This window comes from Eubalaena glacialis, chromosome 13 (assembly GCF_028564815.1).
Source record: "Eubalaena glacialis isolate mEubGla1 chromosome 13, mEubGla1.1.hap2.+ XY, whole genome shotgun sequence".
NCBI classification, from domain to species: Eukaryota; Metazoa; Chordata; class Mammalia; order Artiodactyla; family Balaenidae; genus Eubalaena; species Eubalaena glacialis.
The window spans coordinates 11,847,350-11,909,995 of NC_083728.1; the positions used below are offsets into that span (position 1 = coordinate 11,847,350).

Sequence of the window (62,646 nt, forward strand, 5' to 3'; positions counted from 1 at the left end):
ATCAGGATAATGATTACCCTTAGGTGGTGGGGGTGACTAGAAGGGGCTTCTGGGGTTCTGAAATGGTCTGTTTTTGGATCTGGATGCTGGTTACACGCATGGGTCCACACGGGGAAAATCCATTGAGCTGTATACCTATGTTGTGTGCCCTTTCCTGTATGTGAATATTTCACTAGGAAGAAAAGACATAAAACAATGAGATGCATAAATAAGGATAGACATTAACCACATTGGGGTGAGGGCTATGAGAAGTGGGTGGAATGGATGTGGGGAGCCAGAATGAAGGCAGAAAATAAAACAAAATGCAATGCAGACCTTGAAAGGACTGACAGCAATCTCGTCCTAAGAACTGGGAAGCGTGATTAGTTACTGTTCTACACCTGAGTTTCAAGACGCAAGGAAGAAACGGGTCCCCATCATCTGTATGTCCCTCACCAACCCACGAGAGATTCAGCAAGGTGAGCTTGATGACCAGCCCCATTCAGCATGAGAGGACTGAGGCCTGGCTTGGGTAAAGCAGCCCAGGCAGCCCCAACTCCTACCCCAGTTCTCTCTCCTCCACAGCCTACTGACCCCCACCCACCAGTTTCTCTGAGGAGCCATCTTCCTCCCTGGCCACCTCCAACCTCCAGGGCTCCAAGGGCTGGGGCCTGTGAGGCAGGAACCTGGTGACAGCTGTAAAAATAAAAACTCACCTGCCCACAGGTGTGTGGGAGTCTGTAGGAGTCTCTGGCCTACAGACTCACCTCACAGAGATCCCAGCTGGGCAGGCCCCAGGCAGGCTGGCCAAGTGCCTCCCAGCACCGGTAGGCCAAGGGCTCAGTGGAGCAGAGGGGTTATTTGGGGTGGTGCGGGGTATCTGGTCCCAGTGCAGCTGCCAACACGCTCTGTGAGCTGCAGCAGGGGCTGACCCTCTCTGTTTTCAAACTGAGGGCCTCCTTGGTGGATCACATATGGAAAGTGGGGAGCAGGATTTGAGCTCACTGGGGTTAGCAGAAGAGATTCTGTCCATTCCAAGGGCCTGATTCAAGCCTGCCCTAATAGGCACTGAGATTCAGTCTCAGAGGAGACACCTGAGGACAGGCAGAAAACTTTCATGACAGATATCTTCATGCATTACTTCTGTAATTAAAATGAATTGAAAGAAATCCTTCCACCACATCTGATGGGAATTATTCTTCCTAAGCAAAGAGCAAGCCCCTCGTTTTGAACTCATGTGCAATAGTATCAGTAGAACATTCTCAGACCAGGAAGCACTGGGGCATCACTAAGAAACGCAGGTCACAAAATAGCTCACATAGGTTGATTCTGTTTTGGCAAATATATCAGTTAGAAATAGATTCAGCTGCCAGTAACAGGAAGCCAAAATGTCAGAGACCTCAATAAGCACAGATTTATTTTTCTATCATGTAAACAAGTCCAGAGCAAGGAAGACAAGGACTGGTATTGCTGTTCCATCACCATCAAGAACCCAAATGCCTTTTATCTTTTGGTTTCACCACTCTCAGCACTCTCTCCATGTTTCAATGTCTGCCTCATGTTCAAAATGGTCCTTGAAGCTCCAGCCATCACATTCCAGGCAGGAAGCAGAAAGAGTGGGGATTGGGGGGATTTCAGAGGAAGGAGGCAAAAGGGAATGTATCTCACAGCTGAGTCAGCCCATTTTAAGGAACATTCCTGGAAAACTCACCTACAACCTCTATTTATATCTTATTGGTCACCCCTAGCTGCAAGAGAAGCTGGGAAATGTAGTCTTAGTAGGGCACTTGCCCCCAACCATAGAGAGGTCCCATTGTTAAGGAGGAAAGGGGGATGGTGTGTGAGTATCAAACAGACGTTAGCTACCCTGAAGAAAAAATACACATAGAACAAAATTTCTGGAAGGAAATAACTGCTGCATACAGAGGTCTCTCTCTCTCTACAATCACCCTGCATGAATTAACCTGTCAAAACTCTACCAAACACTATAAAGAATTTTATTCTCTTCTTGCTACAGATGGGGAAACTGAGACACAGCGAGATACAGTCACTTGCCCCAAACCACACAGCCAGGAAATGGTAACTTCAGAACTAGAATACAGGCAGCCAAATTCTAGCATCTGGGCTCTCAACCCACCAAGATGCTAATGATGTTATTAATAACAATGATGATGGCTAATTCTTACTGTGTGCTGGCACTGCTCGAAATATGTTGCATGGATTAACTCATTTAATCCTCACAACAACTTTATGAGGCAGGTACAATCATTATTCCATTTTAGAAACAAGGACATTAAGGCACAGAGAGGTAAACTGACTTGCCCAAGGCCACACAGCAAGTGTTAACAGGGTTTATTTCTGGGTAGTAGAATTATGGGTGCTTTTTATTCCCTTCTTTTATTGATACTCTGTATTCTCTAACCCTCCCACCATGATCATACACTACTTAGGAAATCAAATAAAAAGAAAACACCCTTCCTGGAGTCCAGCCTCCTGCCTTCCCCCTAGCCACCTACTACCCCACCCAGAGGCCTCAGGGAGGCCTGGCCCCGCCTCCCTCCCCAGCCTCCCCTCTCCCCTCCTCAGTGCCCTCTCCCCTGCAGTCCCCGCTTCCCAAAGAACTCTCCCTCTCTTGGCTCCCAGCCTTTGCTCCTCCCTTACCCGACTCCTGGCATGCCCTTCCCCTCATTCCTGCCTGGTGAACAGCTCCCTATGGCTCCAGGCCCTGGGTCAGAGGATCCTCACCCACAAGGTCTCCTGGGCCCAGGCAGGCAGGCTCCTTCCGCTCTTCACCCACTGCACTTTGCCTAATCCAGAGGCCGAGGGACATGTTTCATCCCATCGACAAACTTGTCAAGGGCTTTCTGGGTGCCAAGCCCTGGCAGGGACACCTGCTCATTCATCCTCATAACAACCTCTCTGAGCCTCACCCTGGCCTCCATGGCCCTGCAAGAAAGACCCTGCACCCCTCTGTCCTCCTCTCCCCACTCGACCCCTGGCTGCCTCTGCTCTAGCTATACTGGCTCCTCACTCTTTCCCTGACACGCTGAGCTTGGTCCTGTCTCAGGGCCTTTGCACCTGCTGCTCCTTCTGCCTGGAATGCTCTCTAAACACTCTCCCCAGTCACCCTCTACCACTTTCTCCAAGGCCTTAATACAGTCTGAAATTAGCCTGCTAATCCATCATCCATCTCCCCCAGCAGAATGTCAGCCCCAGGGATACAGGGACTGTCTTGGGCTCACTTGACGCCAGCTGAATATGTGAACGGAAGCTGGTACTGCTCTTTGTTCATGGGTGAGGAAGCCCAGGCCCAAATTTGTCAAGAATCTTGCTGGAGGTCACCCAGCAAATAAGGGGCAAAACTCAGAGGTTTTTTTTTCTCCTGCATCTTACTCAAAGACGGGCCAAAGAGTGCAAAATTGAGGTTTGCCCACCTGTTCCCCCACATGCAGTAACTAGCCGACAGGAAAGTGGCTTTGCCTGGGTCTCAGACAGACATGGATTCAAATCCCAACTTTTCTGCTTTCTGGGCAAGTGATGTCCCTTCTCAGAGCCTCAGGTCTCTACTCTTTGAAACGGGACTCCTACTTCTTGTTCTCAGAGGGCACCTGGGAGGGGCTCAAACTCCAACCCCCAATTCCCCAGCCCACCCTGGCCTGCCTCACCCCCTGCACATGGCTATGGCCAATACAAGGTTGAAAACCCCCAAGAAGGGGCGACCAGCCGGCCAGCCAGCTGGGGCCACTGGGGCTCCATCACTAGTCACCCAGGTGGTCAGCCAGGTCCAGAAAGGACTAAGGGGGTGGGAGGCAGGAGAGGAAAACAGAGCAGATGAGAGGTTTGGGGCCATGGAGGGGGAGGCAGGAGGAGAAGGCCTCGTGCTACTCACTCACCAGTCGTTGGGCCAGTGCCTTCACCTCTCTGTGCCTCAGTTTCCCCAACTAGGGAAGGGGGATGACAAACAGCGCCGAAGTCATTGGATTATCGCAAGGATAAAAGGCACGTAAAGCACACACGATAACACCTGGCGTAGAGTGTGTGCTCAGGAAACCAAGGCTCTTCCCCCCTCACACCTCACCTGGCTCAGGCCTCTGCTCAGACGCCACCTCCTAGGAGAGGCCTTCTTGGACCTCCCCAGCCCTCCCTGCCCTACTTTCCTTCCCTCAGAGCCCTTGTCCCCACCTGTCATTACCTTGTTCTAGTTACTAGATACTGTCTGTCTCTCCCCATAAATTGTCACCTCCATCTTGGTCACCACATGTCCCTAGCACCCAGCATAGGGCCTGACACAGAGCAGGTGCTCAATAAATGTTTACTGAATAAGTAAAACAAAAAATAACTGGACAAATAAATATCTCAGAAACAAGGACAAAACAGTCCCAGGGAAGTCTAGACATGGTTTGGGTGGAGGAGGACACATTCTTTAGGTATTTAGATGGGGAAGTCCCGCTTCTCTTTCCTACCCACAAATTCCACCATTCTTAGCTGTGCAACCTTAGACAGGTCACTTCCCCTCTCTGAGCCTGCTGGCTTGGCAGGAAAATGCCAGCAACAAAAGCCATGGCCTCCAAGAGCACACGGCCCAGCACCCGGCAGTGTCTCCAGCTTTCATTTCTGACACCCATTTCTATCCTTGGTAAGATCACCAGGCTATGGGGCAACTACACAAGATTATGAGGTGTAAATGTGTTATCAACTCTCCTGTCCTGAGCGAACATGGGTTGAGCTTCCCAGCTAGTCTCAGTGGTCAACCCCACTAAATGGGTCTGTGGTTAACACGACCAGCCTTCCTGGGCAGTTGGAAGAAATCAGCAAATCCATCTATGCCAAGGTCTTGGCGTGCTATTTTGCACATCATAAACACTGAACTTGCATCCACTATTATTCCTGTTCCTCAAGGCACGTCCCTGGCCTCCTCGTGCTTCACCCCATCCAGCTCTCTTTCTTGTTTCCCAGCTTTTGAACGGACTGGCCCCTCCTCCCTGCAAGCCTTTAGCTCTCCTAGCCTAGTGATCCATAGGGTAGATGTCCCCCCATTTATGACATTTCCTCAAGTCCTTTGGGCACAGCTCTGGCCACAGTGCTCCCACAGGCCACCAGGACCACCATCAGAGCCCTCAACCTGTTAACTATTTCTCCAAGCCCTCCTCAGGGGTAGTCAGATGGGATTGGGTTCAAACTCCCTTAATGTTGCTTCCAAACTGTGAAACCATAAGCAAGTCACTTAACTCTGGCACTTGGGGTGCCTAAGCCGGGGGTGGGGCAAGGAGCCCTCCAGGAAGGGCCCAGGATTTGGGGTGGGGGCTGGGATGACCAGCCAGGCTCTCAGCCCTAAGCTTTCCCCAGAGACTTGGGAGTCGGACTTAGCTTCCTAACTGGCTCCACCCTTGCTCTACCTGAGCACTAACCCCACTACTGTGGGCCTCAGTTTACTTTTGTAAAACCAGTGGAGCACCTTCCCTGGGTGCTTATGCAGATTATAGGGAGGGTGTGAGTGTGTAAAGAGCTGCACTCAACACTCGTTCTCAGGCGGCACTCAGGAAAGGGGAGCCTGGGGGTCACTCTTTGACCAGGCTGCTCCCCTCTCACCACCTCTGCGTCCTCTGGTGACAACAATGGGTGAGCAGCAAGCACCAGCCAGCTCTCCATGACCAAAGGAGTGGGGATTAGAGAGGTTCGTTCCTAAATGGCAGCTCCCCTCCCCACCAAAAGACTGAGCTACCTCCTTCCCTAGGTCCAGCCCCCAGGCTCTGCCCTTCAGCAGGTAAATCCTAGAGGCAGTTGAGCCAATGTGCTGGTGCTGATACTGGACTGACTTTGAGGTTCCAGGTTCCCATCAGTCATCAGGCCGCCCAGGATAAGACCTGTCCAGGGCCACACTGGAGGCCCAGGACCAAAGTGAGGTTATTTGTGCCCAGCGCTCTGTACAGCCCTCAGGCCACGAACAGGAGACACTAGGGTTAGAGAGATGGTGTTTGCCTTGATCCTCAGCTCCATGACGGTGGGGGCTGAGCGCCTCTGTTTCCCATATCCTGGCCTCCCACGGGGAAGGAACATCCAGGCCTCCAAAGGGAAAGGGAGGGCAAAAGCATTTCCCCCTTCTCAAACCACAAAATCAGCAGCTGCTCCCAAGATCCCAGGCTGCCCCAGGCCCTCAGCAAACCAAGCTATGCAGCCCCCCATTCCACCCTCCTTCCACCCCTGAATTCCTAGAGCAGGGGGCCCCCAAACCAGTTTCTCACCCTTTGGGATTTGACAGCCAAAAGGCTGTTCCACGGCTCTAAAAGCAGGCCTTGTAATGGTAGCAACCTCTCCAAAGGTTGCTGTGAGGTTTAAATGAGATGGGGCAGGTCCAGAGTTTACTGGACACTGGCCCCTGGCAAGCGCTGGCCATGCTCGCGCTGCGCTTTAGACTCAAGTGCCAAATGCCAGAAGCCTCCCAGAGAAAAATAATAACAAGAGCAAATGCTTATATAACACCTCCTGCGTGCCAGGCACCGTGGGACGCTGTACGTGTATCCACCAACCCCTCCGTCTACATCCTCAACTCTCAGGAATGCTGTCCAGGGCTGGAATAGGGGTGGAGGTGCAGTGCGAAGGGGCGGGTGGGAGGGTATCAGGGGGCAGGGAAAAAGCCTTGCCTGGGGCCATTTCTGTCCCAGGGAATCAGGGGCTGCAGCCCTGGGTTCACACCTGGGCTCAGCCACCTTGAGCAGGTGAGGTTGGGCCTCAGTGTCCACAACTGGGCAAAGAGGACAAATGGCACATCTCCCACTCCTAGGAAAAGGAGTGGAAGTACAGGAACCCTTCCCCCCACTTCCCCTACCTGGCCCGGATTCTCCCCTCCCGCTGGCCAGGGACACAAACACAAGCTAGCCACCCAGGCCACTATCTTAAAAATACACATACACACACATACTATTTTCTAAACAGCCGGCCCCACTTCACTTTCCAAAAGAATCTGCCCCAACTTGGGCTCAGCAGGACCAAGACCTGTATCCCCTCCTCTTTCAGAGTCACAGTTCTGCTGGCTGGGTCCCCAAGCACTGTGCAGAGGTCAGAGCCCTACAGGCCCGTCTAAACCCAAGCCTAGCACTCAGGACCAGCCAGAGGCCCTGCAGACCCTCCCCAAGCAAGGTTCCGAGTCACTCCTCCCCAGCACCCAGCGGCACTGAGTCACCCTGAAAGCCTAGCCCAGCACTCCTCTGCCCCTCCCCCGCCCCGGCCTGGTACCCCCATCTCCAAGCACAGGCCCTGGGGGAGTAGCAGAGGAGAAAAAGCAGCTGCAACCCCCCCACCCAACCACCTAAAGAGCCAAAAATAATAGCAACTCACACACACACAACAACCCCACACACACCAGAAAAGCAAATGTAAAATCATAAATCCAAAATAAAGGGAAAAAAAAAAATCAAAGCCAACTACTGCCCCCAAAAGGCTCTTTAAACATTCTCAAAAAAAAAAAAAAAAAGTTTATTAAAAGTGTTCTTAATGCTTGAACGGAAAAGATTCCCAAATATACAGATGCCTCTTTTCTCATAGAAATAGATTTTTTTTTATAATACAAAAAAAAAAGACCAAAAAAACAACAACAAAAACAAAAACAACAGCAACAGCAACAACCCCGTAGGAACATCTTTAAGCGATTACTCAGGGCCCGGCTGACAGTTACACGTGGGTTGCGTCAGTCCCGTGTACACACGCGTTCAGCCATGTTTAAACCGATTGCATCAACTTCGAAACCGGCCCGCCCGCCGGCGCCTGGAGAGGGGTCAGAAGGAGAGGCAGAGTTTATCATTCATCTGTACACATAGACATCTCTTCTTTAAATAACACCACGGGCGGGCGGCCCATCTGCATGTGCGGTTGGTGTGGACAAAAATATAGATATAGATATATATAATAAAATATTAAAATTACCGACGAGCTCCCCGCGCTGCCAAGTGCCCCAGTGCCAAAGTTTTGCCGGCGCCACCAGGGGCGGGGGCGGGAGCGCGGGCGCTTCCCGGAGTCTCGGTGGCCGCGGCGCGCCCGGCAGCGCGGAGGCCGGCCGGCAGGGGGACGCGCGCGGGGGCCGCGCTAGCAGTGGCCGGAGGAGGTGAGCAGGGGTTCAGGCAGCTGCTTGAACAAGTTCCGCAGGGTGCTGAGCTCGCGCGACAGCTGCTCCACCTTCTTCTGGAGCCGCTCGTTCTCGGCCGTGAGCTCCAGGACCTTGTGCTGCGTCTCCAGGTTGCGCATCTTGGCCTTGTCGCGGCTCTTGCGCACCGCGATGTTGTTGCGCTCACGCCGGATCTTGTACTCGTCGCTGTGCTTGTCCACGGTCTTCTTGGCCTTGCTCTTGACCTGCGAGGGCGCCGGCGCCGCCCCCACATAGCAGGCGGCCGGGGGCGCCTTGGCGTCTGCTGGGCTCGGCGTGCCGGGCGGGCTGGACGACGAGGACGTGGAGAGGCTCCCGCTGCTGCCGCTCGGCACCGCCTGGTAGCCGAGGTAGGCGCGCAGCGCGTACGGGAAACCAGCCGCCATGCCTGCGGCGCCGCCGCCCGGCGCTCCGGCCTCCTCCTTCCGCTTGCAGTCCGCGGGCTCGAAGCCCGGCTCCGCCTTGAGCTCGGCCGGCTGCGGTGGCGGCGGCGGCGGGGGCGGCGGGTGTAAGGGCGCGAAGCAGCCCGGGTGCAGCGCGCCCTTGGCGGCCCCCAAACGCCCCAGGCTCACGTAGCCGTATTCGGCCGCCTTCTTGCAGTTCTTGCCCCCGTAGTCGTCAGAGAAGAGGTCGGAGAGGAAGTCGTGGTGCTGCCCGGAGGAGGCGGGAGCGGGGGCGGGCGCAGGCGGAGCCGCCTCGAAGGTGTCCGTGGCCGGCGCCGGGGCCTGCGGCGCGCCCAGCGGCTCCAGGTATGGACTGAAGTCGATGGCGCGCTCGTGGTCACCGATGCTACCCAGCTCGCCGGCGGGGGGGCGCGGCCCGGGTCTGGCCGCGGGGGGCGCCGCGGGGGCCGCCTTGCCGCCGTACGCAGCAGCCAAGCAGTCCGCCTCGTAGTAGAAGTTGGCCACTTCCATGGATTTAAAGGCAGGCGGCGGCGGCAGGGGGAGACATGCTGGGTCCCAGGCCACCAGGCGTTGCATGAACGCGGGTGCCCGGGGAGGGGGCCTGGGGCTGCCCGCTCCGGCCGGCCCGCAGGTGGCGCGGCCTCCCAGCTCCGAACTGTCGCTGCTGTGTCCCTGATGCTGTTGCCGCTCCCTCCGGCGTGGCCGCTATTAGTGCGGGGGCTGGCGGCTGGTGGCTGGACCCTCGGGTGGGTCCCCTTCCCGGTCCCGTGCGCGGCTCTGACTCGCTAAAGTTTCTCCTGAGCCCGGTTATTTATAAGGCGGGCCATGGCAACGGCTGCGTCACGCCTGGAGGCCGCCCCAGCCCCTCCCCAGGCACGCAGAGGACACGCTGTGGCCGCCCGAGACCCCCGGGAGAGCGGCGGTGGGGCGTGGTGGCCAGACTGGAAACCCGGAGCGCGCCCTCGGGGGTCCCTCGGCCCGGTAGAGGGCGGCATCGCCCCCTGCCCACTCCCACCCGGCGGCCCCGGGATTGGGAGCGAGAGAAGGCGCTAACCCGCCCCCGGACCGCCCCCTCTAGGCTGGAGGCTGTACTAAAAGGGAGGGGAGAATCCGGGGAGGGGGCAACGTGATCGTCTTCTCCCACCCCAAACACGGCCGCGGCCCGCCCCCTGCTGGAGGAGGCGCTGGCTTCAGGATCGGCTGCAACCAGTCCCGACTCCCCACCGAAGGGACGCGCTCCAGGCGGGATGCTGGAGACCCCAGCTCTGGCTCCCGGAGAGGGGACCCATCTCCACGGCCCTTCCCTGGGTCCAGCCTCGCCCCTAAACTTGCCCCCATCCCCAGATCTTGGAAGGAAGGAATTTCACACCTGTGGCGACTTCCTGTCTTAAATACCAAGACCTGGGTTTGGGGGCCTGCAGGTCAGGGGCGAGCTCCACTTGGGCCTGTGCCAGGGTCGACCGCGCCCCTCCCCTAGCCCCGCCCACCGCACCTGCCCGCCCCTCAGACCACACCCGGGTCTTCTCCAGCCCCACCACACCCCGACGTGGGCCCCGGGAGGGTGGAAGGGGATGGGGATGCTTGGCTCCAACACACTGTGTGACCTTGGGCAAGTCACTTCACTTCTCCAAGCTTCAGTCCGTGAAGGTGTCGTTACTGTTATTATTATTAGTTGTATTACTGTCTCCACCACAGACTCCCAAACGTAAGGCTTACGGCTCTGGGACACACATCATAAAGAAGGGCCTTCTGCCAGGGTACAAAGAGGCCCAGAGGCCCACAGCACACCCAAGATCACATGGCCTCATGTCCCCCACTGTTCTCGGAAGGAAAGCCTTTGTCCAGGCACCCTCAGACCTATTTGCACCCGAGGCCAAAACACCTGTTTCTGAGGCTGGTGGGGTGGGGTACCAGCCAGGCTCAGGAGGGGCCATACAGGAGAGAAAAGGGAATTCCCCTGTTTTCACCAGGTCCCTACTGGGCGGTGAGGGTGGGCCTGGACCCAGAGTTTGCTTTTTCACCCTGCCAGAAGCATGCCCTTGCTGCCCCTGGTTCACAGATGGGGAAACAAGATGGCCCCCCTGGATCTGAATTTAGGCCTGAGGCCCTCCCTGCAGAGTGGGCTCTGGCGGCCCCTTACCCTCTCCTGAGCCGTTCCGAGGCCATTTGGGCAGCTCCTTGGGCCTACCCCTCTGCCACTCCCGGCCCAGGCTGTCCAGGCAGGAGCTCCCAGCCTGCTGGTTGCTGACCCCCAGCCCACTGACCCCAGCCCTGGCCCTGGCGGGCAGGTGGACATTGCTCAACCTTCAGCGTTATCTGCTGAGCTGGGGTGACCTCCGCCCTGGAGAGCTGGAGAAATGACATCTCTTGAGTGCCCTTGGGGGGTGGGGGGCAGGGAGGAACAGGATGAAACACTGGCCCAGCCTGCTGGCTTTCTAGGCCTTCCCAGCAGCCTCTGGGCCAGGGAGGGATCCAAGGCCCCAGGGCCACCCAGCCAGGCCTCCCAAGCTGCAAAATGGGACACTCAGGGCTGAGCTTGAGGGCCACTGCCTCCAAGAGGCCCTCCCTGCCCCACCTGCTGGTGAACTTCCTTCCCAGCCCTTATCTCCAGCCACCGTTATCCTAGTTGTCTTGTCTGCCTCAGTCCCACTCCAGACCAACCCCTCCATGAGCGCCAGCCCTCAAATATGGGAACTCCTGGATCAGGCATGCTCAAAATTTACCAGGGAACGAATGCATTTGCTGCTACCTCTGGACCAAGACCGCTGTTTCCCCAGCTCTGCCCAAGGCAGCTCCTCAGGGCTCAGCCCAAAGGTTACCTCCTCTGAGAAGGCCTCCCTGACCTGCCCATCGAAAGTCCTAGGCCCTTGATCACTCCTTTCGCATCCCCCTGCTTCACCTCCTTCACCATTCTCAATTACAATCAACATTATCTCACCTACACGTCTTGATTTCTGTCCCCACTGCCCTCTCCCATTGTCAGCTCCAACAGGGCCAGGATTTTTGTTTGTTTTATTCACTGCGGTTCCCCCAGTGCCTAGAACAGTGCCTGGTACACAGGAGGTACTCAATAAATGGAGGAGGCTGAGAAGAAGGTGAGGTTCCCCCCACCATTAGCTGGGCTGTGTGACCTCAGACAAGATGGCTCCCCTCTCTGAGCTTCAGCACCCACCCCCACCTCTCAGGGTTCTGGGGAGATGCAGTGAGACCTGGGGAGTCTGCAGCTAATTTGTGTGTGTCCTCGCACAATCTTTCACCCTCTCTGAGCCATATTTTAAGCTCTTTACATATATTAACTCATTTAATCCTCCCGATAATTGGTAGGAAGCAGGTACTATTATTATCTCCGCTTTACGAATGAGAAAACTGAGGCCCAGCAGAGCTAAGTGTGTCCCAGGTCACATTCAAGGGGTGGGAAGGATTAAAGTCTTTCCAGCCCAACCTCCCGCTTTGGGTTTGTAACAAATCATAACGGGTCTGGCCATGGGAGCCCCATTTTCCAAATGGAAAAGCTGAGGCTCAGATAAGGGCAGTTGGGGTCACACAGCGAGTCAAGGGGCAACCCAGACCCTGGGGACCAGCCCCCAAGGACCCGACTCAGTCCCATTGGGGTCTTGCCCTTCTGACCTCACCTAACAAATACTGAGCCTTTTGCTTTCCACCCTGCCCTGGCCTGACAGTGAAATCAGTGGCAGTTCCCATCCCAGTGCCACCCTAGGTGTCCTGCAGGGAGGCTGCGTGCACGGGTGACGTAAGCCCTTGTTTTCACAAGGCTCGTTGCTCAACAGGCCCTGCCTGCTGCCCCACCATTAATGCCCAGCCTTTCCCCGAGGAGGGCGGTGATGTGAGCTGAACCACTATGGCCCAGAGGCCTGGAGCACGCCCCAGCGGGCCTGCAGGCAGCAAGGGCCCAGAAACCAGGATCCACCTGACACCACCCACAGTGACTTCTCCCAGTTACCGTCTGGCATAGGTGTTTGTAGGAACCTGGGGCGGGGAAGGGTCTCAAAATGGCAGCCAGCAGCCCTATCCAACCCAGAGGCGTGTTCAGCTTGACCCCATAGTGTTTTGTTCCAGATTTTTTGTTTGTTTTGTTCTTTAATGAATGTATTGCCAACATTTAAAAAGCAAGACACTTCACATCAAAATTCAAACTTCCAGCTTCTCTTGTAAAACCGGAAGCCGTGGGCCGGGACCACATGGCTAGGAGTGGTGGGCAGGAGCCTGGCGGGGACTGTGGAAGAACAGGCACTTCCTACCCAGATACATGCCCCTCCTCTGCCCCCAAACTGCTTTCAGAATTCCTTCTCCCAGTCTCTGCAGCTTTTCTTTAGCCCCATTTCCAGGAGGAAACCAAGGCACCTTGCCCAAAGGGAGTGCCATTGTTGCTTCCTTGACAGAGAGAGGTGAAAGGGCTTAGAAACCAGCCAGCAGGTCGAAAAATAAGGCTGAAGGGGGAACCATCAGAGATGGTCCATGGAGATTGTCTCTAGTGGATTTGGAGTTGGGGGTTGCAGGGAAGGACTTCTGTTTCTGATCTGTACCCTCCTGGCTGTGGCACCCTCTAGACCTCAATCCCTGGTCTATTAAATGCGGGTAATTATATCCCCCCTCTCTTGGGCGTCTGGGACTACTGTTCCCCCTCACACCGACCCACCTCGACACATGAGAGTGAATTACCTCCCCTTAGCCCTACAGAGGGCCTGACCTCGCAAGTCATGATAACCTCACAAATCAGGCAGGTGGGAAACAGGCCCAGAGTGGGTTAGGACTTCCCCCCCCCCAGGATCACAGTGAACTGGTAGAAGAGCCGAACTTAAAAGCCAGATTTCCCCTGATTCCTATGTCCGAGATTTTTCCCACCATGCCTCCTCTTTGAGACCTCACTTTCCCTGCCTGCCGAATGGTACCTAGATTAGATCCCCGAGGGCTGCCAGGTCCAGCGTCCTGGGATCCGGAATTTTGGAATCCTGGGATACCCTTGGCGCTGGCTAGTGAAGCTTGCCTGGGCATATGCTGCCACCACGTGGCAAGCTCTGGGAATGCAGAAGTGATTTAAATGAATTTTTTTGATGGAGGACCTACTGGGTACTTTGCTTATGGGATATAGAGGTCAGCACTATGGATATAATAGATGCTCACAGGATAAGAGCAAGCCATCACTGAAAGAAATAAAAATGTCCAACAAACAGACGAAAGGTACTCACTTTCATTTAGTCATTCATCAAATATTTTTTGGCACCTGAGCAACCTGGTTAAAAATATTTAAAAGATGCATTCTCTTTGACTCACAATTCCATTTCTGGAAAATTTGCCTAAATAAACATTCATAAATGTGTGTAAAAAAACATTTTTGGCACTTACTGTGGCTCATGCCCTAGACACATATTCATGAACAAGACAGAAGTGATTCCTATTCTCATGAAGTTGATATTCCTCTTGGGGAAGACAAACAATAACCAAGATAAATGAGTCAACTATACAAAGTGTTATATTCTGGTAAGCACCATGGAGAAAAATACAGCAGAGCAGGAGCATGGGGAGTGTTGGGGGATTTTATTTTAACTTTAGACTGGTCCAGGGAGGCCTCATTGAAGTGACAGGCGAGCAAAAACATGAATGCAGTGAGGGAGTGGGCCATGCAGATAGCAGCAGCGAGAAGAGCAAGTGCAGAAGCCCTGAGGTAGAGGCATGCCTGGCCCATGTAGTCGCTGTGGGTGGAGTACAGGGGAAGTAGCGGGAAATTATCTCACAGAAATAGTGGAGGCCATATCACACAAGGGTTTGTGGGCCACTGTAAAGACTTGGGCTTTTATTTTGGGTTAGTGGGAGCCATGGAGAGTTCTGAGCAGAGGAGGGACAGTATCTGACTTCGGTTCTAATGGAATCCCTCTGGCTGCCTATGAGGGATGGACTGTCCTGGAGGCAAGGGCAGAAGCAGGGAGCCCAGTGAGGAGGTAACTGGAGTCATGAAAGCAGATGACAGGGGACTCCACCAAGCCATGGAGGTGCTGAGAAATAGTCTGAATCTATTTTAAAAGTAGAACCTGGGACTTTCCTGGTGGTCCAGTGGTTAAGACTCCACGCTCCCAATGCAGTGGGCCGGGGTTTGATTCCTGATCAGGGAACTAGATCCCGCATGCCACAACTAAGGATCCCGCATGTCGCAACGAAGATCCTGCACACGGCAACGAAGATCCCGCGTACCGCAACTAAGACCCGGCGCAGCCAACAGCCAAATAAATAAGTAAATATTAAAAAATTTAAAAAGTAGAACCTTCAGGATTTGCTGATACATCCAGTTACAGAACAACCACACAATGGACCACTCTATAGCCATTTAAAGGGACAAGGTATATGACACAAAAAGTACTAGCAACCAACAGAAAAAAAGGAGATATATTTGATACATTCAAAATTAAAAACTTCTGGGCAGTAAAGGACAAAATCAACAGAGTGGAAAGACAGCCTACAAGATAGGGGAAAATATTTGCAAGTCACATATCTGATAAGAGGTTAATATCCAGAAAATATAAAGAACTCCTACAACTCAACAACAGAAAGGGCTTCCCTGGTGGCGCGGTGGTTAAGAATCCGCCTGCCAATGCAGGGAACACAGGTTCGATCCCTGGTCCGGGAAGATCCCACATGCCACGGAGCAACTAAGCCATGTGCCACAGCTACTGAGCCTGTGCTCTAGAGCCCACGAGCCACAACTACTGAAGCCCGCGTGCCTAGAGGCCGTGCTCCACAACAAGAGAAGCCACTGCAGTGAGAAGCCTGTGCACCGCAATGAAGAGTAGCCCCTGCTCACCGCAACTAAAGAAAGCCTGTGCGCAGCAACAAAGACCCAACACAGCCAAAAATAAATAAATAAATAAATTTATTAGGAAAAAAAAACAACAGAAAAACGACTCAATTAAAAATGGGCAGAGGCTTCCCTGGTGGTGCAGTGGTTGAGAGTCCGCCTGCCAATGCAGGGGACACGGGTTCGAGCCCTGGTCTGGGAGGATCCCACATGCCGCGGAGCAGCTGGGCCCATGGGCCACAGCTACTGAGCCTGCTCGTCTGGAGCCTGTGCTCTGTAACAGAGGCCGCGATGGTGAGAGGCCCGCGCACCGCGATGAGGAGTGGCCCCCGCTGGCCGCAACTGGAGAAAGCCCTCGCACAGAAACGAAGACCCAACACAGCCAAAAATAAATAAATAAATTAAAAAAAAAAAAAAAAAGGGCAAAGGCTTAGAAATAGACATTTCTCCAAAGAAGATACATGAATGGCCAATAAGCACACGAAAAGATGTTCACAATCACTAATTATTACGGAAATGCACAAAACCACAATGATAGACTACCTCATACCCACAAGGATGGCTACCGTCAAAAGAAAAACAAAATAACAAGTGTTGGTGATGACATGGAGAAATTGGAACCCTTTTGCATCGTTGGTGGGAATGTCAAATGGTACAACCACTGTGAGAAACAGTAAGGTGGTTCCTCAAAAAATTAAAAATAGAATTACCATACAATCCAGCAATTCCACTTCTAGGCATATACCCAAAAGAACTGAAAGCAGGGTTTTGAAAATACGTTTGTACAACTATGTTCATAGCAGCAATTATTCACAATAGCTAAAAGGTGGAAACAACATGTGTCCACTGATGTATGAATGGATAAACAAAATGTGGTCTATACATACAAGGGAATGTTATTCAGCCTTTAAAAGGAAAGAAGTTCTGACACAGGCTACAACATGGATGAACCTTGAGGACATTATGCTAAGTGAAATAAACCATACACAAAAAGACAAATATTGTCTGGTTCTACTTACATGAGGTACCTAGAGCAGTTAAACTCACAGAGATGGAAAGTAGAATGGTGGTTTCCAGGGGCTGGGGAGAGGGGAAAGGGGACTTGTTTAATGGGTACAGAGTTTCAATTTGGGAAGATGAAAAGTCCTAGAGATGGATGGTGGTGATGGTTGCACAACGGTGTGAATATATAATACTTGATGTCAGTGAACTGTAGTTAAGATGGTAAATTTTTTTGAACTTTTTAAAATTGCCGATTGATTTTAACTATTTACTTAGTAACATTTTTAGGTTACAGAAGAGTTGTAAAGACAGTACAGCATTCCCATAAAGTCTTTGTGCAGCTTCCTCTAATAATAGCATCTTACATAAACATGATACATTTATCAAAACTATTGGATTATAAGATGGTAAATTTTACAGAACTACTATATGATCCAGCAGTCTCACTCCTGGACTTGTATCTGGAAAAGACAAAAACTCAATTCAAAAAGATACATGCACCCCAATGTTCATAGCAGCACTATTTACAATAGCCAAGATATGGAAGCAACCTAAATATCTATGGATAGATGAATGGATAAAGAAGATGTGGCATATATATATATATGAATATTAGTCAGACAAGAAAAGAATGAAATAATGCCATTTGCAGCAACATGGATGGAACTAGAGAATATTATACTTAGTGAAGTAAGTCAGACAGAGAAAGACAAATACTATATGATATCACTTATATGTGGAATCTAAAAAATAATATAAATAAATCTATATACAAAACAGAAACAGACTCACAGACATAGAAAACAAACTTATGGTTACCAAAGGGGAAAGAGAGGGGGAGAGGGATAAATTAGGAGTATGGGATTGACAGATACAAACTACTATACATAAAATAGGTAAGCAACAGGATTTACTGTATAGCACAGGGAACTATATTCAACATCTTGTAATAACCTATAATGGAAAATAACCTGAAAAAATATATATATGTATGTATAAAACTGAATCACTTTCTTCGCTGTACACCTGAAACTAACACAATATAGTAAATCAACTATACTTCAGGGACTTCCCTGGTAGTGCAGTGGTTAAGAATCCGCCTGCCAATGCAGGGGACACGGGTTCGATCCCTGGTCCAGGAAGATCCCACGTGCCGCGGAGCAACTAAGCCCATGCACCACAACTACTGAGCCTGCACTCTAGAGCCCATGCACCGCAACTACTGAAGCCCACGCACCCTAGAGCCCACGAGCCAAAACTACTGAGCACACGCACCACAGCTACTGAAGCCTGTGCACCTAGAGCCCATGTTCCGCAACAAGAGAAGCCACCATAATGAGAAGAGTAGCCCCCGCTTGCCACAACTAGAGAAAGCCCGCGCGCAGCAACGAAGACCAACGCAGCCAAAAATAAATAATAAATTAATTAATTTTAAAAAAGAATAACGTCATCTTAAAAATATATACTTCAATTTTTTTCATTGGTAAATTTTATGCTATGTGAATTTTACCACAATTTTTTTTAAAGGACAAGGTAGATCTTCATATGTCAGCATGGAGAGATGCCCAGTGGCATTGTGAGGTCAAAGAAAGGCATGGCAGAGCAGTATCCTGATAGAATCATGTTTGTCTTGAAAACCTTCGCCATTAGCTTAAAAAAAGTTTTAATTGTGAATTCACACAGTGTTGATGAAGGTTCGGGAAAAACGGCACACTTACACACTTTTAGTGGCTTTGCAAAGTGGTTCAGCCTCTCGTTGTACTTTGACCATAGCTATCAAAATGGGAAACATCATTGGGCCAGAAATGCTGGGCACTTACACTACAAAGACACACCTGCACAAGGACAAATGAACATTGCAATAGCAAATCTTGTGATATATCATCAGGGGCTGTTGTTTCCAGGAAATACTCTCCAGCTGCTAAAAAGAATGGGGCAGGGGCTTCCCTGGTGGTCCAGCAGTTAAGACTCCGCACTCCCGATGCAGGGGACCCGGGTTCGATCCCTGGTCAGGGAACTAGATCCCGCATGCCGCAACTAAGACCCAGGGCAGCCAAATAAATAAATAAATATTTAAAAAGAATGGGGCAGCTCTACGGGAGAGGATCCAGACCAGCACTATCCCATAGGACTTTCTGGGATGACTGGCATATTCCACATCTGTGCTGTGCCATATGGGAGCTGCCAGCCCCATGAGGCCACTGAGCACTTGAGATGTGACTCAGGAACTGAATTTTTTACTTCATTCAATTTCAATTAAATTTAAGTAGCCTCCTGTGGCTAGTGATGACTGTATTGAACCACACACATCTGGGACCATCTCCAAGGTCTATCGTTAAGAGAAAAAGGCCAAGTGCAGGCCAGGATGTGTGGTGTGCAAACCCCACATCAATGAGGGGAGATACGGAAATGTCCTCGTGTGTTTTACGAGGATGTAGTCTCCTACTGCAAGAGCTGTAAGAAGCTGGCAGCACTGGCAGCGTAGAGTTCAGGGTGCTTGGAACGTTGTGTGATAACACACCCCAAAACTTAGCGGCTAACAACAACCCCCATTTTGTTTGCTCACGATCCTGCGGGTCAGGAGTTGGGACAGGGCACAAGGGGACAGCTTGTCTCTGCTCCAGGGCTGGCTGCAGGCTGGAACATCCAAGGTGACTTCTTCATTCCCACGTGTGGCACCTCAGCTAGGCTGGCCTGAATGGCTGATGGTTGCTGGAGCATGTCTGCCAGTGAGTTCTTCGCTCCCCCGTTCTCCATTATGTAGTTTCTCCCTCCACATGTGGCCTCTGCATGTGTGTTATTGTCAGGTGGCTTTCTCTGTGGCCCCTGCATGTGGTCCAAGCTGTCTCTGCTGGAGTTCTCTCCTGTGGCCCCTCCAGGTGGCCTCTCCTCATGGTCTCCCCATCACAGAAGCTGCACTCCTTACATAGCAGCTGGCTTCCCCCATGGCACAGAAGTGAAAGCTGCTAGGCCTTCTTAGGCTGAAGCCCCAAACTGGCTCGCCACCATTTCTGTCATGTTCTACTGGACAGGCCAGATGCAAGGGCTGGGGACTGCACAAGGGCATGCCTACCAGGAGGCTGGTTCACTGGGAGCCCCTAGAGGAAGTCCACTGCAGGAGGAGGGCGAGGGTCCTGAGGTGGGAGGTGGAAGACCCACCTCCTTTTCTAACTTTAAAATGTTCACCATGGATATGTATTACCTTATTACTATTTGTTTGCGTTTAGAAAGCCATGCATGGCATGGTCCTGCCTCCACACCTTTGCTCCTGCTGTTCCCTCTGCCTCTACACCCTTCCCTTCCACCTCCAGCTGGGAAATGCCCTGAGAAACTTTCCCTGAATGCCCAAGTCAAATTACTCTCCACTTCCTCTGTGCTCCCTACACCTGGTGACCACAGGATCTTATTCTCCCCCGGCTGGAGTTAGTTTTGTGTAATCTCCCTCTCCTTGGAGCCCCTCAAGGTCAGCCCAATGTAGGGCATCTCTGTACACACACACACAGAGGACTCATGCAGGTGCTGAGTAGGTGCTCAGTGATTTGGGGGCACAACCCAGGAAAATACACACTAGCCTGACCCACAATCTCCCCACCCGGCTGGGCGCAATGCTGGCATCTCTGGTTGCATTTGTCTAGAGTCACCGACAGGTGACGACAGAGCCCAACCTCCAACCTCTGCAGCTGCTATGAGTAGAGAAAGCAGGTGTAGGTGGTGAACTTGAAAGGTCAGACACCCCAGGGCAGGAAGCTCCAGGCCCAGCTTTGAAGAGAAATTTCCCATCCTTATTGCCCATCCCCCGCCTCCTCAACTTCAAAATTTGCTTCCCCCTCAAGCAATTGACTTTAATCATAGGCATGCCAACCATTCATAGGTGCAGCAACCTGGTTACCTCTAAAATCTTGTGCCAACTGAAAAGCACCAGACACAAAAGAATACATCCTGCATGACTCCCACTTATACGAAGCTCTAGAATAAGCAACATTAATATATAATGGAAAATCTCAGAAGAGTGTTTGCCTCAAGCTGGGGGGTTAGGGTTAGGGTTAGGGTTAGGGTTACGGTTAGGGTTAGAGTTAGGGTTAGGGTGGGCAGGACTGAGTGGGAAAGTACAAGGGTACTTTTTGGGGTGATGGTAAATGTTCTGTATTACCTTCCCTGGGCTATCATAACAAAGCACCATAAACTAGGCCGCTTATAACAACACACATTTATTCTCCAACAGTTCTGGGACCCAGAGGTCTGAAATCAGAGCCGTGCTCCCTCTGAAGGCTCCTCCCAGCTGCTGGTGGTTGCCAGCGATCTTTAGCATTCCTTGCCTTGGAGCTACATCACTCCACTCTCCGCCTCCATCTTCACATGGCCTTCTTCCCCTTAGGCGTGTCTGTATCCAAATCTCCTTCTTCTTTCTCTTATAAAGACACCAGTCATTGGATTTAGGGCTCACCCTAATTCAGTATGAGCCCATCTTTAACTTGGTTACATCTGAAAGACGCGATTTCAAAAATAATCCAAAGTACACCTAAGATTTGTACATTTCACTCAATGTCAGTTTTACAGACAAATATTGAACTCTAGCTTCTGGTGTGCACGCTGAAGTGTTTAGGGGTGAGGTGTACTGGTGCCTGCAATTTACTCTGCATTTCGTTGCCCTATCTCTTTGGTCTCCTTTACTTGGGAATAGTTCCTCAGTCGGTCTGCCTTTCCTGAAAATTCATGACCTTGACACTTTTGAAGAGGCCAGTTATTTCATAGAATGTCCCTCCTGTGAGTCTAAGTTTCCTCATGGTTGAACTCAGGTACCTTTGTCAGGAACCACACAAGTGGTGGTGTGTCCTTCTCGGTGTTTTCCACCAGGAGGACCTGAGAGCCACTTGTCCCATTACTGGTAATGTTAACATTGATCACTTGGTCGAGTCATGTCTGCCAGGTTTCACCACTGTCAAGGTACTGTATTTTCTCTTTGTAATGAGTAAGTATCTTGTGGGGAGATATTTTTAAACTAAATTTAAATATCCTGTTATTCCTCCAACTTTCACTCATTTTTCACAATTTCACTAATTTTAGCATCCATTATGATGTTTGCCTCAATCAATCTATTGCTATATAATAAATGACCCCAAAACTTAGCAGCTTAAAATAATAATCATTCATTTTCTCACTGGTTCGTGAGTCAGGAATTCAGGAGCAGTTTGCCTGGAAGGTTCTATCTTCGAGTCTCTCAGAAGGTTGCAGTCAAGATGTTGGCTGGGGCTACAATTATCTGAAAGCTCAGCTGGGGCTGAAGCATCACTGTCCAGTACGAAGAGTAGAATGTGAGCCACAATGGGAATCCCATGTTTAATGTTCTTCTTTTTTTTTTGGCTGTGCCACGCAGCATGTGGGATCTTAGATCCCCAACCAGGAATCGAACCCATGCCCCTTGCACTGGAAGCACGGAGTCTTAGCCACTGGACCGCCAGGAAGTCCCAATGTTTAGTTTTCTAGTAGCCACTGTTTATAAAGTAGAAAAGGATACAGGTGGAATTCGTTTTAGTAATATATTTTATCGAGCCCAATATATCTAAAATCTCATTTCAACATATTGTCAATATAAAAAAATATTAATGAGATATTTGACATCTGTGGCCCTACGTGGCCAGTGGGTATCATAGCAGATGGCTCAGTGCTGAGGGATCTGCTTCCAAGATGACTCCCTTATGTGGCCGTGTGGGCAGCCGGCCTCCACTCCCCACCACATGGGCCTCTTCCTAGGGCTGCTTGAGGGTCCTCATGACATGGAAGTTGTCCTCCCCAGAAAGAGTGATCGGAGGGAAAGAGCAAGGAGAAAGCACAATGCTTTTTATTACCTAGTTTTCCGACAGAGCATCCCTTCTGCCATATTCTATTTATTAGAATCGAATCACTGAGTCCAGCCCCTACTCAAGAGGAAGTGAATTCAATTCCACCTTCTGAAGAGTGTCAAAGAATTGGTAGCCGTATCCTAAAAGCACCACACCATTTATTTGTTTATTCACTTATATCAGTATGGACTCATGGATTTTACTTTATTCCAGGGGTTATAAATCCATCATTACCATTATTTGCTTTGATGCTCAAATTGGCCCTGATTTGGCTAGTGTCAGCCCCTTTCAGCTGGCTTCTGTGTCCTTTTATCACATCCCCGTCATTCTTGGAGCATGTCCTTATTTTCTGACACAACAAGATGTTCCAGGCTCAATTTCTACTTTTCTTACCCCAGCCCTCGTTCCTTTCAGTGGCAAAAATCTGGGTGCTGTCCAACATTAATCCTTACCAATCTAATAGGTGTAAAGTGATAGCCCCTGGTTGTTTTCATTCGCATTTCCTATTACTAGTGAGTTTGAGCCTTCCTCCTATGCTTGTGGTTTTCCTCTTCTGTAAATTGCTCTTCACGTCCATTGCCCTTTTTCCATTGGGGCTGCTGTCTTTTCTGTTGTTGTTTGCAGGAGTTTCTCATATATTCTAAGCACTGCAGTCTTAGACACTGCAATGTCTTCACACTTAACATCTGCCTATTAACTTTGTCTATAGGGTCCTTTGGTCAGAATTCCTTCATTTTGATATAATCAAAATAATTTTTATTGGGTTTTTTTTTGCCTTTTATACATTTGTGCTTTTTTATTGTGGTAAAAAATAGATAACATAAAATTTACCATTTTCGTTACTTTAAGGGTACAATTCAGTGGTGTAAATACATTCACCATGTTGTGCAACCATCACCACTGTCCACATCCAGAAATTTTTCATCATCCCAAACAGAAACTCTGTTCCCATTAAACACTAATCCTCCTTCCATCTCCTTCCCCACAGCCTCTGGAAACCTCTAATTTGCTTTCTATCTCTATGAATTTGACTGCTCAGGTGTAAGTGAAATCATAGAATATTTTTCCTTTTGTGACTGCCTTATTCCACTTAGCATAATATTTTCAAGATCCATCCATATTGTAGCACATGTCAAAATTTCATTTCTTTTTTTCTAAATTTATTTATTTTATTTATTTATTTTGGGCTGCATTGGGTCTTCGTTGCTGCACGCAGGCTTTCTCTAGTTGCGGTGAGCGGGGGCTACTCTTCGTTGCGGTGCGCGGGCTTCCCACTGAGGTGGCTTCTCTTGTGGCGGAGCACGGGCTCTAGGTGCGCAGCCTCAGTAGTTGTGGCGCGCGGACTCAGTAGCTGTGGCACACGGGCTTAGTTGCTCCGCAGCACGTGGGACCTTCCTGGACCAGGGCTCAAACCTGTGTCCCCTCCATTGGCAGGCAGATTCTTAACCACTGCGCCACCAAGGAAGTCCAAAATTTCATTTCTTTTCATGGCTGAATAGCATTCCATCGTGTATATATAACTTCTACTAATTTTTATAATTTTGCACCTCATGTTAAGCCTTTAATCCATCTAGAATCCACCTTTGTGGAGCTCTCACTGGCCGATGGAAGTCAGCTGACCTGGAGCCTGGGAAATGCAGCCTGCAGACGCCAGCCCCTCTGAAACTCAGAACAGAACCAGGGAAGGGCAGAACAAGCATCTGAGGGCAAGGAGGACCAGTCCCTCCCAAAAATTCAGTATGAATTAAAGATCCAGTTTGATTTGGGGCCACTTTCCCAACACCATCTTCTGAACAGTCTCTCCTGGGCCGCGGGGCTGCCGTTCTTGTGTCGTTACTTCTCAGGTATCCATGGACTGCTCCGCCGTCACTGCTCTGCCTCGCTGGTCTGTCTGTCCTTGCACCAGCACCCACACAGCTTCTACTATAATGGCATACGTCTTTCAACTGCTGATGGGGAAGCCCCTTCTTTACTCTTCTTTTCTAAGGTTGTGGCTAAGTTCTTTCCACGCCACATCTCATCAAATCCTCAAAACAGCCCTGTGTCAAGGGGTACAATCCTTATCCTCACAGGACAGGTGAGGAAACTGAGGCCTCAGGGAGGGAAAGTGACTTGATGAAGTTTACAGAGCTGACAAATGGCAGAACTAGGACAAAGCAAGGCGTATCTGACTCTAGGGCTGCCCTTTGATCCCCAGCACCCAGCTGCCTCTCCCATTTGTAGTCTGCCAGGTTCTTATCTGTAAGAAGGGGGAAAGGGCTGGAAAGGCCTGCTGGGCTGGCCACCTGCCAGTTTGCTTGCATATCAGGAAGGGAAACCACTCATATCAGGAAAGGAAACCACTGAGCATTTAAACAGAGAGACTTTCCGACAGGGAATTGGTTACAAAGATGATGCAGGAGCCCAGAAGCCAACCAAGAAATTGTGAAGAATCTCAGAATTCGCAGCAGCAAAGTCACTGCCGCTTCTAAGCTGGAGGGCCCGAGGGAGGAAGTAACATTACAGTACCCCGGGGCCTGTGGTCACTCAGCAAAGCGGGAAACACAGTGGACTGTCCTGTGGGAGTTGGAGCCGTGGAGAAGACTCAATTGTTGATGGAGATGCAGCCCAAGGTGTAAGGAGACAGGGAAAAATACTTCTCCCTTCCTCAAACGTCCACTCTCCCACCAGGATCTCTCACTGGCCAATGGAGCCTGGGAAATGCAGCCTGCAGAGGCCAGCCCCTCTGCAACTCAGAACAGAACCAGGGAAGGGCAGAACAAGCATCTGAGGGCAAGGAGGACCAGTCCCTCCCCAAAAGGACCTCCCTTCCTGGTCCCAGTTCCCACCAGGCAGTCCCCACCATGGCTCCAGCCCTGGCTTCTTGGAGCTAGTGATACCACATCCTCCTGTCCCTCTGACCTCCGGCTGTAGCTCATCCTGGGGTGCCTCCTCCTGCCCTTTTGGCATCTCAGCTCTTCCATCATCTGTATAAGCAATTCCTTGTATTTCATCTTCTGTTTGAAATGCCTAGAGTGGTCTCCATTTTCCAGACTGGATCCTCGCTAATACAGCCATGCCATAATTCAGAGAATGGCCACAGTGCTACATGCTAAGTTTGTGGACTGACTGAGTAATGAACCAGAGGGGAGGGCAGAAATTAGATGTACTGAGTCCCCGAGGCAGGGCCAATCCCAGGCACAGTGCAGACCAAGCTGCAGAGGAACCGCAGCAGTCCCAAGGCTGACTCTGGGTCTACACAGATGCTGGGGATTCCCAAATCAGGACCCAGGCACAGCTGAGAGGCTCCATGTGGTTCTGGGCCAAGGAAATCAGCTTCTATTAAGGGCCTCTTGTGTGCCTGTCTGTATTCATATATCACCCCTGTTAGTTTTCTAGGGCTGCCATAACAAAGTACCACAGACTGGGTGGCTTAAACCACAGACATTTATTTTCTCACAGTTCTGGAGGCTGGAAGTCTGAGATCAAGGTGTCTGCAGGGTTGTTTTCTTCTGAGGCCTCTCTCTCAGCTCAGAGATGGCCGTCTTCTCCCTGTGTCCTCATACCCTCTTCCCTCTGTGCATCTGTGTGTCCTAATCCCCTCTTCTTATAAGGACACCAGTCATATTGGATTAGGACCCACCCTAGTGACCTTGTTTTAATTTAATCATCTCTTTGAAGACTTATCTCCAAATACAGTCACACTTTGAGATGCTGGAGGCCAAGACTTCAACATATGACTGGAGTGGGGGAGCACAATTCAGCCCATGATAACCCCCAATCTCACAACGTGGACATTATCAGCCCTGTTTTCCAAATGAGGAAATGGAGGCCCAGACAGTGATTTGCCCAAGGCCACCCAGAGCTGGGTCAACTCAGGTCCAGGCTCTTTACCTGTCAGGCCCCAAAAAATCTTCTCTCACCCTCTGTGATTTCCTCAGACCCTGGGAAATGGATTCCAGTCTTCCCTTTAATTCTTTTCCTTTGTGTCATGAGACAGTGATTCACCATGTATTGAGCACGTATTAGGGACCAGGCTCCTCCATTGGCATTTTGTATGTTTTCTATATACACAAGATGCCTCTTCTTCAAGCCTCTGCTCAAACCTCCTCAGGGACGCCCCCCCACTCCCCGAGCCCCTTATTTGTAACAGTGCCTCCACCCACACAGATCCATCTCCTGCTTTATTTTCCTTTACAGAGTTATCAGTACCTGAAAATATCTTATATGTGTGTTTATTTTTTTATAGTCTTCCCCCAACGAGACTCCATGAGGGCAGGACTCAGGTCTTGGTGTATCCCTAGTGCCGCGATGAGATTCATTATAGGTGCTTAACGTTAGTTCAATAAATAATCAAATGAAAAAAAACAATCAAATGAATGAATGCTCTCGTCAAATCCTCACCAGACATCTGTATGATGAGGGCCCTAGGATCCTCATTTTATTAAAGAAGAAACTAAGCCTCAGAGAAAGTCCCAAGCTCACCCAGCTAGCAGATAGTGAAGCTGGAATTTGAACCCAGGTCTGTATTCTCAGCCTCCACACCCAGGCCAATCTCCTTGCCTTGGCCTTCCTTCTAAATCTCTCCTTGCTTTGTGGCTTCCCAAATTACCCTCACAGCTACCCTGAACCTCTTGTTCTGGAAATTCCAATTCCTCACTGAGCTGGGCTGCAGTATCATTTTGTGCCAGCAGGTGTCACCAGAGAATTCCTCATGGCCACAATCAGCTGTCCAGCACACCAGAGCATGAACCTGCCAGAGTTTATTCAATCACCTTTAAGGATATTTCCAAGTTTTTGCTCCACAAACCAGTCTGCAGCTACATCCTTGCACCTGTGTTCATGGGCTATGGGGTGAGAATTTCTCTGGGAATGGATTCCTAGAAATGGAATTCCAGAGAGAAATGAACATCTTTAAAATGCATAGATTCCATGAACTTGCTTAGCCTGGTTTACAACCCAGGAGTGTGGGGCCCAGAGAGGGCACGTGGCTTACCCAGGGGCACACAGCAAGCTAGTACAAGGGCCAGGTTTGAAACTGGCTCCACTGGCCATGAATTTTTCCATGCACTTGGAAGATACTTCCACCTAGGATGAAGTGCCATCTTTGTGCATTTTTTACATATTTATGGGGCTGGATCTGACTACTCCTTCTGTCATTCAATCATCTACTTGTTCATTTAACAAATGCATTGGTGAGATACAGGCTCAATGCTGTAAGAATGGCTCAAATGACAAATGTCTACAAGACAAGAAAATAGTTTATTTTCCTCTCTCACATCAATCTGAATGAAAGTAGACTTGGATGGTGGCTTTATGGTATCAGGGACCCAGACTCTTTTCTATCTTATAGCTCTTCCATCTTCAACCAGCAGTTTCCATCTCATGGTCCAATATGGCTGCTCTAGCATTGCCATCACATCTACATTCCTGCCAGTGGGTAGTAGAGAAAAGGAAGTAGAAGTCAACTTCTTTGAGGGCACAAACCGGATGTTTTGTGCCACTTCCACTCTCATCCTATTGGCTGGAATTAGTCATATGTCCTATATTGCTGCAAGGGAGGCTGGGAACAGTAGTCATTAGGTAACATAGCTGGGCAGCCATCATGTTTTCTTCTAAAATTCGGTGATCTATTACCAATGAATATATTGTCCAGTCTCTGACGCTCATACATTTTCTGGGCACCTACTATGTGTGGGAGAAGGTGCAGCAGACTGGAAATAGCACAAACTTTGGAATTTGACTCGTCTTGGGTTTGAATCCCAATTTTGCCTTTCCCAGCTGTGTGTCATGACCTCTCTGAGCCTCAGTTTCCCCATTTAAAAAATGGAGACAAAAGGGACTTCCCTGGTGGTCCAGTGGTTAAGAATCCGCCTGCCAATGCAGGGGACACGGGTTCGAGCCCTGGTCCAGGAAGATCCCACATGCCGCGGAGCAACTAAGCCCGTGTGCCACAACTATTAAGCCTGCGCTCTAGAGCCCACGAGCCACAACTACTGAGCCCGCATGCCACAACTACTGAAGCCCGCATGCCTAGAGCCTGTGCTCCACAACAAGAGAAGCCACCACAATGAGAAACCCGCGTGCCGCAATGAAGAGTAGCCCCCGCTCGCCGCAACTAGAGAAAGCCCGCGCGCAGCAATGAAGACCCAACACAGCCAAAAATAAATAAATAAACAAATAAATAATTTTTAAAAAAGAAAAGAAATGGCAGCTGCTTTTAAAATGAGCTATACCCTGAGCCACACTCCCAAGGGCCAGAGGTGACTCAGCAGAGGCCCTGCCCTCGATTCCAGTGGAAAGACATTCCAGGGCAGCCTCCTGTCGATAAAAGATCAGAGACATGTCCGTGCATAATCCCAATGCATCAATCATGCATGAGTCAGAGCAGTTATGCCCATAAGTCATAAAGCAGCAGCTGGGCCCAGGATTCTTGGCATCCTTCCAAGCCCATCTCCCCAACCCCATTTTACAGAGGAGCAAACAGAGCCAAAGGAAGAGCTGCGAGCACAGCATGACTACACTGTTTTATTTTATCAGTCTCCTCCTAATGGGGCGTGGGTTGGTTCCACTTTGGAGCCATCGTAAACAGACTTGGCTGAGCCTCCCTATGCCTATAGGAGCAGGGTTTTCCAGGGTAGCTGGGGAAAAAGAATTGCTGGGGTGAATCGTGGATCCAGGGGGTGCTCCAACTGCAAGAGAGGGAGGCATCTCTCCCGAATTTACTTATAGGTCACAGTTTTTCAACCTCAGCACTACTGACATTTTGGAGCAGAGAATTCTCTGCTGGGGGGCCTGTTCTGTGCCTGGTAGGATGTTTGGCAGCATTCCTGGCATCTATCCACAAGATGCCAGTAGCATATCACCACCCCCAGTTGTGACAACCACAAATGCCTCCAGACATTGCCAAATGTCCCCTGGGGGGCAAAATCATTCCCAGTTGAGAATCACTGCTCTCAATGCACAGAGCCTGCAGCAGAGTTTATAAGCACAGATTCTTTAAGCAGATTTATAGATGTTATTGATTTTCTTCTATTTGGACAGGTGCACGCGTTTTATCTCTTTGGAAGGAGTCCATGACCTTGGTAGTCACTGGTTTAAGAATAAAGATTTCAGGGACTTCCCTGGTGGCACAGTGGTTAAGAATCCGCCTGCCAATGCAGGGGACACGGGTTCAAGCCCTGCTCCGGTAAGATCCCACATGCCGCGGAGCAACTAAGCCGTGTGCCACAACTACTTAGCCTGCGCTCTAGAGCCCGCAAGCCACAACTACTGAGCCCGCGAGCCACAACTACTGAGCCCGCGTGCCTAGAGCCCATGCTCTGCAACAAGAAAAGCCACAGCAATGAGAATCCTGCACACCACAATGAAGAGTAGCCCCCGCCCGCCGCAACTAGAGAAAGCCTGCACGCAGCAACGAAGACCCAACACAGCCAAAAATAAATAAATTAATTAATAACAAAAATAATTTAGTTAAAAAAAAGATTATTAAAAAAAAGAATAAGGATTTCAGGTTATTATTGGGATAATTAGTGGGATTTGAATATGGAGAATAAGAATGATATTATAACATTGTATCAGCATTGAATTTCCTGGTTTTGAAAACTATACAGTGGTCATGTAAGAGAATGTCCTGGTTCTTAGGAGATGCACACTAAAGTAATTAGGAGTAAAAGGACATTGTATCTTTTTTTGTGTAACTGACTCTCAAATGGTTCAGAAAAATTACACACACAGAGAAAAAGAATGATAAATCAAATGTAGCAAAATGTTGACAATTGGGGGATCTGAGTGAAGGAGATACATGGAAAGTTGCTGTACTATTCTTGCAACTTTTCTGTAAATTTTAAATTATTTTTTAGAAATTATTATTTTAAAAGGGTTTTTAGAAATCACCATCTAGTTTTTAAAACATGGTTTTAATCTGTTATCCTCCCTGCTCCCAAGAAAAAGGTGCATGATTGTGCCCAGGAGCTGGGACCCATTCAGGTCGCAGCCCCAAGAATCTCCCAGAAAGGGTTCTTTTTGCTTTTATTTGGGTATGTAAAATGCCCAGAAAGAAGCTCCACCCAGCATTAACAGTGGTTAGTAATGGCCCCTACCTAGCCCCAGTTTTGTTCAAATGTCCACGCCTCCCCCAGGAGCCCAGTTGGCTCAGGAAAGTGACCCCATCCCCAGATCCTTAGAAGGGCCTGAGGGGTCTAAAGGGAATCTTTTTCCCCTGCTAGTGACTGGTCCAGGAACGGGCATGTGATGCAAGGGAGCCAATGAGGAACAAGGAGCCTCCAGGCTGGTTTTTTACTTGTTTTGATGAATAAAATGAAAGAAGTGACTTATGAGACATCTGAGCCTAGCACTCTTGGATGCTGCCCTGATAACACCATGTGAAGAAGCCCATCTAGCCTTCTGGAAGATGAGAGGCCACAAACAGAACTGAGATGCCCCAGCCAACAACCAGCACACACTGCTGGATGTATGAATGAGCACAGCTGGAAGCTGAATGAAGCTGCAAGAGTGAGACCAGGTGAAACCAGCAGCGGAACCACTAGCCAATCCACAGAGTTGTAAGGAGTAATAATCAACGCTGTTTTAAGCAACTGTTTGGGGATGATGTGAAGATTCGGTGAGGTTATAACATGACACAGAAAGTGCTCAAATACATGCTGGTCATTATTGCTGACCACGTATTACTGTTCTCATCCCCATGCCGATCACCCCCTCTGTTTTTCTCCACCTAATGAAGCTCTCCCTATCATCTTCCACCCATCTCTTACCCTGCTTCATTTCTCCACATCACCTGTCCCTACCTGACATTAGATTATCTTTTTCCCTGTTTATTGTCTGTCTCTCTTGCAACTGGGAGGGTAGGGACCACTGCTGTATGGCCAGCATCTTACACAGCATCCGGCCCACAGCAGGTCTCAGTAAAGATTTGGTGAATAAGTGAATGGAGCAATTCGGATCAACATGATTTGAGGCAAGTCATGGGGGGCTCCATCCCCCAACACTGTGACACCTTGGGGTGTCCAGGTCGGGCGGCTTTGCAGCCTGCATCTCAGAGCTAGCAGGAGCTGGAGAACAGAGACCTGAAGGAGAAGGGGCCAGCCACCTGACTCTCTGGGGAGCTCATGCACCAGGAAGCAGGTACAGTGACGGCAAAGGCCCAGCAGTGGATGACAGCACGAGATGTCAGGAGACGAGGCTGGAGAGTCAGCAAGGCCTCGACTGTCAGGTGAGGATGTGGATCTCACCCCACCGCCCCCATAGTCAAGTGTAACAAACGTTTCTGCAGCGTATCCTGCCCGGCAGGTACCCCACCTCTCACTGTGCTCACTGTGAACCTTACAACAAGCCTATGAAGTGCTGTTCTTTCCATTTCACGGAAGGAAAATAGACCCACAGAGGCTCAGAAACACAGCTGTGAAACTCCAAGCTTCAAAGGCCAGGCTCCTCCCACTGCCCATTGCTGCCCTTGGCCTTTGTCCCCATCTTAGGTGTGTAATTCTGCTTCTTCCCTCCCTTCTGACTTTGCTCTAACTTGATGACCAGAATTATATGTCATTCTCTAGGCCAGAAAAACTACTTGAAGCCACTGGACATCTCAGCTTGGGACGTCCAACCTGCACCTTACATGCAGCATGCCCAAAACAGAACTCCTGGTCTCCCCCGCTCCCCAAACCTGCTCCCACCTTGTTCTTCACCAGCTCAGTCAATGGCACCTCCATCCTTCCAGTGGTTCAGGCTAGAAACCTAAGAGTCATCCTCGACTTCTCTCTCCCTCACCCCACATGCCATCAACCGGCAAGTCCTGGCCACTCCACCTTCAAAATGCAACCAGAATCCACCACTTCTCCCGCCTCCACACCCTGGTCACCCTGGTCTGACCCTCCATCCCCTCCTACCTGGACTACTGCAGTCACCTCCTCTCTGGTCTCCTGCTTCTGCACGGTCTCTGAGTCCACCTCTCACATGCAGCCCGAGGATCCTATTAAAATATAAAGTCAAGGTCACTGTACAATTCTTTACCAGAATTGCCCAATAGAACTTTCTGCGATGGTGGAAATGTTCTAAATCTGCACTAATTCATTACCCACCAGCCACATGTGACTACTGAGCACTTGAAATGTGCAGAGTATAACTGAAAGACTGAAATTTTAATTTTATTTACTTTATTAGCCACCCTCTGTTGGCAAGACTGTGGGAAACAGGCACTCTTGAACACAGATGGTGGGAGTATAAATTAGAATATGATTCTAATGGCTACCTACCGACCGATAGGTTTATCTATATCTAGCAAAATGACAAAGCAGTTAACATTTGTCAGAACAACCCCACTTCAGGAGTCCGACAGATCTACCTTCACATGCAAAAATGACATTAAGTAAACCATCTATAACATCCAAAGATAGGAAATGACCCAAGTGTCCATCAATAAACAGCTAGTTAAATGAATTATGGTCCAGCCACACAGTGGAATAAAATGAAGTTAAAAAAAATGAATGAGGAAATAATGACCCCCTAAAGCACAAGGAAAAAAATAAATTAGACCATCAAAAGTAAAAACATTTTTGTGCATCAAAGGACACTATCAAGAAAGTGAAGGCAACCAACAGAATGAGAGAAAATATTTGCAAACTATGTCTCTGATAAGGGTCTAGTGTCCAGAATATATCAAGAACTTTTACAATTCAACAATAAAAAGACAACCCAATTGTTAAATGGGCAAAGGATTTGAATAAATTTGGATTTATTTCTCCAAAGATATATACAAATGGCCAATAAGCACATGAAAAGATGCTCAACATCACTAGTCATTAGGGAAATGTAAATCAAAACCACAGTGAGATACCAGTTCACATCCATTAGGATGGTTACAACCAAAAACAGAAAATACCAAATGTTGGCGAGGAGGTAGAACAACTGGACCGCTCACACATTGCTGGTGGGGATGTAAACTAGTACACTTGCCATGGAGAACAGTTTGGCATTCCTCAAAAAGTTAAAGTTACCATTTGACCCAGCAATTCCACTTCTAGGTATATACCCAAGAGAAATAAAAACATATGTCCACACAAAAATCTGTACATGAATGTTCATGGCAGCACTATTTATAACAGCCAAAGGTGGAAACAACCCAAATGTTCATCAACTGAATGTGTAAACAAAATGAAGACTATTCATCCAATGGAATGTTGATGGCCATAAAAAGGAATGAAGTCCTACAAAATGAATGAACCTTGAAAAAATTATGCAGAGTGAAAGAAGTAAGACCAAAAAAGGCCACATATTGTATGATTCCATTATATTATATGAATATATATATTTTTTTACTTTCAAAGCATGTGAATGTCCTACATGTTAAAAATAAAATTATTTTTTTAAATATAAATCAGGTCATGTAATTCCTCTATTCAAAACCTTAGAATTCCCCGGCAGTCGAGTGGTTAGGACTCCACGCTTTCACTACTGAGGGCGCGGGTTTGATCCTTGGTCGGGGAACTAGGATCCTGCAAGCTGCTCAGTGCGGCCAAAAAAAAAAAAAAATTAAAAGGGAATTCCCTGGCAGTCCAGTGGTTAGGGCTCTGCACTTCCACTGCAAAGGGCACAGGTTTGATCCCTGGTCGGGGAACCAAGATCCCGCATGCTGTGCAGCATGGCCGAAAAAAAATACAAACAAACCTTAGAGAGAAGAGATTTCTCAGTTCATTTTAAGTAAAAACCAAAACCCTCTAAACCCTTTCAAGACCCTACCCTATCTGCTCCTCTCCCTTCCTCTCTGACCTCACCTCCTCCTCTCTCACCTACTTCGTGTCTCACTGGCCAACTTGCTGTTCCTGGACATGGCAAGCATGTTCCTGCCTCAGGACCTTTGCACTTGCTGTTCCCGTGGCTTGGAACAATTTGCCCCCAGATATTTGCATAGTTGGCTCCATCTCCTTTAGGTCTTGGCTCAAATGTCACTTTCTTGAACAGGCCTCCCCTGACTCACACCCCCACCTCCCAGGAGACTCTTGTCATGTTCCCTGCTGTTTCCCTAGAACAACCTGGGCCAGATTGGTGCTTAATAAATGTGTTCAATGAGTGAATGAATGAATGACCTGTTTGTCCATCACCCATCTTGTGCTGGCCACTAGGGGATCTCCAGACACCAGCAGTAACCAGCCCATCTCAGCCTGCTTGGAGGTCTGGGACACATGCAGAGAGCTTAGAAAGGTGTTTCCCTGAAATCTGAAATCTAGCCCTCACCCAGGCAAGCCACCTTAATCTCCAGGATTGAAAAATTGAACTAAGCTAAAAATAAGGCAAGGCCAGCCAGTTTTGCCAGAATTCACCAGGATTTGGGCTGCAACCTGTCCCTACCATGGAAGCACACTTTTCTTTCCTGAAGGTATAGAAGGAAACAGGGAAGGAGCATGGACCTGGCTGGGGATGGTGGCCTCCCAGGGCGTGAACACCCAGGAAACACACCTGGGATGACCGGCTTTTCCTAGCAGCATTAGAATCCAGGGCTTAAACCCTCAGAAAACCAGAACAAGGGTGGAGCCTCCAAAAGACATTCTGGAAGGGTTCTCACCTCCCCACCCTGCTCCCCCTGGGCACCTCTTGGGTCCTTCCACGGCCTCTAGAATAGCTCCCATTTGGTGACACCAGACGGAGTTTATGTGAGCAATTACTGTGTAATTTGTAGTCAGCTTGACCGGTCATTTACCTGCTGAGGAAGTAAAGTCATTTGGCTGAGACTTAATTCATTCACCAAGCATTTACTGAGCCCTACGCTGATCCAGACATGGAGGTTCAGCTGTGAACCAAGCAAGTCCCAGCCCTCAGGAGCTTGTTTTCTGGTGGCGGAGGCACGAACTGTAAGTTCACTGCCTACGACAAGCACTGAGAAGTCGGGGTGATGTCACAGTGACTGGAGGAGTGGGCACCTCTCAGCGGCGTGGTGAGGGGGGACCTCTGAGGAGGCAACACCACTCGTTATCATGAGTAAAAATATGCTGCGGTCTAGCTTGGCCCGGCGCCTAACAGATATTAAGCGCTCACCAAATCTTACAGTGACTCTCATCAGTCTACTGTCCTCTCCCTCAAGAGAACAGGCGCTCCCGGACACACAGCACGAGCTGTCACAAAGCAGGGGTACGCTCAGTCCTCGTAACCTCTGCACGCGGTAGGGCTCAGAAGTCGGTCCAGTGTGAATCGGCCCCAGCCAGGGACACTGTTCAAAGTGCCCATCAAGCCCTGGCTCCCCCGCCCCGCCCAGGCGCCCTCCACTCGAGTTCCTTGCACACAATAGGCGCTTGGCTGTGCGTGCTGAGGAGACGCCCGCTTCTGGGTCCGCCGGCGCAAGACCTCGGCCCTTTGCACCGGTGGGTAAACCGAGCCCGAGGTGGGCGACGACGCTGCCCGAGTTTCCGTGCGGCTGGCGACCAGGCCGGAGGCGGAGCGGGACTGGCAGGGAGGCGCCGCCACCCCACAACTTCCGCACCCAGCTGCGCCAGCTGCGGACCTGACCCCCGTGCGCCACGGTTGGTTGAGGCTCGGCGGTCGCTGATTGGCTGACGTGTCCCCGGCGCGGGCTCCGATTGGCTGTGACGCGCGGCCGGGCGAGGCCCCCGCCGCCGCCGCAGCCTCGCCTGGGCTGGACGGTCATTGGGCGGCGTGATCTCGCCGCGGTTCCGCCGCCGCCGCCGCCGCCGCCGCCGCCGCCGCCGCCGCCGCCGCCGCCGCCGCCGCCGCCGCCGCCGCCGCCGCCGCCGCCGCCGCCGCCAGCAGAGCGCACCGGGCTGGCCGGGCGAGTGGCTATGGCGGGCGCCGAAGACGGGCCGGGCCAGCAGCCGGAGGTCGACGAGGACGAGGCGGCGTATTGCCGGCGCTGGGGCGCGCAACATGCCGGGGCCCGCGAGCTGGCCGCGCTCTACTCACCAGGTAGGACCTCCAGGCCCCGCTCCGGGCCTGCAGTCATCAGCCTGGGCTGCGGAGAGCGACCCCGGGTCCCCTGTATCGGAACCCCAGCCTCCGGCCCCGATGCAGAACTCCATCCGCGGCTTCTAACTTGCAAATAGCTCCCCTAAGTCTGGGAACCCCACCCCAGCGCCCCTTCCAAGCCCAAGGCAGAATCCCAGCCCCGGAGCTTTCTGGACAGCTCACATCACACAGCTAGGTCCGGATCCTAGCTCGGGGTACCTGCGGCTGCAAAGAGCGCCCCTAGTCTTAGGGACCCCCCACCCCAGGACCCTGTCCAAGCCGAAGGCAGCCCCTCAGCCACATGCACTACCCCCTAAAAGTCACATCCTATCCCAGGTTCTCCAGATCCAAAATTCACACTCTAGGGCCCCATCTGCACCCCAGCCAGGACCCTGGGCGCCCCAGCCAGGACCCTGAGGTAGTGACCTCAAATCTGGGCATGTCAGGCCCCCTGCTCTGGGAACCCCAACTCAGGGGCTCCCAGCTAGAGTGCCCCAGAGGCACTTACTCCAAAGCCCCATCTTAGATTTATAGTTTCAGTCTACAGACCACCATTCCCCCACTGCATTAACTCTCATCCTATATTTTGGAATCCCCGGTGGTGAGGGCACTGCAAATCTTCCAGTTTAAGCTCCTCTCATGTACAAGCCCCAATTCCAGCCGTTTCCTTCCCCCATGTAGATATATTAGCCCCCTCCATTGGGACTTGGGGGTCCCCAGACCGGACCACAACTCAGAGACCCTTGCTCTGGTTCTGCGCCAGGACAAGGTCTCTGGTTTCTTCCTACTGGGCCTACCATTTCTGCTCCAGCAAGCACCAGCCTCCACCCCCTTCTCTGACTTCCACTTGAGCCTCAAGAATCTCATTGCCAGGCCCCAGCAGGGCGAAGTGTCCCCAGGGGTTAAGGGAAGTGCCTTTGAGAACTCCAGAGTCAAGTGACTGGGAGGCCCCTCTGCCTGGGTGTTGCCATCACATCAAGCTTTGTTTGTCAAACATTCTGACATCTTTCCTTTTGCTAGGGAGCAACCACCATGCACAGCCCTTGCCTTGGTGGGCATGGGTCCACTACCGCCTTTGGCTTTTTTCCCTAACTGGCCTGGGTTTGCATACCATCTCTGCCATAACTATCTGTGTGACCTTGGGCCATTTGCTTTCTTGTTGAGTCCTAGATCACCAGAGGCCTTTCTGGACTTGAAATTCCATGTTCTGGGTGTGACTTTTTTCATACCTGACTTGGGCACCTGGCCCAGGATACCATGGTTTCTTCAGCCTGTTCCCCCAACACCCAGCTTGTGGACTTAAAACCTCCTGTGCTCCCTGGGGCAGGCTGGACTTGGCATCCTGACTCTTCTTCTTAGCTGTGTAACCTGGGCCAAGGCACTTTCCCTTTCTGAGCCTCAGTTTCCTCACCTGTAAAATGGATACAAGATAGTTTATCAGTTCCTTAGTGTCGCTGGGAGGAGGAAATGAGATCGTCTACCTTGGTGCAGTGCCTGTCTTACAGTAGGCAATCCCTATTATTAATCCAATAGTCTGACCCTCCCTGTGAGTCTTGGGGTAAGCTGCCTCACCCCTCTGCTTCTCAGACTCACCTGGGAATCAAGGGTAAGGATTCAAAGCCTGCCTCCTTTGGTGTCCAGCTGTGCCCACTCAAGTAAACCCTACCCACCTTCAACCAAATCATACCTGGGCATTCTGAGCCTCCTCAATGGACTGCCATCTTCTCATTCCACCATGATTGCATCTTTGCCCAATTCTGGTATCCCCAAGTGCCCCTCACTCTCTGAAGAGCAGCCACTGCAGGGATTTAAGGCTGCAGACAGTCTCCTGGTGCCCCAAGCCTGCAATCAGAGGCCTTATCTCCTCTTACCCTAGAGTTGGGGCAGGGCAGGGGGAGTGCCTGGAGAGGGGGAGTGAAGGAGGAAGAGACTAGTTTCTCCAAATTCCATAGACCTCCCTCTGCCTGCCTGTGTCCCTTGGCCTTGAGGAAGAACCTCAGTCTCTGGGCCTGACCTATAAAATAAGGGGCCAGGCTGAATACATATTGAGCACCCTCGTCCCAGGCCCTGTTCTAGGCTTTGGGGGCAAAGCGGTGAACAAAACAGGAAAAATGGAGCTGGCCTTTAGTAAACCCAGTAAATAAGGGAAATATCTTACTTGCCCAGTGGTGGCAAGTGCTGTGGAACAAACATATAGCAGAAAAGAGAGAAGTGAAATATTGGGGACAGTGACATTTTAGAGAGGGGGCATTTAAGGCCTCACTGAGCAGGTGACGTTTGAACAGAGACCAGAAGGGAGGGACTCCTGAAGATATTTGAGGAAGGATTGGTCCAGACCAGGGACACAGCAAGTGCAAAGGCCCTAAGGTGGGAGCAAGCCTGAAGTACTTGCAGGATACCAAAGAGGCCTGTGGGCTGGAACAGAGTGAGCCGGGGGAGAGTAGGGTAAGTTTCTGGGTTCCAGGACTGAATTCTTGAGATTCCTGGGGCCAGTGATGGGTTGGCACCATGACAACTGGCAGCAATAATAAAGCAGTTAACAGAGTTGACATTTATTGAGCACTGACTATGTGCTGGGCACTTCCCTTATGTGCTCTCATTTCATCCTCACTACAGTTGTCTCAGGGGCATCCTGGTATTAACTCCATTTTACAGGGGAGGAAACCGAGACCCCCATAGCCTCCTCGTAGCCCACCCCCGACATGTGTTCTTCCTAACGCTTGTCGAGCCTGGGATTAGGCTTGCGTCTGCCCCCACCAGAGGGGAAGGTCAGCAAGGCCAGGGGCGGCATCTGTTTGGCTTGCCTGAAGTGCCTGCACCCTGTCCATCTTTAAGACTTTCCCTGGGGCTTAGCAAAGAGTGGTGACCTGCCCACGGTCACACAGACAGTTAGCAGGGCCAGAATGAGAACACTGGTCGGGGCGTTCTAGGTTCCGTGTTCCAAATCTTTGCTGTGGAAGTGAGCCAGCCCAAGTGGGTGTGCGGGAGGGGCACCAGTGTTCCAGGTCAGCAGAGCAGCATGCGTGCAGGGCTGGCGGCAGAGACAGTGGGCCTAGTGTCGGCCGAGAGCTGTGAGTCGTCTGATCAGGGCAGCCTCAGCCTGATCCCGTGGACCCTGAGTGTCTGGCCAAGGAGTGTCTGACCCAAGCACTCCCCTGAGTTCCAGGAGCCACAGAGGGTCCAGGTTTGGGGTTTGCAGCACCACCCCACCCTCTGCCAGGTGCCAGCGCTTGTGAAGGGCGGGTGGGCTTGGCAGGTCTACCCCAGTCTCACGGGCAAGCCTGGAGGCGAGGCAGGTGTCCAGCTTCCCGGCAGGTGCCAACTGACCTCTGACTGTGTGGGTCCCACTTCTCAGATACCTAGGCTCCAGGGGTGGATCTTGGGGGGTCACCAGAGCCCCTGTTCACCCACCCTGGCTAACTACGGATGCCCCTGCCCTGTGGGACACAGGGACTCTTAGCGTGGGTTGGGGGAAGGTGGAGGGTGTCAGGAGCGCTGGGTGGGGGTCCTGGCCTGTAGTCCCAGAGCTGAGCCTGGATTCTGTCCACTAAGACAGGCCTCCCTGAGGCCCCTTCCCTGGCCGGGCCTGGTCCATGGCATGCTCCTGGCCCAGCTTTCCCTCTGTCTCCCTCAATCAGTCTTGTTCTTTTTCCATTTCTTTGTGTCTCCTTCTCTCTGGCCATACTCATGTTCTCTTTGTCTCCTTATAATCACTCCCTGTCTCTGTCTCCCTCTTCTCTCTGTTTCTCATCGTGGTTTTTTTTTTTTTTAATTTTTGAATTTTATTTTATTTATTTATTTTTTATACAGCAGGTTCTTTTTAGTGATCTATTTTATACATATTAGTGTATATATGTCAATCCCAATCTCCCAATTCATCCCACCACCACCACCCCGCTGTTTCTCATCTTTCTGTGTCTCTGATTCCTGTTCTCTCCCACCTCTCTCTGTCTCTCTTCCTCTGTGTCTCTCTGATCTCTCTACCTCCTGTCCCCCCACCTCCCTGAGGCCGAGGGTCTCCTAGTGGCCAAGGACCATCAGAAGTGCAGGTTCCAGGGCTTGTCTGACTGAAACCAGAAGAGTCGGACCTGATACCAAGCCTTTGGCTGTGGCCTGTCCCCAGGCAAGCAGAGATGGCCTCCCCTGCACCTCCCAGCCCTCCACACACAAGCCCGGCCCCCTCCCCAGGCCAACAGGCAGTCACTGCTGTCACTCAGCCCAGATCGTGGACCCTGGCCAGGCCGGGGGCTGGCTCAGGGAAACAAGGCTCAGCACTCTGCCAGAGGTGGCCTGAGCCCTTCTGTCCTGAGGAAAGTCCTTCCCCTCCCTGGGCCTCAGTCTGCGCATCTGTGAAGCGACACCGTTTAGACCACCTGACCGCGCAGTCCCTGCCAAGCTGACTGTGCTTGCTGTGACTTCGGTGATTCTCGAGGGACTTTGGACAGCACACTTCATCTCTCCAGTCCTAGTTTCTCCTTCTGAAGGAGGGGGCAAATAGCCCCCAGCCCATGGCGTACGGCAGGCAAGGGCTTGTTGGGATCGTCCCTGACACTGTCCCTGGCATGTAATAGGTGCTCCGTGAAGGCCGCTTATTATAATAGATGTATTTTTTATGGGTCATAGTTGAGGCACTTGTTCTGCAGAAGGATCCAGAGGCCAGAGAGAGAGTTTAGATGGGAAAATATTCAGATTTTGGGACATTCTTCGTGGCCAGGGGAGAGAGCTGGGCTATCTTTGGAATCAGGACAGCCCCGAACATCCAGGCTAACGAGCTCAGGATCCAAACCCAGTTTTCATTTTTACCCACTGAGCCTCAGTTTCCTCATCTAGGAAATTGGGATCACACAGTAACTCCCTGGAGGGACTGAGACTTGAATGAGAGACTGAGAGACTATGCCTTGGGCTTGAAACCTCAGATGACTGCAGGGGCCTGGCCAGGACCGCCACCAAGGGAAGCCACCCAGTATGAGGCCGCTGGGAGGGGAGAGGACTGGGGTCAACCAGGAGCTCTTGCCCCATCTGATGGAGGCAGGCTTGGGCTGGCCAGAGCCCTGTGTTCTCAAAGGAAGTGGGAGAATAGGAATTTCGTGTGATTTTTTTTTTTTTTTTTAAGTGTAGCTGATTTTTTCAAAACTAAGAGCAAAATATGACAGAGGGAGTGGGTCTGCAGCATCTCTGATGTGGGCTGCACCCTGTACCCCAGCCCATAATAGGCCTCAGTGGGTGTTAGCCATTGTTGTTGTTACTGTTACTTGATCACATTGCTGTCCCTACAGGCTGGGCGGCAGCAGATCGGTACTGAGGAATCACCTGTCCCTTACCACCACCCCTCCCAGCTTCCTGCTTCTGAGCCCCAGGTCCTGGCCACAAACAGGAGCCACAAAAGGGAAGGCCCTTCTGGGCCTGGTCATGGTGACCCCAGGTGGGGGCCCCTGGGGTGGCAGGGCCCCGTGGCCCAAGGGAAACAGCCCCTGACTGCAAAGTAGGCAGCAAGGGCCTTCTGCATCTGCTGCTGTGCGACGCTGTTGGGATCCTAGCCCTTTCTGGGCCTCGGGGTCCTCATCTGTGTGTGAGAGGGGCAGAGGGATGTGACCCTGGGCATGTCCTTTCCCACTCTGAGCCTTGGTCTTTTCACAGCTGTTCAGATTCTGGCTCAGGGCGCAGTCTGCTGCTGTACAGCCCGGACAAGGCCCTTTCTCTCTCTGAGCCTGTTTCCCTGTCAGGAACAGTGGGACGCTTCATACTTCTTCCCACAGTGCTTCAGTGAGGGGTGCCCAGAGACAAAGCCTGGCAGTCTTTCTCTAGGATCGTGGTTGGGAATTTGTTCATTCCACAAGCGTTTATTAAGCAACAACTGTGTGCCAGGGCCCTGGTGAGCAAGCCAGGCATGGTCCTAGGCCTCCTGAGTTCACATTTAGGGAGGGGAAGATGGACGTTAGACAGGCAGTGACAGTCCCTCATGATATGGGTCCCATGTTGGGGGAGCCTGGGGGTTAAAGGAGGCATCATGGATGGCTTCCTGGAGGTGGAGGTTCCAGGTAGAGATATGTAAGAGCAGATTTGTCCTTGGGACCAGCTGCCTGAGAAAACAGTATTCCCAGGGGCCCTGTCACACGTTGTATCACCCACAGGGTCTTTTTATTTCCTTTTGCTTTACTAGTCTTTTTTTTTTTTTTTTTTTTAATTTATTTATTTATTTTTGGCTGTGTTGAGTCTTCGTTGCTGCACGCGGGCTTTCTCTAGTTGCGGCGAGCGGGGGCTACTCTTCGTTGCGGTCCGCGGGCTACTCATTGCTGTGGCTTCTCTCTTTTTTCTTTATAAATGTATTTGTTTCATTTATTTATTTTTGGCTGCATTGGGTTTTCATTGCTGCACACGGGCTTTCTCTAGTTGCGGCGAGCGAGGGCTACTCTTCATTGCGGTGCATGGGCTTCTCATTGTGGTGGATTCTCTTGCAGAGCACGGGCTCTAGGCACACAGGCTTCAGTAGTTGTGGCACACGGGCTCAGTAGTTGTGGCTCGCGGGCTCTACAGCGCAGGCTCAGTAGTTGTGACACACGGGCTTAGTTGCTCCGCGGCATGTGGGATCTTCCTGGACCAGGGATCGAACCTGTGTCCCCTGCATTGGCAGGCGGATTCTTAACCACTGCACCACCAGGGAAGTCCTACATTCACAAATTTTAAATTCAAAAGGGAGTACATGAAAAAGTCTCAACCGTATAGATTTTTTTCCCTTTTTTCACATAAATGGCTGTTTAGCACTTTGCTGTTTGCACTTACCAGTTTGTCCTGGATGTCCCTCCATAGCCACATATTAACAGTTGCCCAGGCTTTTTTCCTAGCTACAGAGATGCCATAAACCAAATTAATTTGTCTGAGTCCCCCGGCAATGGACACAAAGGTTATTTTCAAAGTTTCTATACCTTCAACAAAGCTGCAGTGAGTGAATCAGCTTGTCTGAGCTCATGTGCTATTAAAACAGGTGCCAAGATTTAAAGAGACGATTTCACACCCACATCCTGATTGCTGGCTTCTCTTGAGAATTAGGTCTGGCCTCCCTGGGCCCACACTCCCCCTTGGCAGTAGTCAGCCAGTTAGTGGCTACTGCTTTAGAAAGGGCACATGTGCTGTGGTGTCCCACTGTCCCCACCCAGCCCACCTCACTCCTTCAAATCACCTGCCTGGCCCCTGGAGTTTGAGACCCCTCATCGGCACTGCCTCTTCTCCCTGTGGCTGGAGCCCTAGAGGGGATAACCAAGGCCTTATTTCTCCTGAATTCCTGACTCATTGCCTGGAGCCCTGCTTGATGGAGGTTGGGCAGGTCTGAACCTCCATGATTAAAAGCTGTTTGTAGCCTCTGCCTCCAAATAATTACCTACAAAAGGGGACAGGTGATGGGATGATGACAGTTAAAAAAAGAAGCTCATTAAAATTCCTTCACATGTCTCCAGAGAGAGCCCAAAGGGGCCCAGGAGACCAGTATTCTGGTCCTGTCTGCCAAAGAATCGGCATGTGCAAGGCCAGCTTCATGGGCATCAGACCTGTGCACAGGGACCTGCGCTCAGAAGGGCCCCACCAGAAGGGCTTGGTTTAACACAGCCGGCCCTGAGTGTCTAACCTTCGGCAGGCCCTTCCCCTTCTCCAGGCCTCGGTGACATCATCTGTGAAATGGGCAGGCAATCCCTGCGTTCAGCCTGTAGTCAGCACTGCAGACTCTCAGAACACAGTCGAAGAGCCCCCATGGGCCCGGCTCTTCCTGGCTTTGATCCTTGATCCCTCGGCCTTTGCCGCCCGCCCTGCACTCACCTCTCGCCTCCTCTCCCTGCAGGCAAGCGCTTCCAGGAGTGGTGCTGTGTGGTGCTGTGCTTCAGCCTCATCGCCCACAACACGGTCCACCTCCTGCTGCTGGCTCACTGGGAGCACACACCTCTCGTAATGCTGGGAGTCGGTGAGTGCCCGCAGCCCTGCTGCCTGCCTCGGTTTCCCCAGGGGCCAGGGACCTACCTAGTGTCTGCGCCACTCTGATGGTGACTTACACACGTACGTGTGTGTGTGTGTGTGTTTGTGTGTGCTTGCGTGCACACGAATGGGGTACAGGCTGTGGGAACCCTGGCTCCCATCTCAGTCAGTGGCACCTGTGTCCTTCCTGTCACTTGGGCCAAAAACCTGGGTGTCATCCTCAGTTCCTTTCTCTCACATTCCACTCCAGAGCATCAGCAAATGCTCTTGGCTGTCCTTTCGTGATGCATCCAGCATCCATTACTGTCCACCTCTACCATCACCTCCCTGGACTATGGCGAAGCCTCCTCCCTGGTCTCCCCGCCTCCACCTCTGCCCCCCACTGTCCATTCTCCACAGGCAGCTGGGAGGATCCCGTTGGATCCTCCGTGAGGTCACGCCACTGGCCTGTTGTCCCCTGTATGCTTAGAATAAAGCACCAACTCCTCAGCACAGTCTGGCCCCAGCCCCGCCTCACATCATTTCCTTCCTCTCCTCTGGCTCACCCTGCTGCCGCCACACTGGCCTCTCGCTGTGCCTCCACCAGGTGCTGTCAGGCACACCCCTAGCTCAGGGCCTTTGCACATGCTGTTCCTGTGCCTGGAACTCTCTTCCAGCAGGTACCTGCGTGGTTCCCTGCCTCGTCTATGTCACCTCCTCGGGGAGGCTCTCCCTCAACAGTAGCAGCCCTGCCATACACCACCCCTCACCCCACTCTGTTATACAGTCTGTTTCTTTGTTTATTACCTATCTCCCCTACTCAAATATCAGCTCCCTGAGAGTAGGGATTTTTGTCTGTTTGCTGCTGTGTCCCCAGCCCCGAGCACAAAGCCTCACACAGTAGGTGCTCGGTAAATATTTATTGAATCAGTGAGTGAATGAATGAATGAATGAGCTGCAGTGTATTAGTACCTGTTGAGTGTTTTCCATCGGTCAGTCCTCACCCATCCACAGCCTGGGGGGGTGGAGGCTGCAGTTGTCATCATTTTCCAGACGAGGAGACCGAGCCTCAGAGAAGGGACCGGCCAGAGTCACCTCAAAATGGAGAGCACGACATAGTTCTTAATTCACTGTCTCCACTCCCAGGTCCTGGTGTGACTCAGTTCCTTCCTCTCCGCACACCGCCCCTCCCCTCTTCCCTCTAATTCAGGTGCTCATCCCCTCCCCCACCCTGGGCTCCCAGGCTGACGGGGCAGCGGCTGTGCCCTTGATCCGCCTAGCCAGCCGCAAGTGTTCAGCTTCCACAGTCTCATTAAAAGCATTCTGGTCGCCTAAGCCAGTAGCGCTCAGGCCAGCTAATTGAGCCATCTGGGTCTGGGGTGGGGATAGGCATGTGCTGGGGGCGGACCAGCTGAAGGGAAAGGAGGTTAACCCATCTAGTGCCAGGGAGCCTGGGCCCCGCCCACAGGAGCCAGACATGTCCCCTCTGCCCAGGGGTGAGGAGGACCTGCACCTCCAGCCTCTCTGCCTTGGAGCAGCACGTTCAAGGGCAGGGATGTAGACTGTGTGAGCCCCGACGCCCCATCTGGGGGTGGTCACGAGCAGGCCCCTACGGTCCTGGGTTCAAGTCCCAGCTCTGCCACTTCCTGGCTGTGTGGCCTTGGGCAAGTGTCAGTGCGCCTCTGAGCCTTGCCTTCCACGTCTGGAAAGCGAGACTGCTCACGGCCCCTGCCTCCTGGGGCCACTGTGAGGGCAAAATGCAGGTGTGCGTAACTGCTGAGAGGGCAGCAGCTGAGTAGAGGTGGGGAGGGGACACCGCCCGACATTCACTCCCCAGGGCTCAGACCTTCTGCCTCCACGGTCAGTTTAACAGTGGATATTTCCCAAGCCTACCGTGTGCAAGCCCCATGCTGGGCTCTTTTAACTCTTGGTGGCAACTGAGTGAGGAGGGTCTGATGACCATGCTCTGAGAGGCCAGGTGACTTGCCCGTCGACCCTAACCCGGGCAGCAGCAGAGTCTGGGATTTCATATCCAGACCTGGCCGGGGACTGTGCAGCCTCCAGTTGGCACTAGGAGGAGAGGGTGTTCTAGGCAGTGGGCCCAGTCTGGGCAGAGGATCAGTAGCACCAGAGCCCCAGGTGTATGTTGTGTGAACCGGGAGGGTGGGCATCCCAGGCAGGTCGCTGCCTCCCTGGTCGGTTGGGACCAGACCCAGGAGACTTCGCAGCACCTGCCTGTGACAGCAGCTCTTCCACCCCGCACCTTTGCCTCTGGGCTGATAAGGGCAGACAATCCCCTGATAGTGGTGTTTGCACAGTTCCTAATGGATTTAAGTAGCCGCCCTGATTTGTGTGTTGACATGCCGGAAGTAAGGGCACCGTGCCAGCCTACACAGCCCACCTGCTGCTGTCTCCCAAGAAGTTCTGGTGCCCCTGGCAGGCCTCAGAAACCAAGGGAGCCAGAAGCCCTGAAAAGGTGCCCAGTTAATAAATACAGACAGATGACGCAATCCTGGGTAGCAAAGTCAAGATAGGGGAACTGGCAGGGAAGAGGAGAGGTAAGAGGTCAGGGAAGGCTCTCTGGAAAAGTGACATTTGCAGAGAGACCTGAAGGAGATGAGGGAGGGGAGGCAAACAGTTGTCCCTGGGGTGTTCCAGGCAGAGGGAACAGCAAGTGCTGCAAAGGCCTTGAGGCTGGGGTGAGCGCTGAGCATTTGGAGGACAGAGAGGAGGCCCGTGTGGCCTGAGAAAACTGACCGAAGGAAAAGTAGTTGATGGCAGCTGAGAGACAGCTGGGGGCAGTGGGGGCAGGTCGTGTAGGGCCTTGAAGGCCATGGTCTGGACTTGGGGTTTTATTCTACAGGCCGTGAGAAGCCACTGGCGATTTTCCCACAGGGAGCTGACATCATCTGATGCTGCAGGGAGGATGGATGGGGGCAGGGAGGGCCAGAGAGGAGGTGAAGGCGGTGGCCCAGAACCCTGTAGGGCAGTGGAGGTGGTGAAAAGTCGTCAGATTCTGGGTGAGCTGTGAAAGGTGAGCGCCAGAATGTGCTGTCAGGTTGGCTGTGGAGGTGAGGGGGGAGGGGTCAGTGGCCTGAACTATGGAAGGGACCGTTAACAGCCGGGAAGAGGTTAGAGGACCCCCGTGAGGGGAGATGCTTGGGATGCCTGCCTGAGGGCCAAGGGAAGGTGTTGGGCAGGAAATTGGAAATCCGGAAATCTGGGTGTCCTGGGAGTAGAGATGGTGTTTGAAGCCCAGATGCTGGCAGAGGGCCCCCGGGGTGGGGCGGAGGGACTGTGTGCAAGCAGAGAAGAGGCCCAAGGCCTCCAGTGCTTGGGATGGGGGAGAGGAGGAAGAGCCAGCCAAGGGGGAGGAAGGGGAACTGGGCAGGCTTGCACAGGCCGAGAGGAGAATGTGTTTCCAGAAGACTCGGGGGTCAACTAGGAGCAGCCAGCCGAGCAGAGCAGCAAGATGGGGCAGCGAGGGGACCACCGGATTTGGCCACGTGGAGGTCATTAGTGACCTTGACGAGGACAGGGTGAATGAGTAGTAAATGAGTGGCCCCGGGAGCCCCGAGCTATTTGCTGCACTTGGGGAAACTGGAGGGAAAGTGTGAGGGCTCGTGAGCTGGTGCCTGAAGGAGTGAGTAGGAGTTTCTGGCAGACAAATGGATGAGGGGAGCAGGGGGTTCCAGGTGGGGGGCACAGTGAATGCAAAGGTCAGCAGTCGCAGGGCCCCAGGTCATGGCCAGCCTCATAGGTCAGGTGCGAAGTCTCCACGGGATTTGAGCTGAAAGGTGGTAAAGACAGGCTTTGGCCCCAGGACTGTAGGGACCAGCCTTCAGCAGTGTCTGCTTCTGTCTCAGCCCCTCTGTCTCCACACCAGGCCTTGAGGTGGGCAGAGCGCGAAGAAGTCCCAGCCGGGTGACCTGTGGGGAAATGGAGGCCCCAAGGGGCCCAGGGACTGTCTCAAGGTCACCTGGTGAGTCAGGGTAGCCTGGAGTGAATCATCATCTCCTATGCTGTCCCAGCGTCCTGCAGGCAGGGTGGTAACTAGGCCCAAGCTGCCCCCAGAGTGAGCCAGCCACCAGGCGCTGACACCAGCATTGGGACAAAGAAGCTTCTGTGTGCCCGCCTCCGCCACCCCTACCCCCATAAAGAGGACTTGGGCAGCAGGCCTGAAGGCCTGGAGTTGCTGCTCTAGAAACAGCCACCGCCCGTAGATCACAGAGCCATTTCCTCCCTTAGGCCAGGGGAGGGCCCTGTCTCTCCAAAAATAATTCCTGACGTCTGCCTAAAGCCCACATCCATCCCTGCTCAGCAGCCTGACAAGGCCAGGGGCTTGAGGCTCAGAGAGAGGAGTAATATTTAGCTACTAACTGTAGCTACATTTGGGGAGCACTTACTATGTCCCAAGGACCTGCATTAGCCCACTGTTATTAACTGACTGTAGTTAAGTGAAGTAAGTACCATTAATATCCCCATTTCCCAGACGTGCACGTGAAGGCTCAGCATTGTCGTGAATGGCCCTCGCCTTGGTCTCTGGCCACTCGCCAGCAGCCCTGACCGCCTCAGGGCAGCCCTCACCCTTCAGGTCTCCTTTCCTCCTCTGGCACGTGGGATGTGGTGGGGCCTATCACAATGGACGTGCCGTGAGATAATACACGTTTTTTTAAATGGACTTTATTTTTTAGGACAGCTTTAGATTTACAGAAGATGAGCAGATAGTACAGCGAGTTCCCATATACGCCCTGCCCCCAATTTCCCTTATTATTAACATCTTATATTAGTATCATACGTTTGTTACAATTAATACACCAATGTGGATACATTATTATGAATTAAAGTCCATAGTTTATTCAGATGTCCTTAGTTTTTAGCTAATGTCCTTTTTCTGTTCCAGGATCCCATGCAGGATTCCACATCACATTTAGTTGTCACGTCCCTTGAGGCTCCTTAGCTGTGACAGTTTCTCAGGTTTTCCCTGTTTTCAGTGATCTGAACAGTTTGGAGGAGTGCTCGTATTTTGTAGGATGCCCATCTGCTGGAATTTGTCTGGAGTTTTTCTTAGTGGGTTATGTGTCTTGGGGAGGAAGCGCTCAGAGGTCAAGTGCCATTTTCATCACATCTAGCAAGGGTATGTACTATCAGCATGACTTATCACCATGATGTTGACCTTGACCACCTGGCCCAAGTGGTATTTGTCAGGTTTCTCCGCTGTAAAGTTACTCTCTTCCCGCCCCCCCCACCTTCTGTACTGTATGCCCCTTGGAGAGAAGTCACTGTGTACAGCCCATATTTAATCTGTGGGGAGTTAAGCACCCCAATGTTAACCGTGATCACAAAACGTTGTTTTTCTAATATTGTTTTTATTATCACTGTTATCATCTGTAAGGATTAAATGCTTAGGACGATTAAGGAGATAAGATATATAACCAGCTTAGGACTGGCCTTGGTACAGTTTAGGGATTAAGAGAGATAAAACGTTTAAGGTTCTGGCACAGAGCCTGGTAACTATAAGTGCTCAATAAATGTCAAGTAAAAATAAATAAGTAAATAAATGGATGGATGGATAGATAGATAGATAGATAGCTGACGTCTTTACCCTAAGAAGATGAGGGCATATATCTTCACACAGGCTTGTGAATGCATGTTCACAGGAGCCTGAGTCATACCAGCCCCAACCTGGGAACAACCTAGTTGTCCAACAGCAAAACGGATAAATGTACTGTGGTACATCCAGATGGTGAAATACTACTCAGCAATAAAAAGGATGAACTCCTGATACACACAACCACATGGATGACTCTAGAAGCATTATGCTAGTGAAGGAAGCTAGACCCAAAAAAGCACATACCATAAGAATCAATTTGTATAAAGTTCTAGAATTGGCCAAACCAAAGTATAATTATGGGAAGCAGATCAGTGGTTGCATGGAACAGGGGTGGGGAGGCAGTAGGGGGACTGCTGGGGGGCTGCGTTCTCCTGAAGGCAGCATTTAGGGGCAGGATTAGTCCAAGCTGTTGGGACAGGGGCTCAAGAGGCACCTCAGCTGACCCTTCGCTGTGCAAGTGAAGATGCTGAGGCCCAGAGGGGGCAAAGGGCTTGCCCAGGGTCACACAGCAATATGGTAGCAAGAGATGAGGCCCCCGACCCTTGATCTAGCTCCCCCTTAGCTCTTGGCCACAGTGCCTCTAGTCCCTCCTGGTAGACGCAAGGCAGTGTGTACACAGCATCCTGTGTAGTTTGCAGTAGGAGCTCTGTTAATGCCCCTGGACCTACTGAGGTACAGTTTAAGGGCATGAAAGCTTGCTGGTTTTGGAGGCTGGTAGACTCACCTCTTCCCATCCCATGGCTGCCACTTCCAAGCCATGGGACCAGGGGTGATGCTTCAACCTCCCTGAGCCCCTTTCCTCATCAGAGAAGTGGGGAAAATAAATGAGGCTGTCACCTCAGATGGTGACAAGTGCTGTGAAAGAAGTAAAGCAGGGAGATGTGACCAAGAACACCTGCCTGGGAGGAGGGCTTCGCCAGGGGGTTGGTGATGTTTGCTCTGAGCTAGAAGGCTGAAGAGGAGCCAGCCACTCGGGGATCTTCAGGGAGAGGGTGGGGTGCCAGGTAGAGGAACAGCAAGTGCAAACGCCTGAGGCTTCCCCAGATTCCCCAACCTCTTCCCCAGCCCAGGTCCACCCTCCCAGCATTGTCGCTAAGGAGCATGACTCCCCAGCCCTGGGCGGGGCCTTGTGTGCACTGGCCTTCGAGCCCTGCCAAGCCCTCCCCTCTCCCCAGCCCAGCCACCCATGCGGTGTCACCCCCTTCCCCGCCCTGTCCTTTGGCTTCTGCATGCCAGGAGGTGCTGTATGGCTCCACCTGGCGGCCCACTTGTCACCAGGAACTTGCAATGTATGCAGCTGTATCTCCCCTGCCCCCCGCCATCCCTCCCATGTTTGGCATATGTGGGGTGGGTGCTCCAGGGCCTCTGGAAAGCCTTCATTCACAGCCACCCCTAACTCGGGCCCAGGCACCAGAGCTGCACGTCCACGGTGACCCACACACTCACTCTTGCTCCCTTGCTCATGAGTCCTGCTCTCCAGGGAGGCATCTAGGGGATTTTCTCAGCCTTCACAGTGCCTCAGGGCCCTGGTCCCCTGTCCCCAGGGGGCTATGGGACCTAGCAGAACTCGAATAACCTTTAAATGGCCCAGCTGGCCCTTGGACAACCAGTTCACACCGAGAAACTGAGTCTGGGAGGGGAGGAGGGGTTGCCTAAAGTCACGTGACCCAGTGGGCCGCATTTACCAGCACTTAAAACTGCATTTGTTTTGTGTATTTGTTTACAGCTTCCTCCCCCCCCCCCCCATATCTCTGTCCCAACAACGTGAGCTCAATGTCTGATGCACCTCTGGCTCTAGAGCTTGGCACACAGTAGGTCCTCACAGAATGTCGCTTGATAGACTAAATGACTGAATAACAACAGTAATAATATGTACTGAGGGCTCACTATGTGCCCCACACTGTACTTAATGCTTTACATTGATTCATTCAACGAATGTTTACTGAAGCATATTATGTGCGAGGAATTGGAATGTAGCCATAAACGCAAGACTAAAATCCCTGACTTTGTGGAGCTGATATTCTTGTAGGGGAGACAGTAAACAAACAGAAATGAAGTCCAAGGTGATAGGTGCTCGGAAAAGAAGATGGGTGCTAGGAAATGCTGGAAGATGGGAATGGTTACAATTTTAGATCAGGTGTCCCCAGAGGACCTTTGAGGCAAAGATCTGAAGGAAGTGAGGGAGTGAGCTGTGTTACCTCTTGGGAAAAAATGTTCCAGCAGAGTGAAGAGCAAATGCAGAGACCCAGACGCATGTAGGGGGGTGTAAGGGAAGGGGAATATGCCAGTAGGGCTGAGACACAGAGGGAGGGGAGCGTGATGGGGGTGGCACTGGTGTGTTACCTTGGGCAGCTTGCTGGCCACTCCACCTCGGTTTCCGCATGTGGACAGTGTCGTGGTGCATCCTGCTGTGTTATATTTGGACCCCAAGGCAGGTTAAGAGCCCAGCTCTGCCACTTGCCATCTATGCGACCTCAGTCTAGTTATTTCTGTTCTCCAAGCCTCAGTTTCCGCCTCTATAAAGTAAGAATAAAAATGGTACCAACTTCTAACAGATTGTGAGAATTCGTTAAGATCAAGCATGTAAAGCACTTGTGTCTGGCACTGAGAAAGTGCTCGATAAATGGTAGCTGCTGTGGTTTTTTTAATCATCATTCGCATCCATCTAGAGGAAACTGGGGCACAGAGAGGTTGAGTAACATGCCCAGTGTCACACAGCTAGTGAGTAACAGCTGGAATGTGAGTCCAGATATAACAGCACTTAACCTCTGTATTATACTGAACTCTCAAGTGAGCGAATGGTTTGGGGGTCTCTGAGGGGACTCCACTCCAGTTCTGAACAAATTCAGAACGAAGACAAGGAAAAGGCTGCTGGAGGCCAAATTATCACACTTACTGTTGATAAAAGTTAGGTTGCGGGGAATGTGGCTTCCATCTGGACCTAAGGTACTTCCTGACACCAAACCCCAGAAGGACATTTTCATCTGGTTACCAGCAGCACTGGGGCAGAGTGGGCTTCCCTGCATGGGGCGTTTGGGGGTCAGAGAGAAAGGGACAGTTGGCTTCTAATAGGGAAAGGTTGGGCTGATCTGAGCATGCCCGGTTTACTCTCTCCAGACTCACCGAGCAAATGAGGCCCCACATCTCCCTGGGGAAGAGCAAGTAAAGGGACAGACTGAGGCCAGGAATGTTATTCCTGAGACTCCATTCACAGGGAGCAAAGTGTCCCGAGTAGAGAAGGGACACCTTCTGCCCCAACAAATGAGTGAATGAGCGAGCAAGCAAGCAGGCGAGTGACTTCCTGATTTGGGGTGGGGAGTGGGCAGGGATACCCCTCTTGTCCACCGCCCCCCACCCCCACCCCGGCTCATGCTCCTCTTGTCCACAGTTGCAGGGGCTCTCATTGCTGACTTCTTGTCTGGCCTGGTGCACTGGGGAGCCGACACCTGGGGCTCCGTGGAGCTGCCCATCGTGGGGAAGGTGCGTATGTTGACCCAGCCCCGAAGCCCAGCCCATCTCCTCCAGGAGGAGGTCGGGCTGTCTGACCTTGGGTGAGTCCCCTTCCCTCTCTGAGCCTGTTTCCCTATCTGAAAGATGGGAACTGTGGTTCCAGCCTGACCCCCACGCCCCTCCTCCAAGACTAGAACAAGAATCCCCTGGGATTTTCTGGAAGCATCAGGGGTGGGACAGAGAGCTTTGATACATGGCCACCTCACCGGAACCCCTTGAATTTGGGGACCACGCCACATCTTATTCTCCTTTGCCTGCCCTGCTACACCTCACTGTTTTCATTGAACTTTATCTTGAGTCAGTCAGACTTTTTTGATTGTGGTAGAAAATCTGGTACAAACTTAACCAAAGAAAGGTACTGATTCGTGTAATGAAAATTTTAGGAGTAGAGCCAAATTAGGGCATGGCTGGGTCCAGTGGGACGGACAGACCATATTCTTTGGACTCAGTCCCTCTCTATGTCTGTCTCTGCTGGCTCCACTCTCATGTAGGCTTTCCCCTGTAAGGTGGCCAGGATGGCTCACAGCTGCCTAGACTTCCATCCTCCCAGCTCAGTGCCCCCAGTAGAAGAACTCCCCTTTCCCATAGTTTCGGCCAGAGTCCCATGGCTCATTCCCATTGGCCCAGCTTGGATCACACACCCATCCTTCATCCAGTCACGGTGGCCAGAGGGATGGGGTGCTCTGATTGGCCAGGCCAGGGTCCCGTGCTCACTCTTAACTAGGGGGCGGTGGAGTCAGCCCATTGGAACAGCTGGTACTAAAAGAAGAAGGGGAGGCTGTTAGCAGAAGGAGGGGCCTGGACGTTGGAAAGAAAGAAAGGATCCTGCCTGTCACTGGGAGGGGCCTCCTCCATTGTCTTAGGGTAGGAAAGGAGGGTGGAGATTGTCTCCAAACCCCCCCAGAGCCCAGGTCAGGAGACTGAGGCCCACAGCGGGGCAGTACCAGCCCAAGGTCCCCACCAGGTCATTTCGACCCATCTTGCGCTAAAGCTGTTAGACCCAGACCCTGAAGGCTGGGTGGGATCTGTAGCAGTGGCGTGGTGGGACAGCATCTCAAAGGCAAGGAGGTGAGCCCTCGCGGAGTGTGTGCAGGAGGTCGGGGAGAGTGGCTGACCACCATAGGCTGACTGGTCAGATGGATCCCCTCTCCCGCCCCCCTACCGTACCCACCCAGGCTTTCATCCGGCCATTCCGGGAGCATCACATCGACCCGACAGCCATTACGCGGCACGACTTCATCGAGACCAACGGGGACAACTGCCTGGTGACGCTGCTACCGCTGTTAAACATGGCCTACAAGTTCCGCACCCAGAGCCCAGGTAAGAGTGCCCCCTGGTGGGCCTTCAGGGAGCCATCGGGGCCAGGCACACACGCACCCCTCCCATGAGCCTCCTGTAGCTTGTGTGTGTGTTTGGCCCCTCACAGTGTTAGAAAAATTTTTAGTTAGTTTCCCTCATGTAAAATTGGGATATTTGACATAAAGATCTGTGTTTCCAGCTTCTCTTGAACAATCCGATCTGGCCACCCTGGGTCTTTGTTCCCACTTGGCTGTACTGGGCCGGAGCTGAGCTGCAGGGGCCCCTCCCTTAGACAGAGATGCACGCTCTCCACTTTGCCACAGTCCCCACTACTCCCTGCTGTCCAATGCCTGGCCTGCCTTGCTCATTTGAATTACCTCCCTGGCCCTGAGGGCTTCTGGTTTTGCTGCCTGGGCTTAGTGGAAAGAGTATATGTAGCCTGCCAACCCAGTCCTGAGTTCAGACCTCTGCCCTGCCTATCTGGGGGAGGAAACTTGTGCCAAAGCAAGTCACTTCACCTCTCTGAACCTCAGCAACCTCGTCTGTCAGGTGGGGAATGAGTCCTTCCCCTGTGCCAGATCCTGTTCTAACAGTTTGACACGGTGCTGATCTTTAGAGCAGCCCCGCTGCGGGGAGATGTGATGAATGTCTGTGGTGTTGGAGGTGCTGCCCCCCCCACCTCCTCTTCCCCAGTTGGGGCACCCGTCCCCCAGCTGCTGTGAGCATCCAGCTGCCCCTTCTGAGAACTGCCAGGGCAGGTCCCGCCTCTTCCCTTGGTATAAGCCTGAAGCCAGTGACAAAAAAAAAAAGCCTGCAAAAGCCAGCCCCCTGGCCTCTGAGCGGGACCAACTCTATGGAGTCATTAACATTTCACACCCCCCCCCACCCTACCCCACCAGGATCAGGCTGAGACAAGACTCCCCCCACCCCATCTTTGCTTAACTCTTCCCCTGCCCTGTCCTGCTTTCCTCACTCCCTCAGATGTTTTTCCAGAAGAGAGGATTTCCCGCCCCACCCCCACCCCCTCCAGTCAGATAACTCATGTGCACATGAATCCTTGTCTCAGGCTCTGCTTCTAGGGAATCTGGACAAAGACTCATTTCATTGTTGAGGAGCTTGAGACTCAAAGAGGTAGAGTCGTTGACCCAAGTTCATACAGTTAAGAAATGTCAGAGCAGGGGGGAATTCCCTGGTGGTCCAGGGGTTAGGACTCCGCGCTCTCACTGCTGAGGGCCCAGGTTCAATCCCTGGTCGGGGAACTAAGATCCCACAAGCCGCGCGGCGTGGCCGAAAAAGAAAAAGAAATGTCAGAGTAGGGATCTGCACCCAGCTCTGCCTCATTCCAGAGCCTACATTCTTAACTATTACCTATGCTTATTCCATTCTGCCCACTGAGCAGAAGGGGAGACTGAGGTCCAGAGGGGAGTCTGAGCTTGCCCGAGTCCAGTTGGGAGGTTGGAAAGAGGCCTGGGTGCTATCCTGGGAAGGGAGCTGGGCCAGGCTGGCAGTGGGCCCCCACCCTGTGGACAGCTGTATGGGGCCTATGGTCACCCCCCCTCTACCCACGCTGCAGAAGTCCTGGAGCAGCTGTACCCCTGGGAATGCTTCGTCTTCTGCCTGATCATCTTCGGTACCTTCACCAACCAGATCCACAAGTGGTCACACACGTACTTTGGGCTGCCGCGCTGGGTCGTCCTCCTGCAGGACTGGCATGTCATCCTGCCTCGTAAACACCATCGCATCCACCACGTCTCACCCCACGAGACCTACTTCTGCATCACCACAGGTGCGGCTATAGGGTAGCATGGAATGGGCTGCCCCCACTCTGACTGCAGCTCCACCCTTAGGATCAAGGGGCACAGGTCACAGTGGGAGGTGGTGCAGTCCTGCAGGAACATTCTCTCAGAACACACATTTCTTGAGCATCTACTACATGCCAGGCACTCTTCTAGGTGCCAAGGACACAGCAGTAAACAAGACAGACACACACACACACATACCCCCTTCATGGAGTTGTGATTCCAACCACCCATCCATCCAGCAGATATTTATTGAGCACCTGCTATGTGCCATATAGCACTGAACAAAACAGGCAAAAATCCCTCCCTTTATAGCATTCACATTCTAAGAGGGGACATTCCAGGCACTAAATAACAAGTACTATATCTGATTGTCCTAACTGCTATGGAGGAAAATAATGCAGAGGGTAGGAGAGGGAAATGGGGAGCTTCACCCTTTAAATAGGGTGATCAGGGAAGGCCTCACTGAGAAGGTGACATTTGAACTGAGGGAGAGAGTCATGGAGATCTGGAGGAAGAGCTCTCCAGGCAGCAGGAGCAGTAGGTGAAGGGCCTTGAGGCAGGAACCACATGCCTGGTTTGTTTGAGGAGCAGCAAGGAGGCTAGTGTGGCTGCAGTGAGAGGCGTGAGGGGTAGAAGGGTCGGAGAGATGGCAGAGTCCAGGTGTGAGAAATGCTGTGAGGGCAAACAAAGGATGAAGGGCAGAGAGTCAAGGGGGAAGGGGGCGTAGCTGTTTATTAAGGAGATCGGAAATCTGGAAAAAGTGGGGGGGGTTCCCTGCAGATAAATAGGGACAGATCAGTCCAGGCAGAGGGAACAGCAAGTACACAAAGGCCCTGCGGCAGGAACAGGTGACCCAGGAGTAGTAAGGAGGCCCACATGCTGTTGGTAGTTAATGGGCCAGTGCCAAAGACGTGAGATGAGGTGAGGCGACCAGGTTTTCCAGGGCCAGCTGGGTATCTTTTTAAGGTTAAGTATACCACATGTGCTGTTAAGTCAGACCAACTTGGGTTCAGCCTTCAGCTCCTCCATATGTGACTTACGGAGGCTCACAAGCCTCCCTGGTTATCGTTTTTCTCATTCACAAGATGGGGCTACAGCCACCTCCTTCACATACCACCTCCCAGGGCTGGGGTGTGAGTGGTAAGGTGGCAGATGCAAAGTGCTTGGCACATAGTAGGTACTCAGTAAGCTACAGCTACTGGTTTGGGGGCAGGGGTTGGGGTGTTTGGTTTGGTTTGGGCGAGGTTGTTTTGTTTTTGTTTCTTGGGGGTTTTTGCCTTTCTGGAAGCAGAACTGAGAGCCACAAAAAAACATTTTTTGTACACCCTAAAGTCATGCTTTCTAGGCGCAGTTGGAGGGGTTAGAATTTAGGCTGTTGTGGAGATCATTTAACTGCTCAACCAGAACTGGTATCAATCTTGGCTTGGCCATATACTAATTGGCAAACTCCCCTCCAAGGCTCAGTCTTTTTTTTCTTTTTTTAATCAATTAATTAATTAATTAATTTTATTTTTGGCCGCGTTGGGTCTTCGTTGCTTCGTGTGGGCTTTCTCTAGTTGCGGGCAAGCGGGGTTTACTCTTCGTTGTGGTGCGCAGGCTTCTCTTGTTGCGGAGCACGGGCTGTAGGTGCGCGGGCTTCAGTAGTTGTGGCTCGTGGGCTCTAGAGCACAGGCTCAGTAGTTGTGGCGCACAGGCTTAGTTGCTCCACGGCATGTTCATCTTCCCAGACCAGGGCTCGAACCTGTGTCCCCTGCATTGGCAGGCGGATTCCTAACCACTGCGCCACCAGGGAAGTCCCCAAGACTCAGTCTTCTCATGTGGAAAATGGGACTAATAATAGTATCTACTTCAAGGTTCAGGTGGTAGACTGTAATACGGATTAAATAAGATTATGAGCACTGTTCACTGAGCACCTACCATATGCCAGGCATCATCCTAGGCAGTGGGATCAACAGTGAAACAACATGGGGTTCTACTGTTCGGAGCTGACATTCTAGTTGGGAGCTGGGGATAAAAACCAACACAAAACAGGGAGGTGACGAATTAATGAGAATGGTTACAGGTTATCATAAAAGCTGTAAAGAAATAAGAAAGGGTGACGTGACAGGCCTGGAGCACTGCTAAGTGGTAGTCAGGGAAGGCTTTCTGGAAGAGGTAGCATTAGAGCCAAATGATAAGAAACACTGCCTCCATGCCTGGCATATAGTAAGCACTCAATAAGAAGGTGAATGAGGGGATGAAGGCATGTCTGAGCAGCCCCTAAACCCATTGGTGGGAAGCCCTTGTCCCAAGATTCCTTGGTCAGTCCTTGTCCCCTGCCCCCTGCAGACTTACTCTCAGTTCCTCCCCTGCCCAAGGCAGGGCCAGCTCTCTCTCTGCGTCCCCTCACTGCTGCTCTCCCATTCAACCCCTCCGCACACCCCCCTGCCCTGTTTCCACTGCAGGCTGGCTCAACTACCCTCTCGAGAAGATGGGCTTCTGGAGACGCCTAGAGGACATTATCCAGGGCCTGACAGGCGAGAAGCCTCGGGCAGACGACATGAAATGGGCACAGAAGATCAAATAACTCCTCCAGGCCACCACCTCGTTGCCAACCTTACCCAGCTCCCCCAAACCGAAGCCATCTGCCAAATTCCAGCCTCCTTGCGCTGGCCCCTCCAGGTGGAGAGGACACCTCCTGGGCTGGGCCCAGGCACCCCCAGCCCACCCCTTGTGACACAGAATACTTGAGCCACTGATTTTTTTCATTTCCTTTCCTTGACCCCTCCCCAGCCACCTGAGCTGCTCTGTCTGCCAAACCTGACTCTGCAAAAAAAAAAAAAAAAAAAGCGCCCCGCCCTGCCAGCCATTCCTTGGGTTGAGGAGAAGTTCACCAACTCCCCACACTCCCACCACCCCTTGCCCCACTGGGCAGCCCTTCAGCGTGGCTGGTATCGGGGCACTGAGTCGTCTTATCTGTTCCTCTTTGCCCTCAGTGGTCTAGGAGCCCCCAGGCACACCTAACTGTCCCTGGAGCATTACCCTGCCATGGACCTGCAGACTGACCCCCAAGGCCTGGGTGGATAGACAGCCCCAGTCACCACCTTCAGCCTAGCTTGTCCACCCAAGGATGGCAAAGTGCAGCAAGGGTCTGGGGGCAGCTGGCCAGACGAGGCTGGAATTTACTGATCAAGTCTGGACCCCCCTTCTTCCCCACCCCTCCCCCATCTGCCCATGTGATTCCAGCCAGAGCTGATGTTTCTGATCGGAGGATGTCTTCGAAGGGCACAGCCCCTGCAAAGGGTCTTGGTCATTTGGAAGGGGACACAGTGTCCCCTCTGGCCGGGGGTATGTCAGAGAAGGGAGAGTGGGGTTTTTTAGTTTCGGTTATTTTTTTTTTAACGGTGCTTGCTTGTTTAATGTAAATAATAGAAAGCCTTAATATCTTTTCTGTAACACGGAGTAATATTTTAATGTCATGTTTTGGATGTATATAATATATTTATAACAAAGCAGCAAGAGTCTACTTAACCTCGGCTGCCTCGTGTTTCCTGGTTGGCTGGGGGAAGGGAAGTAAGGAGCCTGGAGGGTGAGGCGCCACCCCTACCCTATTCCCAGCTTCCCTCGCAACGCTGGGCTAAGGATGAGGGCTTTGTCATCTAAGACAGTGAATCAATGTTGACATCTGCTCCAAACACTTTTGGAAGGGACCCGTGATTTGGTGAGGAATGGTCTTCATGCAGGAAATCATGGTGATAAGTAACAAAGGCTGATCCCTATTGGTGAATTCCTTTGGCAAATGTTTATTGGCACCTAATGTGTGCCAGGCTCTGGCCTGGATACCGGGGCATGGAAGTGAACAAACAAACATGGACCTACCCTGATGGAGCTGACCTCCTGGGGAGAGAGACAATAAACTTAAATAAATGCACATGGACATTCAGATGGTGATTTGTAAAGAAAATCAAACATCTTGGGATTACATCAGAAAGGTAGGGTGAGGCTGCTTTGGCAGGGTGGTCAGGGAGGGCCTCTCTGAGGAGGTGACATTTGAGCTGAGACCTGGAGGAGGAGATAGAACCAACTGGGGAAAGAACTGGAGGGAAAGCCTTCCTGGCTGCACAAGTGCAAAGGCCCTGAGGCAGGAACAAACCTGGGGTTTTTAAGAGAGTGTGGCTGGATGGGAGTGAGCAAGAGGAAAGTGGAAGATGAGGTTTGAAAAATAGGAACTAGTTGTATGGAACCTCACAGGCAAGTCGGGAGACTGGACATTTTAAACAAGTATCTTGTTCATTTATTCACTGAACAAATATGAGGTATTTCCTATGTGCCAGGCACTGGGATTCAGTAGTGAACACAACAGATTTACAATCAATATCTAGTCTGGGCTAGATAGTTTCTATAATATTAACCAGGAAAAACAAAAACTTGTTGGGGACAGAGAAATGATAAAAGACTCTTTAGAGCAGTCACAGATAAAGTTTTTTTTAATGTGACCCATAACTTAATTTTAAAGTTTGCTCACCACTAGACTTGATTTTTAACTGTCTGAGGGGACCACAAAAGGAAGGGTATTAGAATTCTTCAACTCTAAATGACAGAAACCATAACTTAAGCAAAAATTAATAGCTAAAGTAATTTTATTAACTCATATAACTGAAAAGGTCAGAGGTGTTTCTGACTTAAGGTTTGGCAGGACCCAGGGGCTCACATGATTCATCAGAACTTGGTCTCTGTCTAGCTCTGTTTTTCTCTGAGTTGAGACTTGACATTGGACCAGCTCAGCACCTCAGTAGAAAAAGTCTCACCTCCCAGCAGCTGCAGCAAAAGCCCCAGGGCAGGCTCTTATCGGCCTGGATTGGGTCATGTGCCTATCCCTGAACCAACTCTTTGGGGTGGTAGTGAACTGTTCTGATTGGCCAGGGCTGAAATATCCACCTGGACTTGCAGGAGTGGGATCAACACTTCCCAAGTCACAGGATGAGAGGAGGGAGGGATGGTTCCCAAAAGAATACTTAAGGTGCAGTGGGTGGGGCAGACAGCCAAAATCAGCACCAGGTAAGCAGCCTTGGGGCCTGCAGGGGTTGCTTTCCTATTCCCAGGCTCTGCTGGGGGTATATTTCTAGGCCCTACCAATGTTTTAGTTCCCCCAGAAGCCAGCAAGAACAAACAGCGTGAGTCCAGAGAGGTGAAGTGACTTGCCCAAGACCACACAGCTAGTGAGGCAGAGCCAGGCCTCAAACTCAGACCATCTTGCTGCTCCTGAATCCCAAGGACTGGAAAAATACTTTTCAAAACCAGAGGGACATAAGTTTTGGGTCAGGTCTGGGAAAGTTGGGGTCATTTGTGAGATGGGAATATTCCAAAAAGTCCCTATTGAGGGCCGGGCAGCAGGAAATGCTAATACCTACTGAACACTTACTACAGGCCAGATGCGGAGAGCTCCGTGCGTGGGTCCCCTCAAGCAGTCCCTGCAGCTCTGAGAGGTGAGTACACTTAGCCCCATTTTTTCCAAATGAGGAAACAGGCGCAGAGGTCAAATAACATACCAAACGTCACACAGATGGTAGGTAGCAAGGCTGGAATCTGAGCCCTGATCTAACGCTGAGCTCTAGCAGCTTTCACACGCATCTGCAGCCCCAGTGGAGGGAGGGAGGTGAGGAGGCAGGTGGCCAGTGAGAAACGTGTCTATGAGAAAGCAGCAACACATCAGGATGAGAAACAGAGCTAACACTGAGGACTGGGATGCCCCGGAGACATCAGGCCCCAGAGGGCAGCTGCTACTCATATCAGTTGATTAAAGAGGAGCCAGAAAATCCAGATTTTTTAAATGCTGGCTCCATTCTTTAAACATACCATGGGCAAAATAAAACAGGTATATAGGCCAATTTCTGCCCATAACTTCCCAGCTCTGCAGGGACGGCCTGATTTTTTTTTTAATAAATTTATTTATTTATTTATTTATTTTTGGCTGTGTTGGGTCTTCGTTTCTGTGCGAGGGCTTTCTCCAGTTGCGGCGAGCGGGGGCCACTCTTCATCGCGGTGCGCGGGCCTCTCACTGTCGCGGCCTCTCCCGTTGCGGAGCACAGGCTCCAGACGCGCAGGCTCAGTAATTGTAGGGACGGCCTGATTTTACGTGGATTTGTGCTGCTATCTGGTGGTGGAGTGGGGCAGGTGGCAGTGCAGAGCAAATACATGGGTTTCCAGCTCCACTGGGAAACGTCATGCATCTCCCCCCGATGCTGACTTGTCCTTAGAGGGGGTCTGGGCAGGGCGCCTGCTCCCAACATTAACCCCACCCCCTTTTGATAAATCTAAAAATTTCAAGCTAACCTTTTAAGCATGATTTTGTAATAGGTAATGCATGCATAAGGTAAGGAATAATAAACA

The 62,646-nt window shown here is 51.4% G+C and overlaps 2 protein-coding genes across 2 annotated transcripts; one reads left to right on the forward strand and one right to left on the reverse strand.

Annotated features, from left to right (window-relative positions):
• Positions 1 to 7,434: 7,434 nt before the first annotated feature.
• Positions 7,435 to 9,512, reverse strand: CEBPB (CCAAT enhancer binding protein beta). Its single transcript, XM_061208036.1, has one exon. It carries the CDS (start codon positions 9,094 to 9,096, stop codon positions 8,059 to 8,061), a length of 1,038 nt encoding a protein of 345 aa, XP_061064019.1. The 5' UTR covers positions 9,097 to 9,512; the 3' UTR covers positions 7,435 to 8,058.
• A 26,379-nt stretch (positions 9,513 to 35,891) lies between these two features.
• PEDS1 (plasmanylethanolamine desaturase 1) lies at positions 35,892 to 60,193 on the forward strand. Its single transcript, XM_061207805.1, has 6 exons — positions 35,892 to 36,075; positions 43,943 to 44,062; positions 53,055 to 53,146; positions 54,352 to 54,496; positions 56,049 to 56,261; positions 58,722 to 60,193. Exons 1-6 carry the CDS (start codon positions 35,952 to 35,954, stop codon positions 58,841 to 58,843), a joined length of 816 nt encoding a protein of 271 aa, XP_061063788.1. The 5' UTR covers positions 35,892 to 35,951; the 3' UTR covers positions 58,844 to 60,193.
• The last annotated feature ends 2,453 nt before the right edge of the window (positions 60,194 to 62,646 follow it).

Coding starts and splice junctions, on each gene's coding strand:
- CEBPB (XM_061208036.1), bottom strand. CDS start 9,096: ATGCAACGCCTGGTGGCCTGGGACCCAGCATGTCTCCCCCTGCCGCCG.
- PEDS1 (XM_061207805.1), top strand. CDS start 35,952: ATGGCGGGCGCCGAAGACGGGCCGGGCCAGCAGCCGGAGGTCGACGAG. Junction 36,076..43,942: donor GGCCGCGCTCTACTCACCAG/GTAGGACCTCCA, acceptor CTCTCCCTGCAG/GCAAGCGCTTCCAGGAGTGG. Junction 54,497..56,048: donor GTTCCGCACCCAGAGCCCAG/GTAAGAGTGCCC, acceptor CCCACGCTGCAG/AAGTCCTGGAGCAGCTGTAC.